The sequence below is a fragment of the Gobius niger genome, assembly GCF_951799975.1.
Source record: "Gobius niger genome assembly, chromosome: 11".
Taxonomy (NCBI): Eukaryota; Metazoa; Chordata; class Actinopteri; order Gobiiformes; family Gobiidae; genus Gobius; species Gobius niger.
The window spans coordinates 21297467-21368347 of NC_136862.1; the positions used below are offsets into that span (position 1 = coordinate 21297467).

General features: G+C 41.2%; 8 protein-coding genes across 8 annotated transcripts; 6 read left to right on the plus strand and 2 right to left on the minus strand.

Annotated features, from left to right (window-relative positions):
* The first annotated feature begins 6023 nt into the window (after positions 1-6023).
* Positions 6024-6969, plus strand: LOC306970170 (claudin-4-like). The gene has a single exon (XM_079566048.1). The coding sequence runs from the start codon at positions 6098-6100 to the stop codon at positions 6734-6736; it is 639 nt and encodes a 212-aa protein (XP_079422174.1). The 5' UTR covers positions 6024-6097; the 3' UTR covers positions 6737-6969.
* A 1238-nt stretch (positions 6970-8207) lies between these two features.
* Positions 8208-8891, plus strand: LOC306970169 (claudin-4-like). Its single transcript, XM_079566047.1, has one exon. The coding sequence runs from the start codon at positions 8239-8241 to the stop codon at positions 8875-8877; it is 639 nt and encodes a 212-aa protein (XP_079422173.1). The 5' UTR covers positions 8208-8238; the 3' UTR covers positions 8878-8891.
* Positions 8892-16247: 7356 nt separating this feature from the next.
* cldn29 (claudin 29) lies at positions 16248-17174 on the minus strand. Its single transcript, XM_079566049.1, has one exon. It carries the CDS (start codon positions 17169-17171, stop codon positions 16542-16544), a length of 630 nt encoding a protein of 209 aa, XP_079422175.1. The 5' UTR covers positions 17172-17174; the 3' UTR covers positions 16248-16541.
* Positions 17175-18574: 1400 nt separating this feature from the next.
* LOC306970172 (claudin-like protein ZF-A89) lies at positions 18575-19204 on the plus strand (the record flags this gene model as incomplete). Its single annotated transcript, XM_079566050.1, has 1 exon — positions 18575-19204. The coding sequence occupies one exon, from the start codon at positions 18575-18577 to the stop codon at positions 19202-19204; it is 630 nt and encodes a 209-aa protein (XP_079422176.1).
* A 1830-nt stretch (positions 19205-21034) lies between these two features.
* Positions 21035-26639, plus strand: LOC306970673 (uncharacterized protein). Its single transcript, XM_079566702.1, has 5 exons — positions 21035-21667; positions 22768-22793; positions 23566-23805; positions 24213-24346; positions 25982-26639. The coding sequence occupies exons 1-5, from the start codon at positions 21115-21117 to the stop codon at positions 26628-26630; spliced, it is 1602 nt and encodes a 533-aa protein (XP_079422828.1). The 5' UTR covers positions 21035-21114; the 3' UTR covers positions 26631-26639.
* A 3454-nt stretch (positions 26640-30093) lies between these two features.
* On the plus strand, positions 30094-31213 carry LOC306970674 (claudin-4-like; the record flags this gene model as incomplete). Its single annotated transcript, XM_079566703.1, has 1 exon — positions 30094-31213. The coding sequence occupies exon 1, from the start codon at positions 30251-30253 to the stop codon at positions 31211-31213; it is 963 nt and encodes a 320-aa protein (XP_079422829.1). The 5' UTR covers positions 30094-30250.
* Positions 31214-33826: 2613 nt separating this feature from the next.
* Positions 33827-35384, minus strand: mettl27 (methyltransferase like 27; the record flags this gene model as incomplete). Its single annotated transcript, XM_079566070.1, has 6 exons — positions 35223-35384; positions 35020-35142; positions 34821-34949; positions 34323-34458; positions 34134-34226; positions 33827-34026 (listed from the first exon to the last, which is right to left on the minus strand). Exons 2-6 carry the CDS (start codon positions 35134-35136, stop codon positions 33827-33829), a joined length of 675 nt encoding a protein of 224 aa, XP_079422196.1. The 5' UTR covers positions 35137-35142; positions 35223-35384.
* A 428-nt stretch (positions 35385-35812) lies between these two features.
* nf2b (NF2, moesin-ezrin-radixin like (MERLIN) tumor suppressor b) lies at positions 35813-47227 on the plus strand. Its single transcript, XM_079566216.1, has 17 exons — positions 35813-36089; positions 36244-36346; positions 36549-36674; positions 36750-36872; positions 36982-37065; positions 37299-37367; positions 42646-42728; positions 43315-43390; positions 43546-43683; positions 43759-43833; positions 43903-44016; positions 44230-44352; positions 44620-44837; positions 45224-45326; positions 45931-46064; positions 46490-46658; positions 46929-47227. The coding sequence occupies exons 2-17, from the start codon at positions 36257-36259 to the stop codon at positions 46974-46976; spliced, it is 1773 nt and encodes a 590-aa protein (XP_079422342.1). The 5' UTR covers positions 35813-36089; positions 36244-36256; the 3' UTR covers positions 46977-47227.
* Positions 47228-70881: the final 23654 nt, after the last annotated feature.

Consider the following 70881-nt stretch of genomic DNA (forward strand, 5'->3'; position numbering starts at 1 on the left):
GTTGTACAGCGCTGAGGTTATGTGGTTAATGACAAACTAGACTCTAAATATCTTTTATAGATCTAAAAGGCCCTTTCATGAATAGGTTGGACTGTATTTGCTCTTAGTATTTATGACATGAGTACTGTTTTTATTGTTGCATACAGACAACGTGCCAATTTTTACTTTCATATGTAAGAAATTCTTTCGTTTAAAGAGTAATATGTCATGCTGGTCCACACGCAGAGTCGCAGCGGCCATTTTAACAAAAACATGGAAATATACTAGTTAGTCTCATTTGCATGACCTGTTTCAAATACATTCATCACAAGCAGTAGCTGAAAATGGCTTCGTGGAGAGGATTATGTCAAAAACATTGTGTGCAGATTACTTCTTGTCACATATATGGTCAAAAAAATGTACTTCCTGTTTTGTGTAAACATTATAAAAAGGGTCATATAGGGTTGGACAGTGGAAATCATAACCCAGGGGCATCTCTTGACAACGCCCATCAGATAAAAAGCAAAAAGAAGATAGCCATATGTTGTGATTGGAAATAAGAGTCATCCTGAAACCACAAGTAGAAACCTCATGTAGGCCAATGTTATATCAGGAAATGTCAGTCCACAGCTGTTATCACTGCCTGACACAGTTAAAGCACAAGAACACTTGATATTAGCAGAACATGTTTGCTAAAGACTGCGATAAGATAAATGGAGATAAACGGCAATTTTTTCTGATAATTGTGAGGTTTCGGAAGGAATCGGCCATTGAGTCACGTATTGCAGTAAATAACAGTGAATTCGTTTGAAGATTTTGAAAACAAAAAGCAACATTAGCAAGCTGTTTTTTATTCATTCACACAGTTTGACAAGCTGAAGGATGTCAGTTTTGTCTAAATCGGAAGCGCTGTTCGTACATGTTAAACTAAGACACTCAAGCAAGACAGTAATACACACATAATACATGGTGCCTAACAGTGTAATAACATGGTAATTACTAATTATGGTTATTACATGGTAGAAACTTAAGGCAGAAAGACACATTCTTCTCCTGTTTTCATTTCATTGTGGTATGAGAGTCATTTCCCGTGTAAAGATGGTAAAGATGGTAAGAAACATGCATCTTCTTAGCTGTTCCATTCTTCTGTTGTGGAACAGAATCCTGTGATGCAGCAGGCCAAACGTTGCATTAATAAAGGAACACTGGTGTTGCAAGTATACAGTGTGCGAGAGATTTTTCCTGTTCTCCATTCTTGTGTTGTAAAATCTGGTCCAGTCGGTTCTATCCGCCCGTGTCAATAACATGTAATCGCCACAACACCCGACCATGACCACATTAAGCCTTCTCGCTAATATCTTAAATACTATTTCTCTGGCCATAGAGTTATCGGCCTCCTCTGCCCTGCTGCGTTAATCTCACATAAGAGTTGATAATTGAGTTTCGGTGAGCGCAGGATTATCTGTTTCCTTGTGTACTCAGAGGTGTGGACTGTCTGCAGCATGTGGAGCATGCAAATGTTGAAACTGCTATTCGCTCTGCTGCTACTTCCTGTTCAGAAGCTTGACATAAAATGAAATGTGGTTTTACTGTGTCAGTAACTAGTTTGTGTGATTGAGTAAGTTTTTATCAGATTGGGAAAGAGCCAGTCATAGCTAGAACTGAAGCAACCTAAATCCAGACGCTGAAAGAAGTCATAAAAGAGTAAGATTATGGCTCCAATGTGGAAGTGCTGATACTGTGAGGCCAGTAAGTCCAACCGAAGTAGGTTTTAAGGCTATCTTGACCTTAAAAAACGCTCTGACCCTCCACGTCTGAGCAGCCCCCACACTTTTATTCTTTTTCCACCACATGATCCTCAGGTCCTCTGTGTCCTTTTATTTCTTTCATTGTTCTTGGTTATGTTATTGTATTTAATCTGTTTATTGCTTTATGTACTTGTTTAGTGATGGACCTAAGTATTGCATATTGTTTATGGTCGAATGTACAGCACTTTAGAAATGATGTTTAAATGTGCTATAATAAATGTCGATTGGATATCTTTGTAGCTGTAAATAAAACCAATTTAAATTTGTATTATCATAGTAATAATAGACTCCGTCTCCCCACTCCTCTTTCGTGTTTACCACAATGACCACGTTTGAAAGGGAAATCACGGCTGTCGTAGCCACGCTTGCTCCGTTAGCTCTAATGCTAACGGTCTGTTAAAGACTCTAAAATGTACCTTACGGAAATCCGCCTGGTTTCTTTAATTGTGACTAACCCAGCGTTATCACAGGAGCAATATCTAGCTGTAGAAAAAAAAAAAAAGAAACCGGGCTTTACAGTTGCTTAAATCGTGTGTAAAGTGCAATGCTATCTAATGGAAAACTAGCTTGTTTTCCTGCCCCCACATATGGAGGTACTGCAGCAATGGCGGGTAATGTTGGGTTCCTAGCGTCGCTGTCATAAAGCAGTGCAACCAGCGGCCATTAGCCTGGATTCATATTACTAGCTTTTTGGTTCACTGACTTTCTCTTTTAGGCAGAACTAAGTAACTCATGCCCCTAGAGGCCATAAGCGGCACTGCAGGTGTCGTAGCATGTTGCGCTTTTTTACTCATTAATTGTCCGTGAGAGTAAACACTACGCTGACAGAAGACAAAAAGAGAGAGGGATATTGTACATCCAGTTACACAATGGAGATCATTTTTTTTCACTCAAACCTGGCTATAAATACTGTTTAAGTGGCGCTAGCCCGCAGTTAGCTTTGCCTGTTTGCCCGTTAGCCTCTTCTTTGTACTGCTATTATTGTGTATTGCGCCTCCGACCCAGAGGCAGGAAAAGTTGCAATTGTGGTTTTCTGGCCAGAGACACCAGAGGGAGAGGTTGTATTACCCCTAGAAGGACTACGGAAAGGATTGATTAAGGTAAACAAGTTACTTAGTTCTTAGCTTTCTGAACATTTGGTTTGTGCTAAATACATCCAATATACTAGAAAAACAATTTGGTTTATATCATTTCAATCTGCAAATTCAAAGTTATTTTGAAGCAACTAAACCAAATATACTTGTTTTAGTGTGTTTTCCTCTTTAATATCCTCCAATAGCGAGTACCCAGGCAGCAGTCTCAGTGTCATAGATACTGTTGGCCTCATAAACCAGGAACTGCCCTTTTAACAGCTCTCTCTGTTTGAGCAGCAGTATCGCCTCAGTGTTTGATTCACTGCATTAACCCATCACTGACTTTCCTCTCTACATGGGCATTTCCATTGACAGGGTTTATTAGGTCAGTCCAAAGGGGGCGCTCTTTGTATAATTACTCTTAGATAGTAATTAATCCTTTGAAGACTCTGGGCATGTGTTCTTAAACACTTTCAGAGAAACATATGGACACTGTCTGGGACATGGATCTTTGTCAGCAATGTCTTGTTCTTCAAAAAGGTATATGGTTTTGTCTTTCAAAAGTTTAAGCCACACTTTCCAGCACGAATATTAAGTTGCATAGTGAACACGGCAGAGGGAGTGGCCAGGGATAGGACAGACCACAGCCTGCATTCTATCGGCCCATGTTTTACGCCACTCGAAGGAGCTGGGGTGCTGTACAGCAGTAGTGCCAATTTTGCTAATGGGTTATAAGGGACACAACCATAACGGAAAAAAAGTGTTAGATTCTCCATTAAAATTCAACATAAACTTTTGAAGACATCGGGCAACCCTAGTGTCCCCCTGTGTCTTGGGTGTTTTAATTATAGCAAAGAAATATCAAGAAACAAGAAAATTAGATTAGATTATAAATTAGTTTACAAAAATAATTTTCTTTTCTGCTGGTCCAATTAAGCCACAAATGAAATATCTTTTCATGATCGTACGCTTCTATATTAAATAAAATTGGCTTAGTGTAAATGGGACTTAGATTCCAAAGCCTAAATGATACATGAAATGTCTACCTCTAAGATAAGTTTATTTGTAATGTGTCAACAGAATGTAGTAAATGTAACACAAGTAACACAGGATTACAATTGAACAAACTGAATAATTTAGTGACATCATAATGACAAAATATTCAGGTACAACTAGAACTTGATGAACACACAGATTTGAAATTTCATCATCTCTTGTGGTGCAATTCAGTTTCTTCATTCTGACCTAAATATGCAATCTCTTCACCTCTTAAACCCTCTACTATCAGATTAGTTTGTTTCCCAGTGACTCTTCAAGTCCTTCAAATCCAGGGCACACCTTATTCGTGCAGCTGCAAAATGAGAAAAGTGGTTGAAGACTGCTGCCCTCTAATGAACAAAGCAGAGAATAGCACCAAAACGTGAGAGTCCAAGTTTATCTCTAATGTCTGGATTGTGACATAAAGGGTTACTTATGATGGGTAGAAAAAAAACATTAATACTTAAAAGGCATCCATGTCATTTGAACTCAAATCGACTCTGTTTATGATCTCACCCTGTGATTCCTTTCCTGTGAACTACCAAGAACAAAGGCATCTATGTTCTTACAACAATCAGACTTCTGTCTGCAAAACGTCTTTGTGATCTCTGTATTTCATCGTTTTATTCCATCCTTTTTTGTTCTGTAGAGATTACGCACATCTTCCTTTAATTCTTTTGAGCAGTATGTTTATACCACATGATAGCATAGACTGTTATTAATTTTAGTGAGAAGTAGATAGCTGTGATTCACTCATGGCCCTCATGTACAGTTATGCATGTCGTTCGCTATGTTTTAATAAACCAGATACCTTGTCCTAAGCCATTACTTTGTTGAAATAGCAGAATTGCTAAAGGAGCTATAACTGATTGTACAAAGAAACACGGTCACTCAAATTTCAAATTGCTATTTTCTGGTCCAAACTCATCTCAAACTTTCCTTATGCATTTACAACATCAACATTTGTCACAGGGACTGAGTTTAAACCAGGTTTCACAACTTTCAGGGAGGAAAACTGTCACTTCACTGTAAAAAATGCCTACTAGCCTGACATTTTATGACTGTTTAAAAGGCTTTAAAACCAGTGTTTTTTGGATAAATGTCTGCTTTTACCATATACTAAAGGACAAAACAAATTTTATTCCAATACAGAAAATTGAAAAAATCAAGGATAGCTCCTTTAAGTTTATCAAAAAATTAATTAATTCATTATTAAATGAAAAGGCAGCAGAAAGACTAAACCGAAAATGAAGGTTAGATTTATGATAAATAGGTTGAAATAAACTACTGTACAGTACTATAGTAAGTGAACGAAAACTGAAAACAGTGCATTTGGTACATATGTATTTGGTGAGGTGGTTTGGTTTTCAATGATACTATTAACTATCCCAAAACTATTTAGTGACTCATTAACAAACAAACAAACATCATGAATATTTACGCCATGATGGAAACAGACAGCGTCACTTCCCCATTACATCATCACCGACTGGAAGACCATATTTGGTCATGATGGCATCTTAAACACAGCCATCGTCATTAAAAAATACCGTGTCTACCCGGTCTGCACTTCCTGCTGCTTAAAGAGAAACCTGAGATGAATAATGGAAAACCTGGGAAGTAATTTATTAGAACTCTATGGAAAATGTAAATAAAACATAATCTCTTTATTTGTCAGTATATTGAGCTATATTCAGAGCATAATCAACAGACATTGATACATAAGGATAAGTACCCCATTCATACTTTTCTTTAAAAGAAACAAATCTAAACATCTGGACATGGCAATCAAAGCCTTTATTGAAATGTTTAACTGGCCCATTTTTATGGGGTCCTCAATAACAATAAATGGATAAGGAGGTTGTAAACAAGTAGGCCTATTTGTGATAGATAGATATACAACAACATCTATAGTAACATGTTCTTATTTACATGTCTCAGTTGAAACCAAGATAGCGATGTTTTGTCATTTGCCTACAGAGCAGGTGGGGGATGGAGGTGCATTGTGGGTGTGACTGGATGAGCAGGTCCCACTGTTGTTTTGCCTTTATTTCAGCTCCTCCTCTTTCCACAGAAGAGCTCAAATCCACCTGCTTCTGTCGCTTCTCAACCAAAGACAAACTCACCTGACTCGTGCATAGACGACCCGAGACTTCAGCATTTATTAAGTAATTTTTGGACCTTTTTTGTTAATTCAACATGGTGTCCGGTGGTCTCCAGATGCTCGGGGCTGCATTGGCCATTATCGGGTGGATTGGAGCGATCATCATCTGTGCTATCCCCATGTGGAGAGTCACTGCCTTCATTGGGAGCAACATTGTGACCTCGCAGACGTCATGGGAGGGCATCTGGATGAACTGTGTGGTCCAAAGTACGGGTCAAATGCAGTGTAAGGTGTATGACTCTATGTTGGCCCTTAGCTCTGATCTCCAAGCAGCTAGGGCGCTTACCATCATCGCCATTGTGGTTGGCGTCTTGGGAATCCTGCTTGCTGTTGCCGGGGGCCGGTGCACAAACTGCGTCGAGGACAAACAGTCAAAAGCCAAAGTTGCTATCGCCGCTGGAGTGGTTTTCATCGTTGCTGGGGTCCTGGTTCTTGTTCCTGTGTGCTGGACAGCCCATACCATCATCCGTGACTTCTACAACCCCATGCTGGTCAGCGCGCAGAAGAGGGAGCTGGGGGCGGCACTGTACATCGGATGGGGCGCGGGTGCCCTCCTGCTGATCGGAGGATCGATGCTCTGCTGTAGATGCCCCAAAAAAGAGGAGGGGTATGCAGCGAGGTACATGGCGGCCAGCTCAGAGGCGTCATCTGCACCCACAAAGGACTATGTATAAATAATTGAGGAGATCTAAATGGACAGAACGGTGCTAATCTTGTGTGACTGGTGGTTGACTGTAAAGTGTTTTAACGCAAAAGGAAATACCTTGTACGAGAGAGGTTTGGAAAGAAGCAAAATACAAAGGAACCACACCCTATGGGAGATTTAAGGCTTATTCATACTGTTTGCACCACAGTTGTTTTCTTTTTACGACATTGCATTGCAACACTGCTAACTCATATTTCTATACACGGGCAATATTAGGATTTAAACGTATTAATGCTATTTTATTTGTTTCATTGAATTGTATCATTGTGTCACAGTAAACTCACGTTTCTGAATGTTTTTGTTATTGTATGTTATCTGAAAGTTACACTGTAAATAAATATTTTGGTAACAAATATAAAAGTTCTTGATTCATTGAAAGGGTACTTATGTGTTTAGTAATACTTGTGCCACAGTAGTTTTAATGTTCAAGCAATAAAGTCCTGTCCTTTCTTAATAGACGATGAACAGTTTAAGTATGGGTCATTGGCGTCAATCAAAAACAATGTGAGCACATTGAAAATCCCCAACGGCATCTGAGACACATCTATTGTGTGTCGATCTGGCGGAGCAAGTTTAGGTGCGGCACTAAATGAAACCGCTCAAGCTGAAAAACTTGTTCCTTCCCAAACTATGGGCCTATAGGCAACGTTAAACAGTAACAATACACCTGCTGCTGCTGTGATGGTAGAGGATTCTGAGAAATCCTGACCATAATTGAAACCTGTTGCTTTGACTCTAATAAGCAAGTGTCACTGACAGCAACTTCTATTGAATTCAGCAAACTATCAGGCAAAAACGTGTAAGTCGATTTTGTTGTTAACAAATAAGGAGAACAGGAAAAATCTCTCTCACACTGTGTACTTGTAACACCAGTGTTCCTTTATGCAACGTTTCGGCCAGTGGCCTTCGTCAGGCAACATAGTTGTTAGCAAATAAAAAGGGTTTGAATAATGGTTTCGATGCATTATTTCTTTATGACGCACAGTCAGTGAATCTAAGCTAAGTATTCCTGATCTCAAATATCAGAATACAGTCAAATAACACTATGTGCAAATATTCTGTACTTTTAATCAATAATGAAGTCAAGAACCCTTTACCACCACTGTGAAAGTCTCTAATCCGTACGCCTTTAAAGTTGGGTTAGAATAAATTCTTTCACTCAGCTATCTGAATGCCTCTGAAGTCTAGTATTTACCCACAGCCTAGCTCCTGTTTGCTTGAGTACAGGTGGGATCCGCAGCCATTGTTCCCAGCTCTAAGCATTGCTCGAGGGAACAAAGACAATGCATCAGGAACAATGACTGAGGACAAAAACAGGAGCTTTTGGATATCAGGTCTCAATCTTTTGTGCGCTAACCCCTCCCTGAAACGAGGGGCAGTCCAAATCTTATTAAGACATCGGTCCAAAGACCAAAAGAGCGTTTAAAGCGGTGAAGCTTCTCGCCTTCACTTGTCTAGAGGGGTGAAACCATGGCTTCTCAGGGTCTCCAGATATTGGGCGTCCTGCTCGCGTTTGTAGGCTGGTTGGGGACTATCATCACTTGTGCTATGCCTATGTGGCGCGTCACTGCTTTCGTCGGGGCCAACATTGTGACCGCTCAAGTCATTTGGGAAGGCTTATGGATGAACTGCGTTGTCCAAAGCACCGGCCAGATGCAGTGTAAGGTGTATGACTCTATGTTAGCTCTACCTCAAGACCTCCAGGCAGCTCGAGCGATGGTGATTATCTCAATAATAGTTGGGATATTCGGTGTACTCATGGCTGTAGTTGGAGGGAAGTGCACAAACTGCATGGAGGACGAAAACGCAAAGGCCAAAACATGCATCGTGTCTGGCGTGATCTTCATAATAGCAGCCTTCCTGATCCTGATCCCTGTTTCCTGGTCGGCCCATGCAGTGATAAGGGACTTCTATAACCCCATCTTGACCGCGGCGCAGAGACGAGAGCTGGGAGCGTCTCTGTATATTGGATGGGGTGCAGCGGGACTGCAGCTGCTCGGGGGAGGCCTACTCTGCAGCAACTGCCCTCCCAAAGATGACCGACCGTACATACCCGCCAAGTTCATCCCAGCGAGGAGCATCTCCAACTCCAATGCAGACTATGTGTGAGTGCAGGATGAAGAGACACAGGAGAGAAGTGGCGCTTGAACTGTGAATTGTCTGTAATACTTTGATGGCCATAAAATCAGCTCCCACTGCTACAATTTGCTTTTCAGTTTCTTTTGTGTGTTTAAATGATTGTTGTATTAGAGAAGGAACAACATTGAACAACTGCCAGTAGTTTTCTTTGTGTTTCACACATTTTTGAGCGTCATAAGATTGTCTAGAGTTGCATTTTATATTTGTATAGTTCATGTTTTGATCTGTTTAGAGAGAACTGAAAAGATACTGCATGTTATATTAGTCTAGTAAAAAAATCTGAAAAAGGGCTCCGTTAACACTTTTGTGGTTCCGGAATGTTAGGGGTTGGCAACCTTGTTTTTATGTTAATATAAGATGTTGGGAACATATTTCATGAATATGCCAATCGCGTATCGCCTTCGTTTGTTTTTTATTGAAGAAATAAGAAGAGAATGTTTACCAAAAAGTCGCACCTTAAATCATGCACTATCTGTCAGATAAAATGAAATATCTGCAATATTAAACAAGATTTTTTCATGAAATTTGCACTGTATGTGTAGTTTGACAATATCTCACTTCACAGAAAATCTTAGGTTTATAGATTTAAAAATAAACAAATTATGTCAGTTTTTTCATAGTGGAAACAAGATGGCTGCCATAACTGAACTGGCTGATAGTCAGTTCAATTGTTGTATCTTCAAAACGATACCAGATTTTCTGAAATAATTTACACTGTATATACACTATATCAACCTCATGAAGTATGCAACATTCCATCTTCATCAGTTAATGCATCAATAAATTACATTAAATTTAATCTGTGAATGTTAGCTGAAATGGCTCATTTCCATCGATGTACTGTTGTCACATAAATTGAAATATTGTCAACATGAAATTAGATTTTCTCATGAAATTTGCACTGTATGTGTAGTTTGACATGATATCACTTCACAGGAAAGTTTTGCTTTATAGGTTTAAAAATAAACTAATTATGTAAGTTTTTTCATAGTGGAAACAAGATGGCCGCTGTAACTGAACTGGCTGATACTCAGTTCAATTGTTGTATCTTCAGAATTATGCCAGATTTTCTGAAATAATTTACACTGTATATAGACTATATCAACCTAATGCATTATGCAACATTTCATCTGCATCGGTTACTGCATAAATAAATTACATGAAATTTAATGGGTGAATGTTAACCAAAATGGCTCATTTTCATCATGTACTGTTGTCACATAAAATTAAATATCTTCAATATAAAATAAGATTTTCTCATGAAATTGGCATAGTGTGTGTGGTTTGATGTGATACTATCAACTCTCAGGAAATTTCGGCCTTACAGGTTTGAAAATCAACAAAATATGTGAGTTTCATTAGTTGAAGAAGCAAGATGGCCGCCGTAACTGAAACGACTGCTATTCAGTAAAAATGTAATATCTTCGAAATTATACCAGATTTTCAGATGAAAATCTTACAGTATATAGAGTCAATCAACCTAAAGCTGTGTACAAAATTTTATCTTCATACATTAATGTATATGGAAATCACATGAAATTGAATTTGAGTCTAATTATACTATATAAAGAAAACACAGCACAGAGAAGCTTTGCCCCTCAGAAAAACTCCCTCTGTGACCAACATGTCTCACAAACATTGTTTCGGTGGTGCTGATGTTTGAATGTGTTAGTGTGAGGCTGTTTCTAAAGGTGGTCGATCGGCCATTGGCACAATATCACCAATAGTCTCCCTCAGACCAGTTGTGGCTGTGTGATAGTGTATAGAGTCAAATGACCACACATCACTTACAGGTTTATGCATGAATACAGCATAAGAATTTGATCTGAACAATGGGTACTCTAAGTAAAAATATTAAATACAGAATGCATTCAAGGATTATTCTTAATGAATACATGAAATATACAACTTATTTCTAGTCACAAGTATCATCAGCTTTTAGGGCATTTTGATGAATACGTCCATATCCACCTGTGCTTCTCATATCATTTGCTTCTGCATTTTGCTTTATTACAGCAGTTGCATTGGCATTGTGTTATTTTAATATATATACCAGGAATTACACTTTCATTAAACAAACATGGAACTTTATTCCCATTTTTGGACAATGGGCAAACAGTTGAGCTTTCAAAGATGAAAACCACACAATGTGCACAGTATTTGAGGTATTTGTGGCTTTATGATGCGGGTGAACACTTGACGGTGGGCCACTGCTGCCCCCTACGGTGTTGGTACCTCCTTTGGAACAGAGGCTGCTTTTTCTTTCACATGCATTGCTCACTGCACTCTTCCTTAGATTGAGTTGAGTACACTACATTGTTCTGGGCAGGGCACTTCCTCCAGCTGTTCTGGGGGGATAGCGAGTCGGCACACGGCCACAGAGACATAGTTCCTCCAGCGTGCCTGGGGGCCTCCTCCCAATAAGACATGCCTGGAACACCGCCCGAGGGTGACCAGTAGGCATCAGAGACAGATACTCAAGCCACCTCAGCTGGTTCCTCTCGAAATGAAGGAGCAGCAACTCTACTCCAAGCTCCTCCGAGGTGACTGAGCTCCTCACCCTATCTCCTAAGGGTGCGCCCAGCCACCATGGGGAGGAAACTCATTTTGACTGCCTTCATCTGCAATTTTGTCCTTTTGGTCATTACCCAGATGTCATGGCCATAGGTTGGGGTAGGAACATGGATCGATGGGACGGTGTAGTAGGTTTTAGCTGGCATGCACTAGGAAAAAAAAATAACTTTTTTCAAATGAAAAAAAAAAAAATTATATTGAGACAGGTCTCCAGCAGTTGGCAGATGTGGTCCAGTGCTAACTTGACCTTCTCAAGCAGTCTCTGTCTCACTGCTGTTACAACCTCTGAGACGGTGAAACAAGTAAACACGGATGTCACTTCGCAGAACACCATCGGCAAATGTCACATACGACCAACTGGGCAACATCATACCAGGGGTCACAATATGGGGCCTATGGGAAGCAATTATAAGCAATATGCGACGCAACCATGCGACACTGTTGCATTGACGAATTGAGATAGGTGTCCCATAACAGACACAAATCAAGTGTCTGTATAGTCACTTTAGGGAGGTGTCTTTTGCAGAGTTTAAAAATGTTAAAATTATGTATTTTCATCCCCCTACATGTTCCAGCAATGTCCTAATGTGTCGAATGAGCCCAGATCTGTTCACCACAACTGCTGCTAAAATCCGGCACCGTCACCCAAAACTGTATTACTTCGGGTCCGAATTGCCATCATACACGAGCTTCATATAGAAGGTGCAGTTACATGTATGACCTGAGGGGACAGTAGTGAGTATAAAATGGCTAACTTGCATCTAGTCCCTTTAAGCTACGGAAGCTCACTATGAGTGATTAGGATTCTAGCAGTCTGTGCGAACCTTGGACAGTACTCAATCAAAGTTCAAAGTCCAATAAGTCAAAAAGCAAGGCAAACAGGTTACAGATCTGAGCAGAAAGGGTGTGGCTACTCCCTATCTGTATGGAGTAGGAGCAAAACTATAGAACATTTTTCGACAGGTCAAAATCAAAGTTTATTTCTAGCCAGTTAACGCCTGGAGACAGAGATTAGTCCATCATAAAGTCTGCCCATTGTCCAAAAATGGGAATAAAGTTCCATGTTTGTTTAATGAAAGTGTAATTCCTGGTATATATATTAAAATAACACAATGCCAATGCAACTGCTGTAATAAAGCAAAATGCAGAAGCAAATGATATGAGAAGCACAGGTGGATATGGACGTATTCATCAAAATGCCCTAAAAGCTGATGATACTTGTGACTAGAAATAAGTTGTATATTTCATGTATTCATTAAGAATAATCCTTGAATGCATTCTGTATTTAATATTTTTACTTAGAGTACCCATTGTTCAGATCAAATTCTTATGCTGTATTCATGCATAAACCTGTAAGTGATGTGTGGTCATTTGACTCTATACACTATCACACAGCCACAACTGGTCTGAGGGAGACTATTGGTGATATTGTGCCAATGGCCGATCGACCACCTTTAGAAACAGCCTCACACTAACACATTCAAACATCAGCACCACCGAAACAATGTTTGTGAGACATGTTGGTCACAGAGGGAGTTTTTCTGAGGGGCAAAGCTTCTCTGTGCTGTGTTTTCTTTATATAGTATAATTAGACTCAAATTCAATTTCATGTGATTTCCATATACATTAATGTATGAAGATAAAATTTTGTACACAGCTTTAGGTTGATTGACTCTATATACTGTAAGATTTTCATCTGAAAATCTGGTATAATTTCGAAGATATTACATTTTTACTGAATAGCAGTCGTTTCAGTTACGGCGGCCATCTTGCTTCTTCAACTAATGAAACTCACATATTTTGTTGATTTTCAAACCTGTAAGGCCGAAATTTCCTGAGAGTTGATAGTATCACATCAAACCACACACACTATGCCAATTTCATGAGAAAATCTTATTTTATATTGAAGATATTTAATTTTATGTGACAACAGTACATGATGAAAATGAGCCATTTTGGTTAACATTCACCCATTAAATTTCATGTAATTTATTTATGCAGTAACCGATGCAGATGAAATGTTGCATAATGCATTAGGTTGATATAGTCTATATACAGTGTAAATTATTTCAGAAAATCTGGCATAATTCTGAAGATACAACAATTGAACTGAGTATCAGCCAGTTCAGTTACAGCGGCCATCTTGTTTCCACTATGAAAAAACTTACATAATTAGTTTATTTTTAAACCTATAAAGCAAAACTTTCCTGTGAAGTGATATCATGTCAAACTACACATACAGTGCAAATTTCATGAGAAAATCTAATTTCTTGTTGACAATATTTCAATTTATGTGACAACAGTACATCGATGGAAATGAGCCATTTCAGCTAACATTCACAGATTAAATTTAATGTAATTTATTGATGCATTAACTGATGAAGATGGAATGTTGCATACTTCATGAGGTTGATATAGTGTATATACAGTGTAAATTATTTCAGAAAATCTGGTATCGTTTTGAAGATACAACAATTGAACTGACTATCAGCCAGTTCAGTTATGGCAGCCATCTTGTTTCCACTATGAAAAAACTGACATAATTTGTTTATTTTTAAATCTATAAACCTAAGATTTTCTGTGAAGTGAGATATTGTCAAACTACACATACAGTGCAAATTTCATGAAAAAATCTTGTTTAATATTGCAGATATTTCATTTTATCTGACAGATAGTGCATGATTTAAGGTGCGACTTTTTGGTAAACATTCTCTTCTTATTTCTTCAATAAAAAACAAACGAAGGCGATACGCGATTGGCATATTCATGAAATATGTTCCCAACATCTTATATTAACATAAAAACAAGGTTGCCAACCCCTAACATTCCGGAACCACAAAAGTTACAATTTCAGATTTTCGTACTAGACTAATATATAGTCTGGGTGCATTTGTGAATAAATTCACTGGACAATTACACAGCACTGTTACTGTTTCTCTGAGGTTTTTACTCAGGGAAAAGAACAACCAAAACTAAGCAATGCACTTCCAGCCTGAATCTGTCAGAATAAACTGTTTTAAGACAACATGTGTATCACTGGATTACCTATTTTACTTGTTTCTGGGACTATGTTTTTTCTTTTTCCAGTACAGGATAATTAAATAATCACCACCACCTACAGACACCAATGTGCACATCCTTGTCTTCCAACTGAAGGCTTTTGTTACTTTCAAAACAATGAACGGCCGTTGTTATTCTCACTCATCACAACTGACTAACCACACCCACACATTAAAGGCCCTATAACTGTTTTTTGTTTTTTTATTAAAAAAAAGGAAAAAAGGAAGCCACGAGAAAATATTAGTTTTGGTCCGAACTTGTTCCTAACTTTCCAAACTTCGCAGCATCCGGATTCTTCACAGGGACAGGTTTATAGGCACATTTCACATCTGCCAGGGTCACTTTTCAGGGTCGCTGTCACAGAAATGCAACAAAACTCACCTGAAACTTCATAAAATGGATACAGAATCTTTAAAATGTGTGTTTTTCTCACAAGTGTCTGAGTTTTACGATGTACTAAAACAAATGTTCAGGTATAGTGCCTTTTAAAGGGGCTAGATGCAAGTTAGTCATTTTATGCTCACTACTGCCACCTCAGGTCTTACGCGTAACTGCAGCTTCTATATTAAGCTCGTGCATGACGACAATTCGGACCCGAATTAACACCTTTCTGAGTGACAGTGCAGGATCTTAGAGGTATTTGTGGTGAACAGGTCTGGGCTCATTCTACACATTAGAACATGGCTGGAACATGTAGGGGGATGAAAATACTTAGTTTTAACATTTTTAAACTCCGTATAGTCCTTTTAAGGAGACTTTTATTTTAAAAAACAAAATGTTATAATAATAATAAAAATAATAACAATACTGTCAAAAATAAAACAACCTGAGCATTTCTTTACTCATTCTTATTTTTCAATTACTTTTCTTGTATTTTGAGTATTTTAATACATTTTTGGCAGTTTCCAAACATCAACAACATTCCCACCCAATAGTCGTGTTGCCAGTCTTCAGGAATTCTCAGAAATGGACTGATGTGACTCCTGTGTATCTCTGCCCAGTATTTGCCCTGCTCTGTTTGCCACTCCCCCTCACTCTTGTATTAGGACAAGAATTTACTGTCTGAATCAGGCCTGAACCGGACCGGACTGGAGACTACAGTGGTTCCTGAATGCACGTTGCTAAGACACAGGTTACACCCCTCAAAGAATGAGTATTTATTCACACAGGGGCCAACATGGAGCAACATCTGCCACAGCCAGGACGCTGAGAATCTCCTAAATCTAGTAGAGTGCCTTTGTCTTGTTGATATATTCAAACCTTTGGACAGGTGAAACAAAAGAGCTCGGCAGATTCAACAGTGGAGATGATTTTTTTTGTCTAAAGCTGCAGACAGTAGACAGTGGTGAAAGAGGCGCTTTACGATAAGCAATTCAGCCATAAATTGTCATTTTGCTTTGAATAGAGAATGACGTGGTTCTCAGGGGGACTCCCTGCAGCCTCTTATTCATCCCTTAATAAATGTACGCAGTGTCTGTGTACATTGGTGCATGAATGAGTGTGAATGGGTGACTGGTTCCTTACTGTAAAGAACTTTGGGCTTAATGAAGATAGAAATGTGCTATAAGTTGAGACCACCATTCTGTCAATTTAAGGACAATTATGAACATAAAACCAATACTATTGTAAAAATAATCTATTTACACATATTTCCAGTTGATTTAAAATGATTCATGACCAATCCTTTAATGTTGCATTATATTTTATTTTACACCATGACAAATAACACAGCCCAAGTTTATGTAAAAAGCTAAATACACTTTCCAGCACAACCCACATGATCAACACTTGTCATTTTGAGAGCTTTGAGACACATTGATACAGAGTGATGATAGTGACAACTTTAACTACCTATTTAATCAAAAATACGATTGAAAGATGCCACATATGGTGATTATTTTAGCATAGCTATATGAAAATGACACACGACTGCAAAATCACTTGTATTTGGCCATTTAATTGTCCAAGTCTTTTACTCAAATGTTAATCTTGCATTTCCTTCAGACGAACTCCTTGGCCGGTGTGGTGGATTTGGGCGAGTACTTGGGTCCGTTGTACCGGTCGTCTCTGGTGGGACACTGGCAGCCGAGCAGCGCCCCTCCGACCAGCATTAGTCCTGCTGCGCCCCATCCCACATAGAGACATGCACCAAGCTCTCTCCTCTGGGCATCTGGCACTAAGGGGTTATAGAAGTCCTTAATGATGGTATTCGCTGGCAGAGACACAGTCACCAGGCACAACGCTCCACTTAAAATGAAGAAAATCCCGGCTGAAATGGCCACTCGAGCTTTTGCCCCTTTGTCGTCAATGCATGTCGTGCACTTTCCTCCAACTACTGACAGCAAAATACCAAATAAGGAGAAAAGGATGGCGATGACGACCATTGCTCTCGCAGCTTGGAGGTCCGGAGGTAGAGCCAACAGCGAATCATACACTTTGCATTGCATCTGGCCAGTGCTCTGAACCACACAGGTCATCCACAGACCTTCCCATATAGTTTGAGCGACCACTATATTGTTCCCAATGAAAGCGGACACCTTCCACATAGGCAGCATGCAGATGAGGATGTTGCCAATCCATCCCAGGATGGCGAGGCCCACTCCCAGAATCTGCAGCCCCAGAGATGCCATGGTTTCTCTTCAGTCTGTGAGGGGTTTTCAGAAAGCGCTAATGTTTTATATGGGCTACACAGGGCAGCCCATGTTCACTGTGGGCGGTGGCTTCAGACAGCAAAGACACAAGCATCTATCACTCTGACATTGAGTTCAGTGGCCCCTGAACAACTAGAAAGACTTTCACTGTGGTCCCCAGTCAAAAGGGAGACTGTACAGCGCTTTATTTGGAGTTAAAAGAGGGGTCATAACATTCAAAGTGTGAAAAAAGAGGACATAGACCGTTTGATGTTCATCCTCATTTTTAGTGATTTGTTGTAAACACTGTTTTATATGATGTTACTTTTTTTTTCTTTTGTTCAAACAGTACACTATTCTAAGAATTTAATTAAATAGAAAATCGTTTGCACAATATAACCTATCAAAAACTCCACAACTGACCGTGCAGACTCAAAAACGCTTCATAATGTGAAAAATGTGCAACATCGGGTGAAAAAAAAGCAAAGCTACTGTAACACACTGGTGAATAGGTCACCAACTTGTTTGACACACTTTGTCCAATGGATGTTGATACAATTGTTAAACATGCATCTCAATGAACAACTGCGGCTTATAGCAAATAAACCAAACGCAAAAAAATTGTTTAAGGAATATACAGTATTAAAGTGGGTAATAATACATCAAACACATGACAAGGAAGTATTCACAGAGCAATTTTATTTTCGCCAAATATACACATACTGTTACTAGTCTGTAAACTCCACAAAACAAAGATTCACGAGGTACACAGACATTCTGTTTTTCTTTCCCATCAAAGAGAAGCTAACAAAGTTACCTTGAAAGGCATCTGCAAGGCCTTCATAGCTGTGGTGCAGTAATGTGGCAATATAAGCAAATACAGGTTTACTTTAACATTAAATTATACCATACAAAAATAGAACATACTCTTTTTCACCTTCTGGCACAATTCAAGCCAATGATCAAACTTTTGAAACGTCCCGGTGCAGCAGGTGGGCTGGTCCACACAGGTGAATGCGATTGGCCTGATCACAATGAGGTCTATGTGAGGCTTCTTCTTCTTCTTCTTCTTCTTCTTTGTCCAGAAACACCATGGTGGAATTTCAATTTTATGAAACAAACAAAGATAATACACATAAGACAATCTAATGTGTTCATACTGGATGACATCACTACACTAGTGCTGTCTGTCAAATGTTATGTTGAGTCCCAGCAAATTAGTGAGCACAGGTGTTCCCAATCTTCCAATTATCAAACTAACCAATCAGACGTAAGCCTCTGGCCCACCTGACCAGTTTAAAAGCAGCACTGTGGAGCCTCATGAGCATGTTGCTGTTTGGTGCTGTTACAGTCTGACACTTCTTACTCAGCCCAGAGACTTTGTGATCCAGCCTTTTTGAACCATGCCATCCGCAGGCCTCCAGATCCTCGCCGTCTTTCTGGCAACCGTTGGCTTCATCGGAGACATCATCATCTGCGCTCTGCCCATGTGGAAGGTCTCCGCTTTCATTGGCAGCAACATCGTCACGGCTCAGACCTTTTGGGAGGGCCTCTGGATGAACTGTGTCAAGCAGAGCACCGGCCAGATGCAGTGCAAGGTGTACGACTCCATGCTGGCTCTGCCTCGGGACCTCCAGGCTGCCCGCGCTCTCGTCGTCATCTCCATCCTGGTCGTGTTGCTCGGCATGCTTCTCGCCATCGCTGGAGGCAAGTGCACCAACTGTGTGGAGGATGAGGGCGCCAAAATGAAAGTGGCCATCACTGCTGGCGTGTTGTTCATCATTGGTGGGATCCTGTGCCTTATCCCTGTGTCGTGGTCTGCTAACCAAATCATCCGCACCTTCTACAACCCTATGATGATTGAAGCCCAGAGGAGGGAGCTTGGGGCCTGCCTGTTCATCGGCTGGGGGTCCGCTGGACTGCTCCTCATTGGGGGTGCCCTCCTGTGCTGCCAGTGCAACAAGCAAAAGGACAGCCGGTATTCTGTCAAATACTCTGCTCCTCGCTCCACTGCCAGCGGGGCCTACGTCTGAAAACCTTCAAATGTGCAAATCTGCACACAGAAATGAAATGATTTAATGTTTTTAAAATTGTTTTAATAAATTCAACTTTATTTTACATTCTCTGTCTATTTTAAAAGTACTTCACAGCTGATGCGGTCTAAAGCTATATCATGTAACTTTAGATGGCAGGTACGTTTCACTTTAGTATTCAGGATTTTGAGTTCCAATGTATGTGCAAGCTTACGTCCAACTTGTTTAAATAACCACCAAGGCTGGCGAATGCTACACTTAACAGGTTTTTAGTGCCTCAATGCCAGTGATCGCAGCTGACCTTTCTACATTCTCACATTTTAGTCTTTATTTTTGTTTCTGAACATGTGTACTACAATTTAATCTCTCAACCAGTTTAAAACCTTTTTTTTAGTATGTCACCTTGGTCACTAATTCTCCTTCTGGCTAAGCCTATTGGCACTATTCAGAGGCCTCCAGTAAATTACTATTTAGAAACGCTCTTGGCAGGTGATTTGCAGTCAAAGCTGGTTGCAATGTGACAATTTGGCCAATGCCGCATTAGGTTCGGATATTCCTGACAATGTAAAGGTAGCCAGTCAGATCTGATACGTTTACATTTGCCTCAGAAATTGGAGAATCCAAAAACTTTTGCTATATGAGCCAGTGCAGATGTGACTTTTTAGAGTAACTGGATTGGCTCCGCACTCTTTTCAATCAAGCCCAGCTGCTGAACCAGGTGATTGTGCCTCCATATTTGGAATTGGAGTCAAAGTGCTCCATGTGGAAGCAGCGTCTTGTGCTTAGTAGCTCAATGGACACAGCACAGGTTTAGCTACTCAAGGGTTCAAATCTGGTTCAGTTTTCAGAAGTAATTAAAAAAAATAAAACACAAAGGCTAGGGTGAGGAATGAAGAGACAATTCAAATAACAGCAGGGACTCGCACTCACAACACTAAGCAGGTATAATGTTCTGCATATGTGCAGCAGCCTAAACCACTCAACTGTCAGCACACTTGCTCTCAAACTAATCAGATTTATTTCATGGACAACTTTTGTGATTATTCATCTTTTATTATTTGCTTAAATGCTTTTAGTATTTTCATTTATTTATATCTTTTAATGATTTTTGGTAGTTTAGTTTAGGCACAGATTATGTTTACATGTCTCCTTAATAATCTGAGAACCCCAGAAATCAAATTATGATCAGATTTTTGGTCTCATATAAACATAGCCGTTTCGATGTTGGCTGAAAGGTTTAAAGTGGACTGTAAAAATATACTGTCAATGTGGTTTATGTGCAGCAAAACCATGATCGGATTTGTGGAATTGAGGTTATTGTGATGTGAAGATCATTATCTTTTTTGCTCTAAGATTTGCCTGTGTTAGAGGAAACTAAAATGTGCCTTTATCAAACATTTAAATCAGTTCCAAATTTGTTGAAGCGACACTTTTTGAGTTCTAATCTGAAAGAAGTGATGGCTGAAAGTTTCATGGTACTACAGGGGAAATATGGAGCTGTGTCCACCACTATTCACTATCATTACAGCAAAAATGGGTTATATTATCCTTTTATTTACCTAACATCTTTGCATATCTAATTCACATCACATCTTTTATGCAGACATGTGATTATTTCCAGAAACCTCTCTTTTTCCAATACAAAACCAACCTGTTATTTAATCAGGTCAGGGACATTTTGTTGTCTACACAAGGCCTTTTGTCCACTCTCTCCTCATAGTCTCTCATTCAGAGCAGGAATCAGGACGAGCGAGAAACCTGATCTACAAAGTAACTTTAGTCTCCTCCCTTTTGCTCTCATACCAGCACTGCAAACAAGGAAACCACCATCTACGCTGTTTACGCAAAACTTTCTCTGATCTTTTTTCAAAACATATTGAGCTTCACATGAGTTTTGGGATTTTGAAACCATGCAGACCCAGATTGTTGGGATTATTTTGGCCATAATCGGCTTTCTTGGCACCATCCTCATCTGTGGTCTGCCTATGTGGAAGATGTCTGCCTTCATCGGCTCCAACATTGTGACTGCGCAGGTGTTCTACGAGGGCATCTGGATGAACTGTGTGATCCAGAGCACGGGCCATGCTCAATGTAAAGCCTACGACTCCATTTTGGCGCTCCCTGAGTCTCTGCAGGCGGCCCGGGCCATGGTCTGTGCCTCTATTGGGGTGAGTCTGATCGCGATTGGGCTGACTGTGGTTGGAGGAAGATGCTCAAACTTCTACAGACACGACAGAAGGATGAAGGCTAACTTGGGGCTATCAGGTGGGATTGTGTTCCTCATTGCAGGGGCGCTCTGCATGATACCTGTTAGCTGGACGGCGCACAATATTATAACTGGATTTTATAACCCGTCATCTTTTGAAGGGAGGAAGGGGGAGCTGGGGGCATGCATTTATGTGGGATGGGCATCTGGTGCGTTGCTGTTGATCGGAGGAGGCGTCCTGTGCAGCACCTATGGTTGTTAGTGCGGGAATGACACATGGACTGCAGCTTAAAACAGACTATTTCAACATGACAGACTTTTGGACAACAGTGTTGATTCTCAACATGTGGTGCAGGTGCCACAGTTCCACTGGCTCCAGGTTTTGACTATGAGAAAAAAATCTGATTTAAATCTTGCATTGAACTAACAAACGTTTTACTGTTTGTTTTTAGATATTGAGATATGTAGGTTACATTCTTCTGCCAAGTTTTAAATAGCTCACGCGCAAGGATCCGTGATAGTTGAATGATAATAATCATAGATCGTACTTAATTTATCACCTGTTAGATAGTATTTACCATGTGTATGTACATTTTCACCTCTTAACACCTGCCTGAACCGAGCACATTTTCTCTAGTTTGGCTTTACCCAACTCTCAAAACTTCTTGAAACAACTAGCGACATAATAGCAACAAGAATGAGACTAAAATGAGGATGAAAACGCAACAAAAAAGTGACAAAAACGTGATAAAAAAAGTGACAAAAAAGCAACAAAAAATCTGTTTCAATGATTTTAAATGAGGTTGAAATGAGCCGTGACTCTGGCCTATACGCTGGAAGCTTTAAGATTTGGGTAAAGCTTAACTGGAGAAAATGCACTTGGTTAAGGCGGGGGTTAAGAGGTTAAAATCCTTTTGTCCAAATATGTGAAGTGTTTTCAATGCCAGAATTATAGGCTTCACTAACAGATGAAAGTAAATTTAATACTTCGCATTCTAATTACTTATTGTTATGGTGTATAAAGCGACAATCATTTTCAGATTTTTATGCAAAAGCGCAAGTCTCTTTGTATGTAGCCTTTGTATTGAGTATAAAGCATAGCATACACTATAGGAAAGAAAAAAAAAGATCTGATCATTTGTCACTTTGATCATTGAAGGAGAAATGCCTCTATTGAGTATTAGAGTTTTAAGGATCATACAAATAATTCTGTTTATGTTGTTCCTAGTGTCAATGTCATAATGATGTAATGTTGATCAAGAAAGTGTTTTCTTTTTTGTTTGTTTCTTTTAAAATTTCAAATTAAAAATGATTACATTTTGTACATTAACTTGTCTAAAACATTGTCTCCCTGCAGCATTTATTGAGCTTACTGCTTTGTTGGTGACATCTTGTGGTTTTAAAAATAGATTGCAATCCTGCAAACCCAGGCTTGAGGCATCTTTAATAACTTTACTCTCCTAGCCATTAAACCAACCAAAACTATATACATTTGAGGTTTTATTTGAAACAAAAGTTAGAATGCCTATTTCTGTCAAAATGTAAAGATACATTTACCAAGCATAAACATACAACAACACATAAACCTTTGTTCTGATGTATATATTTCTAATTTTTCTCAAACTATTGTATATAATTGCTTAAAAGCGCAGATATTGTATGTAACATGTGACGCCCACAGTGTGTTTAAAAATCCTGAAAAACGAGCTTTTATTTGTCTCCGAGGTGTTGTCTTGAAGATGTGTTTAAAGAGTGTCATCTGACTGAAACTAAATGTGCACTTTTTCAGCAGTCTGCAGGTCTCACAGCGAACGACGCGGGAATTAGGCCGTAGATATTGTAAAATACCAGCGATAACATGGCCGGACTGGGCCGGCAGATAGGTGGCCTGGTCCTGTGCATCGTGGGGGTTTTCGGGGTGATTTTGACGTGTGCGCTCCCGATGTGGAGAGAGACTTCGTTTGTTGGATCAAATGTCGTAACTGCTCAATCGGTAAGTCAGTTCTAAATATATAGTCCTGTGAGAAACGCCTGTGTGACCGTATCTGTGAACATTAATTGAAATAAATAAATAAAATAAAACAGTAGTTTTTGGCCTTTCATGAGAACAGTTTCATTTTCCCACGGTCTCCATGTCCCTTGTCGTGTGTTGTAGATTTGGGACGGTCTGTGGCTGCAATGTGTCGTCCAGGCAACAGGGCAGATGCAGTGTAAGCGGCAAACATCGCCCTCTCTGACCACGGACCTGCAGGCGGGACGCGCTCTCTCTATCATCTCCATTATCTCCGGGTTCCTCGGGTTCATGGTGGCGCTGCTCGGTGGAGGGGTGGCGAACTGCAGAGGAGAGGACCCCGACCCGGAACAAAACTGGAGGAGAAGTCCGAGCAGAAAGAAGGTAAAGTGTTCATTATCATTGCAATGGGCCTGAAGGTTTGAAAGTGAATACAGTGTTAAAGTCTGCGTGTGGAGATACAGTCAAAAAAGTTAAAATGGGGCACAAAACGCAGCTTGCTTGGTAAACAATTAACAATCAATTGAAAATACATAATTAAACAGAGGGGTATTTGAAGTGGGAGAGCATTTCTTAAGCTTCAGAGACACAATGAGAAAGACTAAATAAACAGACAATTAAAACAAGTCAATAGCAGCAATAGATAAGCATTGCAAAAGCTTAGATATATGTGTGCTATAGAGCTCAGTTCTTTTACAAATAAGTCTGTTGTGTATAGTTGTTGACGGTTCTTAGATTTTATCCCTGTGCAATGTATTGGCCCATTAACTTTTACCTCTGTCTTTCCCTAGGCCTGTATTTTGGGCGGGGCTCTGTGCGCCCTCTCTTGCGTCCTGTGTCTTGTTTCGGTCAGCTGGTCGGCTGCCTTTACCACCTCCATCAACAACGATCAGCTCGTGGCCGCGTCCCTGAAACGGGACGTGGGGTCCTCCGTCTACGTAGGCCTCGTCTCCTCTCTCCTGTTACTGGTGTCTGCTCTCCTCATCGGCTTGGTCTGCTGGAAGAAAAACACGCAACCTCCTCCTTCTGATTATTCACATTTTACCTACTTTGATAATGCAGGAACAATAAGATCAGATAGGACAGGCTCATTCCCAAACAGGACGTCCCGATATGCATATCCAGTGAATTTGCCTGAGTCTGTGTACAGTCAGGGGCAGTGGGGTAGAGAGCCTATTTCACAGTATCCTGCTCCTTTTTGGGCTCCTGTCTCCCTGTGAGGGTCAATGTTAACTGGCACAAAAAAAGAAAAGGTGCTGACATAATAAGTTATGTTTGTTGAATGTAATTTTACTTTATTTAGCTAAATTATTTATAACAATTTGTAAATGCTTTTCATTATGATGTAGCTGTGACATCTTTTGTGTTTTATACTTTCATACTTTGCTTCAACTTCACTTTACTCCAAGTCTTACAACAGTAGTATGCCTTTCTAATCCTCACACAATGCTAAATAGTTGTTAGTTTGTTGTAATGTAATATTAATGCTGTGAACTGAAAGTAAATTCTCCAGACATTAGTGTGTTAATAGTGTTAATTGGCCCCTGAAACTGATCAGGAGCCAGTTTCAGGTCGATCCACTCCGCTGCAGTAACAAACCAAAACCACGAGAGGCGCTGTGCTGTGCTGATGAGTCAGACAGGAACATGCCCTTGTATGGAAAAAGTCATGTGTTTTTGAACGATTACTTCCTGGATTTCATTTCCCAATAAGGTCATTTCCCTGTCATTTTATCCTGTAAAAAAAAGGGGGTATTTTCCATGACTAAGATTGAATGAAATAATAAAATACTGAATGTAAATTTTTGCTTTTGTTTTCTCACATAAAACTGGGCTATAATAAAAAATAAAAAAAACATTGTTCAAGTTGAAATCTCCACTCACTTCTATTTATTTCAGTTTACTGAAACATTTCACATAACCACATTGAAGATGTTTTCCTATTTGTTTTCACTGTGAAGCACTTTGTGACTTTGTGTCTGTGAAAAGTGCTAAACAAATAAAGTTTACTTACTTACACATTCACTTTTCTTCAATTCAAGAATAAAACTGAGGTCTGACCCAAACATTTTGGCTGAAGTGGGATGGATGTAACAAAGTCATTTCAATTCAACCACTCATTTTAGTGTATCTTTTAAATATTTTCACTCTGACTTTATACGATTTTATTTGTAACCAGTTCAATATTTTCATGTTTAAAATTATAAAACAAAAATTGAATCTGCATTTTTAATCCTTTATAAAGCCACGCCCAAGTTGAGAGACATTTATTTATAGGCGTTCCCGCAATTCATCATTGATCAAAGCTCTACTTTCAGACTCACTATTCAATTGGACAATTGCTTTATATTAATAATTTACCATTCTTTTCAAATGCGTTTCCACTCAATCCATCTCAGTCAAGTTTGTCCACATTTCCACAGAAACTATTGGCTCCGCCCCCTCCTGCAGCTACAAGTACTGCACCTGAAGGCCCACTGTCAAACACTCCTGAGTCTTAACCTGCTCATAACAGCAACATTTCGCCTGCGTCACTTTTTTGGTTTCTCCTTTTGTTGAAGCCCTCATCCCTCCAGCATGGTGTCCACTGGTCGGCAGATGCTTGGCCTTGTCCTCGCCATCATCGGCTTCTTTGGGAGCATCATCATCTGCGCTTTGCCCACGTGGAAAGTCACCGCCTTCATCGGGGCCAACATCGTGACTTCACAGGTGATTTGGGAAGGCCTCTGGATGAACTGCGTGACCCAAAGCACTGGCCAAATGCAGTGCAAAGTCTACGATTCCCTGCTCGCTTTACCTCAAGACCTGCAGGCCGCGCGCGCCCTGACCGTCATCGCCATCATCGCCGGAGTGTTCGGGATCCTCCTCGGGGTCGTGGGCGGGAAATGCACCAACTTCGTGCACGACGAGAGGCAAAAGTGCAAAGTGGCCATTGCGTCGGGGATTGTTTTCATCATTGCAGGGCTCATGGTGCTGATCCCTGTTTGCTGGACCGCCAATACCATTATCCGGGACTTCTACAACCCGGTTATGACCAACGCGCAGAGGAGGGAGCTCGGGGCCTCGCTGTACATCGGATGGGGCTCGGCCGGTTTGCTGTTTCTGGGGGGTGGTCTCCTCTGCAGCTCCTGCCCCCCCAGGGAAGAAAATGATTATGATGTGAAATACTCCAACGCGCGCTCTGTGGCAACCAGCAAGGCCTATGTGTAAAGACACCAAAGATATGGACAAAAGAGGAGAGGGACAATTTACTGCATATGGGAAAATATATTGTGTCATTGCACAACTGTATTTTCTTTTTTGTTTTGTAATAGTGCAGAGACAGTGCTTATTCCACAGTAGTTTCAAAGTTTGAAGTTGAAAGGACAAACTAAATGTGAAAACTGTAAAACTTTTATGTATTTGTATATGGATGCAGCCGGCGCCTCAAGGTATTTGTTTTCTGTTACAATGTAGTCATTGTAACACTGTTCCTTACATGTCAAACAATCACCTGTATTTTTTCTGAGAGTATGTTATGCCTTTTTGTTTTCCTATTTTATTCCACATAGTCCTCATGTGTTGCACAGAAGAAATGTTTTTTTTTTTTTTTTTCATTTTTTGTAACTTTGATGTTTTTACACTGCATTACATGTTAAATGTAACGGACCGCTGCGACTCTTTAAATGTCTTCAATGTATTTGTACTTATTAAACTGTGATCATTCATTTTTTTTTTTAATTGTGTGCTGTTTTCTTTTAAACTGGCCCATTGTTGAACTGACAAATGTTGAAAAACTTGCAGAGTTGTCGGTCTAGTTTTACGAGTGGTGACAGAGCAAACAGGCTGAGCGCCAAAGTGGCCTCCAGTCACAAAAGATACATGTCTTTGTTTACGGGCCCAAAGGAGGTGAACAGTTCCTTCAGTTTATCGCACTATTGCAAATGTAATCGTGACTACATTTGTTTACATTTACATTAACAATGGACAACCTGAGAGGCAAACAAGCTGCACAATGTCCATTTCATTACAGTTCATGTGAGTCAAGCTATGTTCATTTCGTCGACTAAAATATTTAGTCTTAATTTTAGTCAAAGTGTTATTTTTGTCGACTAAAATTGGACTAAAACTAAATTAAAACTTTTTCGTGAGACTAAAACTATGACTAAAATGTCCAGATATTTTGGTCGACTAAAATAAGACTAAATAAAAATGAAAAGGAGAGACTAAAATCATCCAAACTTCAATTGACCGTCTGAAAGAGCCTCAGATCATCTAAATTCACTGCCAAAGGATCAGCTCTGAGCTTTGTTCATGTGGAGCAGCTCCATGAAGCAGAGAAACAAGATTAAATATGATTATAATGAATATTATCAATGCAAAGTCGACTAAATTCGTCTTAAATTTAGTCGACTAAATTTACTTGCAATTTTAGTCGACTAAAACTAGACTAAAATTGAAGATATTTTTTTGACTAAAACTAGACTAAAATCAAATTACATTTTCGTCAAAAGACTAAAACTAAATTAAAATATGTTGTCAAAATTAACACTGGAGTCAAGTCAGTCAAACTTAACTTAAAGCAACACCACGTAAATTTCACCCACTAAATAAAATAAAATACAAACATTTATTTTATCACAGATATTTTTATTGTTGAAAAAATACTTTAAAAAATGTAGAGACATTAGTCTTTCCTCTTCTCACCTCTCGGTTGACCTGACTGTAAATTTACTGGGAGCGGGACATCTCCATGGCGATGTTGACTAAAGCCAGCCAAATATGAGACTTAAATAGATTAAGTCCTCATCCAAACCCTTTCTTTGATTATCCACTGCAAAATAGCATTTTCTGTGTCGAGCTGGTCATTAGGAGCATGTTTGTTTTAGTATAAAACTAAACAGTATAATCAAAATGTTACGCAGTGTGCCTTTAAGCAAAATAACTAAGAGGGAACAGGTGACCCGTCACAAGTTTCTACCCGTTAAAAAAAGAATGATTTGTGCTATGCATTGACAAGTTACATCATAATGTTCCTGATGGAATACGAGGGGAAGTGTTTTGCCCAAAGACACAAAATGTGCAAATGTGATGTGGGTGACCCTGATCATTCGACATCATTGTCTCTCTATTCACTAAAACATCATTGTCTATGTTCTTGATTACCAACCACAACCCAAATAAAAAGATTTCAACCCAACATTTTGGAGGTAGCACATGATATTATATCAAAATACAGCATTTCTTCATGTTGATTTAAAGTGCATATGACAGGTTTTAATGTTTTTGAAAATATGACTGATATATCAGTTGCATAATTATAATTTTATTTTAGTGAAGCATTTTAATGATGAAATGCTGGGCAGAAAAGTTATTTTTATTTCAATTTTTAAGCTGCTGACAGGGAGTGACAAAGATAAAGCTAAAGTTCGACTCCCATTCACATAACATGGTCGGCACGGCAACAGTTTAAAACTGTTCTTCCTGTCGGTGTCCATTAAGGGGGTGAAACTATAAACATCCCAACTAAAGAAAACTGGGTACAACATTGATCAAAATTTTGAATAAAATTGTGTTGGCTATGTTTGAGCAAAAAATGTGTCTAATGTGTCATTATGCACTTTAAGCTTTGATCGAAAGTCTGACTTACTGTCAATTTGTCCAAACCAATTCAGAAGACCCTTTTTTTCTTTGCCCTTTCAAAGGCCGGCAACCATCTGAACCAACCCCCTGATTGAGAACCACGGATATTAATAACTCCATTATCTTTTCAGTCTACCTTACCTTTCTTGTCTATCAACTTTGCATCTGTTCTAAATAAACAAACCATATACCAAAACAGGCAACCACAAGGCTCTTGAAATGTTCATTTCAGATTAAGACATTGTTCTGGACACGGTGGCTTCTACAACGAGTATCAATGATGCATGGAGACAGTCAAACTCATCTAGAAGGTTTCGGTCGTAAAGTGGCCTGTGATCCCGCTGTATTTAGTGGTAACCGGTGTGGCGCTGGGGGAGGGGACATGCTTTAAACAGGTTTTTCTGGACACACTCAGGCAGATGGAATGAAACTAATTTGTCCCACGAGATTCTGTTTCTCCACTTTATTACTGCTGTTCTAACATATCAATGCGCAAAGTTAAATGTGCATTCATTTTAAAGACATATTTACCGTCAATCTTTTATGAAGTTGCTATAAACTTACACAACTGTTTATATGTTGAACTTCATTTATCTTATTAAAATTGATTGGCCTAATGCTTTGACCAAGGCAATGATTATAAAATGATTGACATTTATTTTTAGACATAAGTGCATAGTCAGTTTAAAATAGACCAATGTGCAGAAGGCTGTGTGCATCTGTGTGTATGATATAATATTACATTTCTGTAAAATGACCTAAAATATTCAGATCTGAATTCATCATCTTAAATATTTACTCATCAATAAGCAAAACAATCCATCTTTGGGTGATGTCACGGTTGCACCTGTCTCTATGGCAGATCCCCTCCCTTCTCTTCTCTCAATAGAGTAGGTGTGGTCCAGCTGCACATGAACAGTAGGACACAGACACACGCTCAGGTGACACAACAGAAACCAGCACTCCGAGCAAGAAGGGAAAATTAGAGCTTTTTCGGAGGTTTGAAAGCACTTGGACAAACAGAATTACTGAGGAAAAGCTCGGCTGAAGTATCACCAAGGAGAGTGTGATGGCCCTGTGTTCTGGAGGAAGATACTATGTTGTAAACACGCAACACCGAGGTATGTGAACTGCACTGGGAAGCTACAAAGTCAGGGGAAAGCGAGAGGAGACCGAAGGCTTCGAAGCATTACACAAAGACTTTCACGATGGCGTCACTTGGGACCCAGATGCTTGCGAGTGTCCTGTGCCTGTTTGGATGGGCTGGGGTCATCTTCGCCTGTGTACTCCCGATATGGAGGGTGACTGCCTTTGTGGGGAGCACCATTGTCACCTCTCAGACCGTGTGGGAGGGCATCTGGATGACTTGCGTGGTCCAGAGTACGGGGCAGCTCCAGTGCAAACCCTATGAGTCCACACTGGCGCTGACGGCTGACCTTCAGGCCGCCCGGTCGCTCATGGTGCTCGCTGTTCTGACAGGTGCGGTCGGGCTGATTTTGGCGTTCTTTGGAGGAAAATGCACGCGATTTTTGGACGACGAGGGTCCTGGGAAGAAGCGGAAAGTCGCAATCGCAGCCGGGGCACTTCTGATCATCACCGGATTGTTTTGCCTGATCCCGACTTCATGGGCGGCCGGCGCGGTGGTGAAGAAGTTCTACAGTGCCGCAATCGACGCACAAAGAAGGGAGCTCGGCGCCTGCCTCTACATAGGATGGGGGGCCGCCATCTTGCTCATTCTGGGAGGAGGATTGTTCATAAGTTCAAATTGTCAAGCCAAGTCCGATGAAGTAGACAAGAACCCGTCGGTGAGATACGTAGTGGTCCGGTCCTCGAATGGAGCAGGGTCCCACCGCAGGCTCCCATCAGTGCAGTCCCATCCCGTAGGAGCGATGACCAGAGCGCAAAGCTACGAACAGCCAACGGACCGGTCCAATCCAGCCAACAGCAGGCAGCCGTGGGACGATGATGAGCCAATGGCAGGGGAGTCTGAGAGGTCGTGGGCGCCGTCAACGAAGTCCCAAATGAAACGTCCTGGGTCGACCAAATCGGTGGTAAGCGAGGCGTCCACAACAAAGTCCCAGCTGAAACGGGCCGAATTAGACGAAGTGGCAGAACTGGCTCACAGTGACAATGAGGATGCATCAACAAATCCATCCAAGACATACTTATGATTTTTTTCCCCAAAAAATGTGTTTACGTTGGACAATAAAACTTACGTGTTACAGTTGAGAGATTTTTCAAAGGTTTTATGAAGGACAAATGGACATGTGATTGGACACTGCTTGTTATTGTTGCTTATTTACCGTCCACTGTTGCTTTTGTGCAGCAACATACGTTTGAAAGGGGCTTTGTTCTTTCTTTTTGTAAAGTATTTTCTTGTCTGAATAGATTTTTTAAGTCATTTTGAAGTTTTTTTTTTTACTTTTGTGAATTTGTCAGGGATTTTACTTGACCAACTTTGTGCAAATGATCTCAAACAACTGCGGTAAAACAAACTTACACTTAAATGTTGGTTAACTTGTTTCTGGAGTGCTACTTTCACGTATTTCTTCCACTTCTAACTATTGTGAAAATTATTGTATAAATGGATGAGTTAAGAGGCAAAATGTAACATGAATGTTTACAAAGCATCTGTACAATGAAGTGTGTTTTTCATTTCATCTGTGCATTGGAAAATGCTGGTTACAAATCTTGTTCTAATTTTGTTCTGTTTTGTGCCTGCCTGTATTTATCATAAAGATTCAATAAAACATTATTTTATTGAATTAATGACAAAAACACCCTAAAATTGTTCTTAAGTAATATTGCCTGATGCCAAACAATGGCCTTTTGACATCAGCCATCACACAAAATCATTGTAAGCCAGGGATGTATATAGAATTGCAATTCATATTTTTGATCCATTTGTTAGATTACGCATTTATTTTAAGCACTCACAAATCATTTATAGCAGTGTGCAGAGTATTTTTCTCATGTAGACATAGAGTAGCTTAGCATTGTGTTCTTGTGTTACTGGTGATTACAAATTAAAGGACAAACAGGTTCAACCGAGACTGGTGCGTCCATACACACAGAGTATTCAAATAGGGACAGAAGGGAGTTTCAGTAAATTGCGATCCGGAAACACTTTGTTTTGGCTTTGTTTATTCAAATGATCTTTGGGCCACCATTGGAGGATTTTGTCCCTGATCCTTTGACATGGAAAAAAACCCCATCAAATCTCCAAACACACTTAAGGCATCTCTAGATGATGGTTTTAGAGCCACTCTATGAGAAATCAACAGTATTAAGTATTAAGTTCTCTAGTATAGGCTTTTGTACTGATCTAATTTACAGTCAGTCTTTGTCCTGATTGGTTAACCCCCGATCATCATCATAAAAAAAAAGCAAAAATAAATGTCCTAGTAGTAATCTAAAATGGCATAAGGCATCAGATATGATTTTTTAATTATGAAACCATTACTCACTATTTCTGCCAAACACATGAAGTTTAAGAACATGTGTTGATGATTTCCTGTCTGTGTGAGCCCTCAGTCGCCCAGACATAGTTGCAAAAGTATTCTGGACCAGAAAAACAAAAATAAAAGATAAAACATGAGAAGTAACTTATCAACCAACAGCAGAAAATGTAAATCTCTACCTTCAGTTATGACAAACAGTGACGCCCCTGGTTGCCTGCTTGAGTACTCTCTCTCTCTCTCTTGTGGTGACGGGAAAAGTAGACACAAAGAACTCAACTGAGTGATGTTTCTTATTGAAGTTTGCTGTGTGGGCTCTTATGACTGCGTAATTTCTCATTTAGCCTGTCAAAAGTAATTAAAGATAATCTTTGTAAGCATCTGTTGGAAATGGTTCTTCATAACCATGGCTGACAATGCTCGGCCACTTTCAGCAGGAGGCAGACGGAGACTAGTTTAGGGGGGGTTTACTTTCTGCCAAGATTTGAAGATTTGGCCCTGATCAAGTGACAAGGAAAAATATAGAATTGTCCCGTCACGAAAACAACAACTTGAAGGCCCTGGACTAAATGGTCCTTATAGGCCTAGTTAATTTTATTCATTCTTTTAGTTCACTAAGTTAGTTACATCAGCCTATATAAAGATAGAAACAAAAGTGACTTCAAAACAGAGATTTCACTGAATCTTTAACACTATGTCTTACCCAGTAATAAGCCATTTGTCTGTCGCTATGTGCGTCTGTGTGGTAGTAGTTTCAGATTATACTTTTTGTTGCAGACGCAGAAATGATGCATGCTGCAGTGTTATTAGTTTCAATGCTGTTGACTGCCCCCTTGTGGTGAAGTGCAATGCTACTAAAGTTGCTGAACTGACACACTTTACGTCTGAGTTATGACATAAAATTACATCCAGCCAAACCAACAGCAGTTTCTAGTTATACACGGACTTTCTTTACAGTTGTGTCATGGGCAATGAATGGAGTGCACAGACCTAAACATGTATGCATAATTATGGTGCTGTGGTCAATGAACAAGTGTCTGCTTAACTGTGTCACGATCAAACGCTCCTTTTTCCTTTGTCAGTGTGAATTTGTATCCATTATAGTTTATACCAAAGCAAGGAGATTTAGGGATGTAGTAAAATAAGTAAAGAAAAGGATTGTAGGACTTTGCAGGGAGAAAACGTAAAGGCAGGTGATTCCAACAACTCCTGAGAAAGGAAGATACAAATAAATAAACACATACACATTAAGATACACATTAAACTTTTTATTTTTAATGTTGGAGTCGCCTCAACATTGAAGTGACAGAATATTATTGTATATTTTCACAGTTTCTGATAGAGGTAAACTGCTCCAGGTATGTAGCCCTCATCATGTGACACGGCGCGCTCCCATTGGTCCACAGTCACGACTTGTACACATCTCCACAAACCATGTTCCTCCATCGCCTTCAGCTCTTGCTCCAGACCGGCCTTAAACACAAGATTATCCGTGTTGCTTCTGGTAGTCATACAAATGAAGCCTCCTGAGAAAAATGAATAAATAATTGAATGAATACCTGGCCTAGGCCTAGGGCTGTGCTCTTTATGTTAAGTTTAACATAATCACTTCTATCACTGTAACAGAGCTTACCCGCTTTGGTCGCCATGCACAACTCTCTGACCACTTTAACTGGAACCTGCCCATCACTGAGACCTCCAACAAGCATAGCTACATCAAAGGCATCTGCAGCAAGTAAAGAGGAAGGAAACACGGCATATTTGTGAATTCATGATAGAAACGTTTTAAAATGATTAATCTTGCAGGCTATTATATACTCACTATGCTCCACAGGTAAAGGCTCACTTCCCAGCATGCACAGCTTCAGGTCCTGGTAAAGGCCAGTGCCTTCAGCTAATGCCAGCATGGGCTGACTTCCATCAACTCCCACAAAATGCCCAAATCCAAAACTCTTCAGCTGAACATACACAGAATAGTTAATGTAAATGTAACCTTCCCAACTATTTCAATCTGTCATGGCTGTGCTGCATGGTCCCAGGTCACTGTTCCGGCCTCAGTGTTGTGGGAATCCCGTTCCGACAATTTGTCTAATGTCTCTCCTAGCTATTCACGCCCTTTCACTTACATGTTTCCTGTTAAAAAACTATGGGCCAAATGGACCATAGGCCTGAAAAAAGTGAGTAAAAAAACAGGACAAAAGAATGATCATAAAGATTGTGTATCTTTCTAAGAACACAGTGCACACATATGATTTTTCTTTGGATACATACAGACAAAATACGTATTTGTTAACAATTATGATGATGTTGTACTTTTTACCTCTTTAGCCACTAGCCCTGTGCCACAAGCTATGTCCAGTACCACTGCTGAGGGTCGGTCTCCAGTAAAATGAGGGGACAGTGTTTTTGCTGCAAAAGATGGCGCACGGTACTCCAACGCCGACACATCCTAAAATAGCCATACTATTATTTTACAGATAAAGTATCAATAGCTATTTCAGTCATGATGCGGGTGCCACCTGGTCGTAGTTCTCTGCCCATTTGTCATAAAAGTAGATTTTTGCTTCAGCAGAAGTATCTTCATGTGCAGACAAGACAACAGCTTTCACCCGGTCAAACTCCTTGGTGGATTCCATAAGTAACTAGAGGAATGAAAAAGGTTTACTACTATTTTCAAAAACAAAAAGACAACTAATTTACTTTGAAACAAATCATCACCCACAAATTCAGTCAAAACTTATCGGGAAGGTTGGTGGTTCAAATCCCAGGTCCCGCAAGTACAGGATGTTGTTGTGTTTTTGGGCAAGACACTTGCCTTGCCAGTGAATGTGGTGTGTGTGAGATTGAGGGGTTGGTGATAGTCGGAGGTGCCGATGCCGCAGCCTAGTTTACCACAACCGAGAAACTATGAGAGAATGAACATTCACTACACGATGAGTAACTCAAGATCAATATTAATATAATCAAATCAACGAGCTCTTAGAAAATAAAACCACGTTATCTTTCACTAAACCATAAACGTGTGTAAACCATTGACGGGTCCATTGTCAACGGTGTAAACAAGGAAGTGCTCTCAAAACTACAAAATCAAATTTTATCGCCCTCAGTTTTGCCTGTCAGGAAAATCTTCCAACATATCAATATATTTCTAATGTGAAAAGTGTGTGTAAATTAATAATATTTTCTCCTACGCCTTCTTTAAAGTGAAGCTCAAAGGTGCACGACAATGCTGTGTCCGTCTTAATACATGTTTATTATTGTTTCTGGCGCATGCGCAGTGAAGTTATCCTGCAGCTCTCCCAATTCCCAAAACAATCCTGAAAAGCTAAAGCTAGTTAGCTTTAAACTCCTCCAGAAGTGCGTATCTCGTTTTGCTTGAGGATATTGTTTTACATTTGGTTTATTTCTTGTTTTTATTCACACCATGGGTACTTCTAAAAAGTTCCCTTGCTTTCATAACTTTTTCTGGTCCATTTTTGTGTCATGAAAAGTTTCCCGAAACATCTGTTAGCTTAGCATCGTTCCCAACAACGAAGAGAAGCCCATTGAACTGTGGACGACTGAAAGTCAGATTCTGAGGTATTCACGGGTAACAGCACTAATAATTCTCGCTAATTAGTTATCCGATGAAGTATATAAAATAAAGTTAACAATAATGGCTGCCATAACCACGACCAGACAGCATCATTTAGCTACAAATGCATAATTTGTCTCTATTTCTTTCTCTCTCTTCCATTTATCAGCACTTTCAAAAACATGTCTATCCTGGGGCTAAAGAAGAAACAGCCCAAGACTTTTAAAGTCAAGGTTGTTACAATGGACGCTGAGATGGAGTTCAGCTGTGAGGTGATAACCAAATACATTTGTACATATTTGATGGTTGTTTAAAAGTGCTATTTTCAGGATATTTACTTCTAGATATTAAGCAGGGGTTTCCACTGTATATTCAATAAATACCTGAGTTTGTCTGCTTCAAATATTTCATGAAAAAAAATGGTGATGTTAACACAAACAAACAGCACATTGTTAATAATCTGTTATGTTGTAGGTGAAATGGAAAGGTAAAGATCTGTTTGACTTGGTTTGTCGCACGGTCGGCTTGAGAGAGACGTGGTTCTTTGGACTCAGATACACGGTGAAAGACACGTACGCTTGGCTGAAACCGGACAAAAGAGTAAGTGTTCTTCACAACTGTTGGGGGTATTGTTTTGAGAAAAATATATGTATAATGTTTTATTTATTCTCGTAGGTCTTGGATCAGGAAGTTCCCAAAGACTCTCCAATAACTTTTCATTTTCTGGCCAAATTCTTCCCGGAAAAAGTTGAAGAAGAATTGGTCCAAGAAATTACACAGCATCTTTTCTTCTTACAGGTAACACTAGTCTTATTGGCCTTTGTCCTGTATATATAAGGCATTTTAAAGGTTTGTTGGCTGGTCTTTTATGATCTGTAAAAGATGCCCTCTAATTTTCTCTGCTCAGGTCAAAAAACAGATATTGGAAGAAGAGATATTATGTTCCCCAGAAGCCTCTGTTTTACTGGCGTCATATGCTGTTCAAGCTAAGGTGAGAAAGACTGTTTTTTTAATACACTTTTAAGATTTTACTCACCAATGGGGCTTCAGTTTAAGGCCAGTTTTATACAGTATACGTTTTTACAGTAGTTGATGACGAGGTGTAATAAACATGTACAACCAGAAACAAAAATAACATTGGGTCTTAAAGTGACCTCAACAGAGAATCACTACTTAATCACAAATGCAATAATCAATTATTGAATTCTAAATTTATCCCCACAGTATGGAGATTATGACCCCAACTTTCACAAACCTGGTTTTCTGGCTCAGGACGAGCTTCTTCCAAAAAGGGTGAGTTCTTGTCCTTGTCCTTGTTTTTAATCTATATATATAGTGTAATGATCTCATGTTTATGTTCTCGTTTGTTCAAGTTAATTTACCCTGTGTTGTGGTTAACATTCTGGTTGTCATGATCTGGTTGTCATGACAACGCGAGGCAGCGTTGCTGGGGAGTGACAGTTAAGTGACAGTTGAGGACAGGAGAGACATTTTTGGGGACTAAGAAGGTGTGTGTTGCTTTTGGCGTGGGTCACGGCCTACAGTGGCCCTTTTTGTTCTGTTGCCACTATTAAATAGTCAAGAAATACTACGGAGTCGTTTTTCACCGGATTGCTACACTGGTGTCAGAAGTATCGAGCCAACCTCCGTGTTACGTCTGGCAACTCCACTCAAAGATGTTTTCAACGGCTCATTCAAAGATTAAACAAGAGCAAGACGGTGATGATCTTCCAGATCGGTGGGACATAACTACTCCATTTTCGGCAACAGAGCACAGAGAACGGGTGAGAGACATGGCCAAACAGCTCGCAGCAGAAGCCGGTCTGAGTAACCCGCGCAGCGCTGTACGAGAAGCCACCGTGAGCGCGCAGAATGGGCAGGTCCCCAGGGGTGTGAAGTCTGACATCACCCCTCATGTTGAATTTTCTCCAGCTCGGGCTATAAAAACCCCAAGATATGACGGTAAAGCGGACTGGGAAGCTTTTCACGCACAGTTTGAACTGTTAGCCCAGGCAGCAAGATGGTCTACAGAAGAAAAAGCCCTCCAACTGGCTATGTGTCTCACTGGGGATGCGCTCTCTAGTCTCCTGCTACTGAGCCCCGAAGACAGGCGCGACTATGGAGCTTTAGTCGGCGCTTTAAAGAGGAGGTTCGGGCCCTGCTACACATCCAGTGTACTCCGCTCAGAACTGTGCAGTCGCCACCGCCGCCCGGGTGAACAGCTGAGAGCGCTCGCAAATGACATTGAGGGGCTGGTTCATCGCACCTATTCACACATGCCTCCTGCTATACAGTCGGAGCTGGCCCGAGACCACTTTCTGCAGGCTCTGTCACCCTCTGATCTCCGCATACAGACACTCCTGTCTCACCCTAAATCTCTACAAGAAGCGCTGGACCTGGCCACTGAGAGGGAACTGCTGAGCGCCCCTATGGTGAAGGAGCCCGTGCAAGTAAATATGGCAAATGTTTCTGACCTCAGCACACCAGAAACCTCCGAACTGGGTGAGCTTATTCAACTGGTGCGTGCAACCACATTAGAGAGGAGGCCGAGACCCAGGCCACGGCGTCAGCTGATCTGTTGGAACTGCGGACTGCCTGGACACATGGCCCGTGACTGCCCCGGACCAACACAGGGAAACGACCCGGGCACCGCATAATCGGGACATTGCGGGGCCCCGTGACACTGTCCCGACCTGGAAATGTTGTGGTAGTGGGCCGAACTGTGACTGGGGATTGCTGGTATGTGCCAATAACAGTGGGAAAGGTGAACTGCTCCGCACTGGTGGATACAGGCTCTTCAGCCACTCTTCTGAGGCCAGATGTATTGGACTGTACATCTGTTGTTGTGCCTACTTCTGTTCAGCTACAAACTGTGACTGGTGAGAGGGCTCCCATGGTCGGGGAGACTACAGTAACCCTGGGAGTGGGAAAGAACTCAGTTTATTGTCCGGTGTGGGTCGTGGATTTGGAGGATTGTATACTCGGCCTAGACACTTTGAGAGCTTTGGATTGTGTTATCGACACCAAAAGGGGCACCCTAACCTTCCCGGACAAACACACCGTCCAGATGCACAAACAGCTGTCTAGAAAGAGTTGCCCTGTATCCCAAACTGACACTGTGCCCACATTAGAGCCTCATTTTGACCAGAAAAGAGCGCTGGAGGTTGTGAGAGCAGTATGGGATAAGAACTGTGATGGATTGGATGAGTTGGAACGGGGCCAACTTTGGCAACTGCTGCAAGAATTTAAAGACAGCTTCTCCATATCGGAGGACGATATGGGCCAGACAAATCTCATCCAACACAACATTGACACAGGAGCTGCTTCTCCGATCCGGATGAGACCACGGCGGCTTCCCCTGGCAAGACAAGTGGCTGCAGATAAGGCCTTGCAAGAAATGGAAAAGGCAGGACTCATTGAGCCCTCAACAAGCCCTTGGGCCGCCCCAGTTGTAATGGTTCCCAAAAAGCAAAAGACTGATTGGCGCTTCTGTGTGGACTATAGGCCCCTCAATAATGTGACCAAGAAGGATCCTTACCCACTACCACGCATCGATGAAGCCCTGGACTCCGTGGCAGGGTCGAAGTGGTTCTCGTCATTAGACCTACGGAGCGGTTACTGGCAAGTCCCCCTTGCTCCAGAGGACCGACCAAAGACAGCTTTTACCACCCCTAAGGGGCTGTGGCAGTTCAAAGTTCTTCCTTTTGGTCTATGCAATGCCCCTGCGACTTTTGAGAGACTAATGGACAAGGTGCTGGCTGATGTTCCCCGCCAGGAGTGCGTTGTTTATCTGGACGACATCCTGGTGCATGGCGAGACCTTCTCATCTGCGTCGTTGGCACTCAGACGTGTCCTGGAGCGGGTTAGGGCAGCTGGACTTAAACTCCACCCCCAGAAATGCTGCTTCATGAGGCGCGAGGTCTCTTTCCTGGGCCACAGGATTGGAGAGGGAGGAGTGAGCACTATGGAGGACAAGGTGCAAACTGTCAAAGACTGGCCTGTTCCTACATGCGTCTCTGACTTGAAGAGCTTCCTCGGCCTGGCCTCATATTATCGGCGATTTGTGAAGGGCTTCTCCTGCATTGCGGCACCCCTTTTCCACCTTCTTAAAAAGGGGGAGATGTTTGTGTGGTCGGAGGAGTGCAGTGCTGCATTTGAAAAGCTACAGAACGCCCTGGTGAATGCCCCTATTCTCTCACCACCTGACCCTAACCTTCCCTTCATCCTTGACACTGATGCCAGCGGTGCTGGCTCTGGTGCTGTGCTTTCCCAGCTCACTGCCGAGGGGGAGAGAGTGGTGGCGTATTACAGCAGGACACTTAACAAGGCAGAAAAACGCTACTGTGTCACCAGACGGGAGCTTTTGGCTGTAGTGAGCGCTATACGCCATTTCAAGTACTACCTGGGGGGCCTCCATTTCACCGTCAGAACGGACCACGCAGCCCTTCAATGGCTCATGTCTTTTAAGGAACCGGAGGGCCAGCTGGCACGCTGGATTGAGGAGCTACAGGCCTACGACTTCACTGTGGTGCACAGACCAGGAGTGCGCCATGGCAACGCAGATGCTCTCTCTCGTCGGCCGTGCTATCCGAGCGACTGCCGCTACTGTACAAGGAAGGAGGCCCAGGAGAGCATGGAGCTAGAGTCAACAGTCAGGTGTGCAACTGTCGACTTTGGTGAACCAGCCTACAATGAACTAGTGGGAGTTGATGCTGCTGAGTGGGTCCGTCAACAGGAACAGGACTGCGAAATTAGTCCTGTGGTCACATGGCTGACCGACCAACGGCGACCTAATTGGGATGAAATTGCTGCCCTTCCCCGAGCTACTAAAGGACTCTGGTCGATGTGGGAGGCCTTACGCTTAATTGACGGGGTGTTGCAAAGGGGTTGGAAAGACCCAAGAACAGGGGAAGTGAGGTGGCAGATTGTTGTGCCTAGGGCCTTACGGGAGACTGTCCTCACTGGCTGTCATGGAGCTACAGGCGCTGGCCACTTTGGGATCACTAAAACACTTCTCCGACTGCGGCAAGGATTCTATTGGGGCCAACAGAGGAGAGATGTTGAAGACTACTGTCGTCGTTGTGACCGTTGCACATCCCACAAGGGACCCACTGAGAGATCCAGGGCTCTTCTCCAACAGTTTCAAGCCGGCTGTCCCATGGAAAGGATCGGAATCGACATTCTCGGTCCGTTTCCTCAAACAGAAAAAGGCAACCGGTATGTTCTCGCCGCTATGGATTATTTTACAAAGTGGCCGGAAGCATACAGCCTTCCGGATCAAGAAGCAGAGACTGTAGTGAATGCATTGGTGGAGGGATTTTTTAGTCGGTTTGGGGTCCCAGAGGTAATACACACGGACCAAGGCCGCAATTTTGAGTCTCGCGTTTTTGCAGCTATGTGTACAAAGCTAGGCTCCCACAAGACCCGCACCACCCCTCTACATCCTCAAAGTGATGGGCTGGTCGAAAGATTTAATCGGACCCTGGCCCAGCAGCTGGCTATGGTCACAGCCAAGCACCAACGGGACTGGGACACACATTTGCCCTTTGTGCTCATGGCTTATCGCTCAGCTACTCAGGATTCCACCAACTGTTCCCCTGCTCTCCTTATGCTGGGGCGGGAAATCAGGACGCCTGCAGAGATGATGATGGGACGACCGCCCGACGTGCCTGCTACTCCACCCGGACCGGAGTATGCAAAAAGACTTCAGGACCGACTAGACTCTGCTCATGAATTTGCTAGGAAGCAACTTCAGAATGCAGCAGTACGACAGAAGAGGAACTATGATGTGCATTCCAAGGGACGCCACTTTGCAGTGGGTGAGCAGGTATGGGTCTATAGCCCGCAGAGGAAGAAAGGCAGGTGCCCTAAACTGGACAGTAACTGGATTGGACCCTGCACTATTCTAGAGAGACTTGGAGAGGTTGTGTACAGGGTTCAGTTACCACCTAGAGGTCGCAAGGTGGCACTACACCGTGACAGACTGGCTCCTTACAACGGTGTGAGTGTTCCACCAGGACAGGATCTCCCAAGAGACACTGATGTTGCCCCACCTGTTGTAGACCCCTCTAATTCACCCAATGGAGCTGTTGTTCCCTTGCCTTCTCCACCCCAGCGTCCGAGAAGGGCTCGTCGACCCCCCACATACCTGGGTGACTTTTATGTGCCCCTCGTGGGCGAGGAACTTTGATAAGGGGGGGTAGTGTAATGATCTCATGTTTATGTTCTCGTTTGTTCAAGTTAATTTACCCTGTGTTGTGGTTAACATTCTGGTTGTCATGATCTGGTTGTCATGACAACGCGAGGCAGCGTTGCTGGGGAGTGACAGTTAAGTGACAGTTGAGGACAGGAGAGACATTTTTGGGGACTAAGAAGGTGTGTGTTGCTTTTGGCGTGGGTCACGGCCTACAGTGGCCCTTTTTGTTCTGTTGCCACTATTAAATAGTCAAGAAATACTACGGAGTCGTTTTTCACCGGATTGCTACAATATATATATATATATATATATTACACACACACACACACACTAGGATAATATATGTAACACACAGTCTGTCTGTGTGGTGCTCAGGTGTTGATGCAGTATCAGATGACAGCTGACATGTGGGAGGAGAAGATCACAGCTTGGTATGCAGAGCACAGGGGCATCGCCAGGTAACGCTCACTTCATTACATTTCCCCACAGTTCAGTGTGATAAAAGGATATCAATGTCATTTTGAAGCTCATGATCTTAGCATGTCAAAATCCTCCCCTCTTCAAGGACAATTGCATTGTATCCCATATTACAGGGTCTGGTTCACACATAACTGTATGTATTAATAAAATTTAATTGTGATTCTTGTCTGGCATGTGGACTGCTATAACATTATAGCGTTAACTCTGAACATGGTGCATTTCTATTGCTAATTTAGATGTGGTTCTTTCCCAAGTTTTTGAGCATCATCTGCAGATGTTTTAATATACGCTGGGATAGTGATAAACTTATAAACAAAAAGTCTGGTCTGTGTGCCCAAAAGTTTGAATTCCACTGGATGTAAAAAAAAAAGTTAGCCCAAAGCCTGGATCAATATTGTTCTTTTCAAAGTGAGATTTATGGTGGCATATGCTCATAACCATAACTGCTGGTCCATGCTCTCCTTGATGCTTGCAACACCGTGCCCTGATTTTCAATGCAGAGTATTCCTGTAAAGCTGTCGCAATGACGTCTTCTGTCCTTTATCATGTGTGCTGTACCTGCAGAGACGAGGCGGAGATGGAGTATCTAAAGATTGCACAGGACCTTGAGATGTATGGTGTCAGCTACTTTGCAATAACTGTGAGTGCAAACACCTGTGACCCATTTCAACAACTCATATATCCTATTGAAGATTGTGTTATAAAATGTTAGGATGAAAAAAATAAAAAATGACAGTATTTTCTGTGCAGTGCAAAGAAAGTTTCATGTATAATATTCAGTTTTTGTTCTAAAAGCAAAACAAAAGGGACACAGACCTGTTGCTGGGAGTGGACGCCCAGGGCCTTCACATCTACAGCCCCAACAGCAAACTCAACCCAAACAAGTCTTTCCCTTGGAGCGGAATCCGTAATATCTCCTACAGCGAGAAAGAGGTGAACATTAATATGCCCTACTTTTTAGTCCCTATTTTACAACCTGCTCTGTTAACATGTGACCTTTTACTACAGTTCACTATCAAGCCTCTAGACAAGAAGAAAGACGTCTTCAAGTTTTACTCGTCTCAGTTGCGGGTCAACAAACTGGTTAGTGGTCTTCAGAATACCACAGCATTGACAAGAACAATTGCTTTAACTAAATTTCCTCTGTTTTAGATCTTACAGTTGTGCATCGGCAACCACGACCTGTTTATGAGGAGAAGGAAGGTGGACTCTATCGAGGTGCAGCAGATGAAGGCTCAAGCCAAAGAGGAGAAGGCTCGTAAAAAGGCAAAGTTTAAAGCTTTAACTTCTTCATAGAATATATATTTGTTTCTAACCGTGCACAAAAACACGCTTTACTCAGTGCTACAGGGTGATAAAGCCATGTAAGTTTTGGATTGTTTTTTAGAAAAAGTGGAGTTGAATACTAACAGTATAGTGATGGGGAATTGCAGCGTTGAGTAGCCTTGTTGTGACTTGTTATTTTTCTTCCCCTCTCAGATGGAGCGTCAGATCTTGGCTCGAGAAAAACAGATGAGAGAGGAAGCAGAGAGAGCGAAGGAGGAAATGGAGCGGAGACTCTTCCAGCTGCAGGACGAGGCCCGACTCGCCAACGAGGCTCTGGTGAGGAACTTTCTTTTTATGGCTTATGTTGTTAAGATCTTGGTTCTGACACCAAAGTCAAAGGCAATATTTTACATCTCAATATTATACAAATCAGTTATAACAATAGAGGTATTTTACATCTTGGGATATTTGTTTAAGCTACGGCTGGTATCTGTTTTAATTGTGGTTATGTTTAGTTGTTGATAACATTTATTGTGGGGAGGAGATGTTATTTAATGTTTTTTAACTCCTGAATCAACCCTGTTTAATTCTGCTCCCCTTTAGCTGCGTTCTGAGGAAACGGCAGATCTTCTGGCAGAGAAAGCCCAGATTGCGGAGGAGGAGGCCAAACTGTTGGCCCACAAAGCCGCGGAGGCCGAGCAGGAGCGACAGCGGCTGGAGGTGACTGCGATGAAGACCAAAGAGGAGAAGAGGCTGATGGAGCAGAAGATGAGAGAGGCCGAACAGCTGGCCGTCAAACTGGTGGAGCAGTCCGAGAGGAGGTCAGTACAAAGATGTTCTGCACCTTTAGTCCTTTTCCATTCAGATCTGTAATTACTGTTCTAAAGGATGGTTTTATACTTCTGTATTCTTAAGTGTCTTGTGCCTTTTATTTTGATGGATTACAGTCAGTGGCACTTAGGGAGAGGTAAATAGGGCTCACCTATTGCTTCTCAATAGGAGAGAACCGCATGCCCTGCTCTTCCACCTCCACTTACTGATTAATGACCTGCTAAATCCAATCTAGTTTAAAAATCACACTGCTGATAAAACACCATTACTTCAACTTGCTCTTGTGAGGTCCACTGGTTAATGCCTTTTTTATTAATCTCCTGCTGTGCCCCATTAGCGGTAGAGCCACTAAAGTTGTTGTGTTTTTTTTTTTTAGGTTAAAAGAGGCTGATCATCTAAAACAGGATCTGACCGAAGCCAAGGATGCTGAGCGCCGAGCCAAACAGAAGCTGCTGGATATCACCAAAACGACTTACCCGGTACGTGATGGAGAGACCTGTCTCTGTGCCCTTTGTTATGCCCTTTTAAACTTGGTGTAATTACCGCTAGTTAAAGTCACACTTTGTAACATTCTGCCCAGTTAATCAAATAAAATACAACCATTACTGTTATTACAAGGTGTTTTTGTTGTTGAAAAAAATCTGTGCTTCTACTGCCGACAGGACTTTGCATCCCACGAATATTATCACCTTATTATAGACACGGTTACTGAAGATTACATTTTCATTGCTGCCCCGTTTATTAGATATGATTTCGTCGATTATCCACGGTGCGTTTGGAAGGTAGTTCTTTTTTATTTATGCTGCGAGCATCGCCAGCAGCAAGTCCCACTGGTTCAACAGAGACTTCAGTTTTCGTAAGTTGTTGGTTTATGTAAATCTAAGTTCTCACCACAAAACACAAGTCAGTCTGGACTCAGATAATTTTGTATGTATTATATATTCTTTCATTTGGTAGGTTAACTTGATACAGTCCCATTCATTTTGGACTTTATGCGGACTACACCTTGGACAGTGGAATATGAATGTGGACAAGGGTTATTTGAGAGAAAACTTGCACATACAACACTGTTTATGTTTTCAGCTCATAGCGGCTTACTCCGCACCTCCAGCTCCTCCACCAGAAGCATCCAACATTTCCTACGACTCCACCTCCATGCGTCTGGACTTTAAAGACCCCGACATGAAGAGGCTGTCCATGGAGATCGAGAGGGAGAGGTGAGAGAGATCAAAGGAACTCAAAAGACAGAAACATGTTTGAGGAGAAAAAAAAACAGTGCGTAGATGTCAATGTTTACATGCATGTTGCTGGATATACTATTACAGTACAGAACAGCATTATCACCTCAACTGCACTGTTAAAACTCTCACAAACAAATGCACACAGACACTGGTGGCATTACAGATGAGTTCACTTCCCGTGGGGACAATAAATTCAATCCTTGGTTGCCCATGATACTTAGTCTTCATACCAGCACTGATAATCTGGTAGCACAGACAAGCACATAACAAAAATGCATTATGACATTTCCTGAGCATGGATATACTGAATAGATTGTAATAGTCAAACACAATAGTCACACTTACAGGCTTCAGGAAAACGACTTGGTGAAATGAAAGAGATTCATGTGGTTGTGTTACAGGCTTGAGTACATGGAGAAGAGTAAGCACCTCCAGGACCAGCTGAAGGAGCTGAAGACAGAGATTGAGTCCTTGAAGCTGGAGGAGCAGCAGCAACAGGCCGGCCACTTCACCCACCACTCAGAGCCCCGTGGTTACCTCCCCGAGCCCGTCTACGTACCTCACAGCAACGTACGTATGGAGAGTTTGTTTGTGAAGCCCATGCTCAACTATAGAGTGTAATGAACCAATTCTTCAATACGTCTGTCTTTAAGTTATTTGTCAACTTGAAGGATGAGTACTTGTTGTTACGTGAGTGATACAGGGCTATCGTTGGCTTGAAATCAATTCTAGTTGAGGTGGATCCTTTCAGCCTTATTTTACATTTGTATCAGTGTATAATGTGTATTGTCCCTTTAAACTCTTCCAGTAACGTTTTTATCCACTTGCTTTGTCTTGTAGAGAAACTCAGCCTACATGTCACAGATGGCCTTTTATGAAGAGGTGTGATTCAAAGACCTTCGACATCACGCGTTAAACAAACGTGTGCTCGCAGAGACTTTTGTGCTTCACAGCTGTTGCACTAAAATGGACCTACTTCACCTCTACAGTGTGGAAAACAGTGCCAAGTATTAACTGTTGCCTTTGATGGTTGTTTTTGTTCTTGGTTTATGAGATAGCCCTGAAAGTGCCAGATTTCTGACAGATGCCTTATGAACCACAAATGACTTTGGAAAGTTTGAATAAAACAAAAATTTAGTGAGATTTTGCTTCAAAACAGGGTTTCAATGTAAGAACATGTGTGTATTTTGCCATTGAGTTATTGTGTTGATTTGAAGTATTTTCTAGTAAAATTACAGATTTGCGGTGGCGCACAGGGACTATTGAATTTCAGTATTTGCCCAAGTGTTTCAGTTTAAACTGATAGTTCATTTACTAAGCACAGTAGTGCCTTTATCATTTCTATTAGCCATAAAGATACAATATGTATTGTTGTGTCTTATACTAAAATTACATTGCCATTTCAGGTTTTTTTTTTTTTCATAAATTTGTGCCTTAAATAGTAGTTTTTACCATTGTATATTATTTTGAATGGTTAGTCTAAAGTCGCACTTCTCAGGGCTGTTTAGAGACAATCACTCCATAATGAACAGGAGACACATTTGACTGACATCTTTTAACTTTCATGCTGTTGATGTGATTCAGAGCTTAAAGTTCGTCTTTACTGAATGTATTTACTTGAACATGTTACTAAAGCCTGTTACAACCTGCTCTGGTTTGTTGACTGAGCTTGATTAAGGACTGATTTTATTTTTGAAAATGTTCAGTCAACTAATGAACAAGAGATGAGAAAGTCCAAGAGCTTGATTTTCTTTTGCCTTAACTTCCACTTGTAAAGGGCCGCTGTTATGGATATCAATATTTTAATATTGTTTTATGGGGATTCCCATGTGTATTGCCTTATTTGCAGCAGCTTCTTTTTGGCTATAAGATGTAACCTGTTGAAATACATCAGTCAGTTAACACTAGTCATTTGTGTTGTGTTTTCTTTGCAAACATTTGGAGTTAGTCATTGTCTAATTGTCGACAAAAACAATCAGGAAACGCAGCTGGCCTCATCTCCACACGTGTCCTATGGGCCTTGATTCAGCCGTGATGTGCTGAAAATAGCTGCTGACCTTCAGAATGAGACACTGCTTTTATGAATGGCCTCGCTGTGGAACCTGCCCTCTGGTGGACACAATCCTTAGTGCAGCTCACCGCCTGCATGTTCTGCACTCTTTGTACAACACATGAGCTGCACATTTGGGGAGGCTGTCGGTTCTTGGGTTGGTGTTTGATGAGTAAGTGATAAAACTGTAAAGTCTAGAAACGTATGCACTCAAATAGATAATCATTCATGTTCATTCATTAGAAAAATACGTCCTTTTTCTGCTGAACCATAGATGTTTAACTAAAGGCAAAATACACAAGGCTGAACTTCATTAGTGCTGAAGCTGATTCAGCACTTCCCTCTGCTGCTTTGACATCCTGTAGCTGAATTTTGTAACAACACCATTCTGTGATAAAAGTTCAATATACAGTATAATACATTTTCACTACTTTGTGTAATAAAACAGCATTTTGTAATACATTTCTAATGTTGCAATAACATATACTGTATGATGTGATAAAATGTGCGGTAACATTTATGATGAATGCACTAAAGCACTGTACTTATTTTATCAGTTCAAAAACATGAACAAAGCTTTGCTTATCATTTGTTAATCATTTATAAGCCAATAAATAGTGATTCCTGACCTCTCCCTACACCTTAACCACGGCTGGTGCCCATTGTCACTGTTTTAGAATTTAACCAGGAAATTCCCCCTGAGATTGATAATCTCTTTTTGAGGGGGGCCCTGCCCCCCCACACTAAATAATGTTTGTATCACTTTACTGTCTTATCTTTTTAAATGCTTATTCACATTAACAATGGTTAGCAAACTGTGTAAATGTCTTATACATGATGAAAGAAGTATTTTACAACGCAACACTGCTCAATAGTTTGTCGTGACCGACAAACTAGTTTATTACAATATGCGGCACATTATTACAGAGTGTGGTTTTATTACGATGGCTTAACACGTCTGCCTCTGCTGACTTTAATACTGTTCCTCTCCTTGATCAGATCAGCATTTTTTGCGAGGCAACTGGTATATTGATAAATGTATGTAAAAACAAATTAATATGACTTTAAAAAAAGAAATACATTATTTAAGAAAAGCAACTTGATGATAAACTTATTTGATGTGTAGTTTCCATGATACTACGTTCCCCCATACAAAAACAAAAACAAATCATCTTTTCTTTCTTTTCAAAAGCCTCAAGCTGACATTTCTCTGGTGTTTCTTTAAAACGCTATAGAGGGCAGATAAGATTTATTGAGCTCAAATTGCTTTTTTCCTCTCTTTCTGTTTTGAGGACATTATGTATAAAAGGCTTAAACCATAAGATACAGTTTCCCAAAGTGATAAGGAGCCAAACATTTCTCATATTGAATAATAACAGCTTGAAAACAGTCCAAATAAAGATACTATCACAAGATTTTCAAAACCTAAAAAGACGCGAGAGGCAATAAGTGGGGGCCAAAGACCCATCACAGCGGGACGTCCGGCTCACAAAATGTCAGATTTGAGGAAATGAGATGGATTCAGTTCATTTTAGCCTGAAGAGAAAAGGTTTTCTCTTTCAATAGCCCAAGATAGTGTACCCCATCTGTTACAGCCGCAGCCTGTCCCGTGGCGTTTGGGACATAGAGCCATTGTAACGGCAGAAATGGGGCACTGGGACATAGAGAATCTGAATTGCATTATTTTATTTTTTTCATTCTTTCAAATGGGCCACAAAGACATCATGAAGTGAAATCACGCTCTGCGCGCAGAGGGGGAAGTGAATGGGCCTTTCAACGATGTTCTGCAGTGAAGGCATTTAAAGGAGCGAGATAATTGGATGCTGGAGGGTCGTCTCAGCAAAAAAAGCAGGAATTTTAAACCATTTTATTTTCTAAACGTGCACAGGAATGAGGGGGCGATTCAGGTGCGAAGGGGCTGACTGTGCAGTGGTGAATGTTGCCATTTCTTTCTTTAGAAAACCAATGTTGGGAACACTGTTAGAGAAAGCAAAACTATTTACCAAAAACATAATAAATCTGGGTGGTGCAATGTTCATTTTTCACTTTATTGTCTTTCCTTCTGGATGATATTTATATACGTTTTGAGAATAACACTTAAATCACTGGAATATATTATAAGATGTGGTCATATATCACAAAAACATTAATCAGGGAAAGCAGTAGAGTTAGTTTGTGATATTGAGCTTTTATTATGCTGCAAGTGCATTAACCAGGCTTGACAATTTTCATCAGAACATAGCAGTACTAAGTAACTTGTTTACCTTTCCATAGTCCCTCTCGGGGTAATACAAGTGTTGATGGGATGATTGGGGGGTCTTCATCTCCCCCTGGTGTCACTGGCCAGAAAACCACAATTGCAACTTCGCTGCCACCGGGTCGGAGTCACCAATACACTCTAATGGAATCACGAAGAAGAAGCTAACAGGCTAATGGGCAAAGCTAACTGCGGGCTAGCTCCACTTAAACAGTATTTACAGCCATGTTTGAGTGAAACAAATGATCTCCATTGTGTAATTGGATGTACAATATCCCTCACTCCCTTTGTCTTTACTCTCAAGGACAATAATGAGTAAAAAAACACAACATGCTACTATACCTGCAGTTGCGCTTATGGCCACTAGGGGCATGAGTTACTTAGTACTGCTTTAAGATTTTGCATTCAGTTACCGCCAACCATGATCCATCAAACTCAGACAGTTAGAAAACATAAAACAGGCACTTTTGTTTGTACTTTTTCATATGATCTACAGTGGTGCAAACCAGGGTATTGCAGCTTCATTTCAACATGGAAGCACCCTCTGTTTTTGTTGCATCACAATGGATTTTAATGATGAGGAACTCTCCTGCGCCCCTTGGAAACAGTGGTGCACCCTCAGTTTTTGTTCTGGAGCCCAAGCTGATAGTGAATATTGATCTCTCTTTTGTCCCTTTTAATTCCAAAGTCCTTTCCTTTACAGTAGAGTAGAGAGGCTTGAATGTGTTTTCTGTGGCACTCTGGCCTTTATACCTAAACAATGTTTGGACCATACTTTCGAGAGCTGCATTGTGTCTGGGATAGCTCTCAGATTATAGGCTGGCACCAGGGGATCCACGCTCCAAATTGCTTCTTCTCTGATATTGATCCGCTCTTAGTTATTCTGACCCGCAGAGCAGATGAAAGCCCAGCGGTTCCTCTGCGTGCTCTGGTCAAAAGTTGGCGAGGCATGAATGAATTTGTGAGAGCGGCGGAGTGTAATCCTCTGACCTGCCGTAGCGCAGAGAAAGAGCAGCCAACAATAGTGAAACAATCTCCATTCACTCGGAGGCTAAAGCCGGACCGTATCATCGCAATTTCATTCACAATGCATTTAGATTCTGACAGGAGTGTATGAAAAAGACCTGTGACAAAGGTTCTCCGATGGCCTTAATGTGCCGCCTGATTTTAGATACATTTTGCAGTTAAACGATTTTGACAATAATAAGAGGCCCTTCGCCAGCCCCGATGGCAGTCAGGCCTAATAATGATTTAGTCTTACATAGCGCTCTCCCAGTCCACAGTTACCTTGTCGGGAATCATTCTTTCACACCATACTCGTTGATGGTAAGCTGTCAGTAGCCACAGCTGCCCTGGGAGTGACTATTGGCCCCAAGCTTCCTGCCCCAGTGGTCTCCCAACCAAGTACCAACCAGGCCCTACCCTGCTTAGCTTCAGAGATACAGCATGGAGCGTAATGGGTCTGAGTGGAACTACTTCTATCAATGATCACTGATGCACAAACTGGTCCACTTGGGGCTCAACATGTTACTGGCTGCCAGACTTTGTAACGGGGAGACCAGTCAGTATTTGTCAGTGGTAACGCCTCCAAGGGTATGTGCTGTTTACTCCACTGACCCATGGACACTACTACAATGCACAGCTCAATGTGGATGACACAAAAATGATGGATCTCATCAGCAACAGAGACAAGAGTTAGAGCACACTGGCCATATAGGATTTGATGCTGGTTCTGTTTATAATCAACACATACCCGCACTAGTGCTGTGCCAGCCCCAAACCCAGGTAAATAAAGGGTTATGTCTAAGACTGCACAAAATTGATTTAAAGAAAAAAAGATCAGTCAAGCAATATTTCTGCAATATTTTTTCACAGTTCATTGAAAATGTGAATGTAAACGACTTAGTTCAGGTTAATATGTTACTAAAAGAGAACTAACCTAAACCTGTTTTTGAAAGAACTCGATGCTAAATCTGAAGCTATGTGTTGCAGTGGCTTATTAAGAGCATGTCAAACCCACTGTACCACAGCACAGATCGATCCCCCTCCCGCCGCGTCCCATAGGTGCTGTGCCATATTGATCTGTGAAGGCCATACGAATCTAACAGGTTTTACTCAGAAACCATCACATAAAAACCTGCTCGACTCCAGTTCGTCAACACCGTCCATTCAGTCCTGGTGAGATTGAACCAATGCGGTTTTGACACAGGCCGATTCATCAACACAAGCTTTAATGCAAAACACATGTTCCCGAAGCAGCCGGCGGGTTTGCCTCAGAGGTCAGAAGACATACTTCACACGGCGCTCTTGACAGTTCATTTGGAAATCTCTTCACACAAATTAAAGGACAATGAAAAGGCTCAGTGACAGAAGAGGATCTACATAGACTTGCAGTGAAAGCAACTGCGAGACAAGTTGAAGAAGGTAACGCATTTCAGGGTTCATACTGCTATATCCGCAATCATTTTATGTTCATGCAGCATAAGTCTAACCAGGTTGACCTGAATGCATGGTTGTTTACAAAAAAACATAAAAACATTTCTTCATGTCTTCAGCCGGCCACTAACACTGTACCACTTGGTAAGGAGCGAGTGTGTTTTGTTTTTGTTTCTACTGTGATTGGGATGGTCACTCAGGCAGGGCATGACATTAATACAAGCCAACTAGCCAAACACTGTGTTGGGTTTTGTTTTGGTTGGTGTATTTCTTCTATATTTTCTTTCAAACTCTCTTTAAGTGCATAAGACTAAACTAATGCATTATGTGTAGTCATGTTTTTTATTCCCCCACAACTCCAAAAATGCTGCCCAAAAGATGAATGGGTGCAGTTTATGTGTGAGCCTCTACTGTACTTTCAACACAAGCACCTACGCCTCATGACATGTATATATGGCCAGTTTTCACAAGGACACAGAAGCACCAGTGTGACGTCACGTGCACATACTCAGAAGTCTGTGAAGAAAACAGGTTTCATTTCATTCACAAACCCATCACATTTGTCTCCTTGTTTGTAAAGACCAAGGTCACATGGGCTGCTCTAATCTGTCAGATCTGCCACAGTGCACAAGGCAACAACAAATGTTCTCACAATACACTGAAATTACAGAATACTATTCTTGGTATCGCTTTAGGTTAAGGTGTGCTCATTAGTATTAATAAGCATTAGTAATGTTTTAGGATTAGGATTAGGGAAGGCTATGAATAAGCGTGTAATTCATTAGCATGGTAATTGATGACCATATAATGCTCAGCCTATTAATATCTTTATTATCATATTATTAATGGCCTACAAGTATATTCACAGATAAAAGTATAAAAAAAGCATCTTATTAATACTTTGCAAGCATATTATGAATGGCCTATGAGTTACTAATACTTATTAATACCTTATTAATACTTAACAAGCACACCTTAATATAAAGTGTTACCATTCTTTTATTGGTAAAAATCAAGACTGGTAATAATCCTTTTATTCCTTTTAATGAATTTGCAAAATTCCTCAGAAAAAATACATTTTGTTGTGATTCTGTTGCTCCCTTTTTATGAGCAGTAACTTCAGTAAACCAGCCTCGAGGTAGTTTGGGACAGTTTATGAAAGATGACTTTCTGTTGTGACCCGCCATAGACTCTGATGAGCAATAGGGATTGAAGAGGAAACAAAAACATCTCCAGCTATGCTTTCTTATGGGAACATTAATATGTCATGATTAAAAGCTCATAAAGACTGAATATTGACTGGTTTGTGATTTTATGCCTGATCAGGCTGGCTTCAGCAAAGCTATTTACAACAGTGTGTTCTTGTCATAACTACTATCGCTAAATTTGAACCGTTCTTCATCCATTGTTTATCTTTGTGCGTTCTCTTGTTGCACTGGGAATAGGCAGGAGACGAAGACGCTTTCATTTGGCTTCACACGGGCCTTGATCGAAGTATTTTGGTGCAACTTGTAAAGAAAGAGTCTTCTTTAGCTGATAAACTTTGTCAATGAGATGCAAATCCATGCAGCGGAGTGAAGGGAAAAGCCAACTCACTCAGGCAGACATTAAAGCCAAGTTACTTCTTCAAACGGCGAGGCCCTTAGCGGAGACACGGAGCGGTAAAAACTGGCTTTCTTTCTCCATCAGTCACTCAGCAATTCAGGGGCACGACGTGGAGGAGCGGAGCTGGGAAATCCTGAGCATAAATTGAATCAAGCTCATCAAGGCAATATCAAATGCAATCTTTGTGCATTAGAGCTATCCTATAATGAGGCTTCTAACACCGAGGGAAAGAGAAAGAAAAGGTGAAAGTTATGGCAATTGAATAAACATTTCCCTAATGCTTTGGAAATAGATTTTTTTTCCCTCCCTTGAAAATGTACAGTTACGATAAATGGCTCCAATATGCAAACATTTATTTACGAAATGCTCTAACGTGGCATGATAATGCGTTGGACACTGCCTCGCTCAGTAGCTTCAGATCGATTCCTGACTCTGACTCCGTTTTGTACTGTCCTATCTACATAAGAGACCTTTATTCATTTACAAAAATCACAGTGAACTGCCACCACTCGTGATTTATGTGTTTGTTCAAGAAGTCCATACAGCAATGCTTTCTCTCTCCTGAAAGTACTTGAGCAATAATGTCTGCAAATACTACGGGTCAAATATGACTCAATCAATGAAAATAGTTAAAATACCGTATCTGATGTAGAAAACACTCAAGTATGAATGTAGAAAGTGAAAAACAAATCTGTTAAATACATTTTGTGACCTTTGCGGAACAGCTCCTGGATGACGTCAAACCTTTTTTGTCGTGAGTCACTGACTGCACATTTGCACACTGACTTTGACCGCTCAGCCAAGTGCATCATATGGCCTTTAAATTAGATCAACTGCAGTGAAGTAGAAAGCATAATATCTTTCAAATGTATTGGAGTAAAGGCGCGCGCAACAGAAATACTTATCCAATGGTGAATGGTCTCAACTTGTATATAGTGATTTTCTGCCTTCATGAAGCCCAAACCAGTCACCCGTTCACACTCATTCAAACACCAGTGTACGCAGATGCCCGAGTCCGAATGCCACACACCCATTGATCTGAATGCCCCGGCCTAACTAGTCTGAATGACCCACCCAATTGGTCTGAATGCCCCTGCCAGGCGTGAATGTGTGTATGTATATCATCAAAGTATATCATTATTTTTTGGAGATTTGTGTACTGAAGGATTCTTAGTTGAACACTATTTTAATTACACTTTCGTTTAAAAATCACTGAAGTGTGTTTGTCTAAAAACACCCTAGAAGATACTAAATTGTAGTGTGTTTTCTATGAAGTGTAATGACATTAAAATAAATGATTTTCATTTTTGAAACATTATGATTAGGAGTGGGGCATTCAGACTGGGGAGTGGGGCATTTGGATCAGGGGTGAGGCATTCAGGCACTGGGGCATTCAGACTAGTAATAAGTTCAAACCCCGCTCTAACAACTGCGCCACCGTCACCCCTCAAGGGAAGTATAAAAGCAAAATTATGTTGTTCAATCTATCAATCAATCAAAGTTAATTTCTATAGCACTTTACAACTACGCCTTGGCCGACCATGCTTTGCTCTCCATAACCTAAAAAAAACAAAAAAACATCAACATTACTCTCCTGTAGTTGATCACGTATGTTTCCTCCGGAGATTGTGCCGTCTATGCTCAAGGTTATCTCCTATGTGTCCGATGAGATATTGATCTGGGTGGCAGAGTTTATCTGGGCACTTTTCCCTTCATCAATATTTCAGATCATTCGGAGTCTCTTCACTTGTGGCTTCAGTTTTCAGAGTTTGTTGGATTTCTCTCCCGCCGCGTCTATTTGTGTGAGTGCAGCGGCACAGTCTGCAAATATGAGTAGATTGATTTTCATTTATGGACACAGGCAGCCGCTGAAGATTTTGTTATGCAGCTCACTGTGAAGCTGCTGTGTTTTCCGTGTGACAACAGATCAATACGACATGATCCCATCAAATCAGAGGACGCCACAGACCAGCTCTGCCTCCGGCCCTTGTCTCGGTGAAGTCTACAGACGTAATGTGTTCCTGGGCAAAGACATGTCACTAATATGGCCTTTGTAGGATTGTCTTGTGTGAGTGAGGAGCTGTTTGGAGGTGGATGGGGCCCCGTTGTTTGAAGCAATTTCTTTGTCATTAACTTCCTAATTGCCTTGCTCAGCCTCGGACAATACGCAATTAACTAGAAACTTGAGTTTAGTAAACGGCAGGGGAGGCCTAATGGCATGTCTAGCTCCTCCCCTCAGGAGTGGATATATTGTTTTTATCAGTGCAACGTGAGTATCAATGCTTCTCGGATGAGAGGCGAAACGTCCTGCGCTTTAAGTATTGAGTACAGGTGACGGCTTAAGCAACTTTGTCTGTGATTGAGACCTTCACTGATATGGCATGCAGACTTTGTGTCATTGAGCAAGGCACTGCACCCTCCTGTGTCAGTGCCCCTTTGTGATTCTTGGTCGTTAATAGCATTAAAAGTCAGCGTTTAATCGGCCTTAAGTTTCAGGTATTGTATCTAAAAGCTGATGTGTTTATTAGTAAGTCCTCATAAGAATAGAAAACCTGGTGTCGTGTGTGTGTGTCTGTGTGTTTTGGCCCGTCTTCCTAATTCCTCGGGCTGCTCGTAGGCTCTTCTGAGGTTTGGCAGCTCCTCGTGTTTGTGCTGTGTATTTATATTAAGCTGTGTGTGTGTGTGTCTGTCTAATGTGTGCTGGAAGCAGAACAATGCTACACTCTCTCACACCTCTTCTGCCGTGGCCTACTTCCTGGTGGTCATGTGACAACAGGCTGCTGTGGTGATTAAGTGAGAAGAGCTCAGGTCCAGTGCTGCTACAGGGCACTACAGGTCCCATGATGCCGAGGGGCACCTCTCTGCTTCGCGTTACCCTTGAGAGCTCTGCTGTCAGTAATTAGCCAGCGTTGCCGCCGGTGAGTGTGTGTCTGACTTGTTTGTAAATTCACCGTGTAACATTCAGTCACTGAGTTTCCCATGAATCTTCACACAGATCTCGTCAGTGTGTTCAATTCACCATGGCAGGATTCTCCTCCGTACGCAGTTTGTAACAAAATTTAGCTCAAGCGCGTTTAAATTAACAATGAGGCTGTGAAGCCTAAAGTGCTCTTTGACAGTGCTCACAAGTTTAAGGTAGTTAGTTCCTGCAAATCTTTCGGAGATTCCTGCTCATCCTCTGCAGAGTGTTTTCATTCAGCACACGCACAGCACTGTTGTCTCGGTCAGAACAAAGAGGTTCTGGGTTTGATTTTGGATTTGTGTGGAGCTTGCATGTTCTTTTCTGATAAAACATACAATGACTGATCGTCCATCTTCAAGAAACATGAACCTGGGTCTCGATCATTGAGGAACATTTACAAAGGCAATGAAGTATTCCTTTTCATATCTACAAATAAAGTAATACATATGGCTGTTAATACCCTCATACCTTTAATAGTCTTCCTCCCCCCCCTTTTTTTAAGTACACAAAGGAGCATACCTTACAGTTGTTTTCACACCCTAAAGTCTGGGTTGTCATTGTGGTCCAGTTAGTCCGTGAGGCGTTCAGGTGCACCTACCTTGTTACCAGGCAGTTAGCTGTCATGTTAATGGGGAACAGCCGTGTTCCATATTAAGTACGTCCTTGATCCACCTGTCCTTCTGCTGATGTGTTCTTGAATTACATTATGCATTTGACAAAAACACTGTTTTATAACATGACCAGGTACGTCTTTGCTGCGACTCTTTTCTAAAGGATCTTGGTTGGTAAACTGCACATATTTTTGGATGAGAAAAAAAACCCGCCTGACTCAGGAATAATGGAGAAAGTAACACCATTTTTTAATTTTTTTAATGTACTTTACATTTTGTCGAATTGATAGTATTTATTAATCTCTCAAAAAGGCAGCTTTACTGTAGGTCCCTTGTCATGCTTCGTCAATACATTTGGACTCGTTTGCTTTAGTACCTCACATTTTATGACAATGTACAAATAAATGTGTTTGAAACAGGCTCTTTCGATTTACAGGGAACATTTAAACATTGTCGCCTTCTGATTGCGCAGATGGGGAATTGAGCTGTCGAAAGGCACTGCTATGGCACCGCTATTAGGAACATGATGCAAACAAATAGATGGACTTAATTCTTCTACTCAGGTACAATAACAAACATATTCATTCATACATTTGTTTTCTTTCAATTGGCTTAAAAAAACACTCACTATTGATATTCCTGTATTCAGGCTCTTTCATGCATGAAGATAAAGACAAAGGGAGTGGAAAGTGTCCGTTTAGTCACAGTGCTCGTTAGTTTTCTCGCGGCAGTAGGCGACGTAGTAATTACAGAACCCTCGTGCGTCTCTTATTAGAGTGTGAGCCCTGAACACGGATGGGTTTTGATTGATGTTTCTGTGCGTTGGCTCTGTTTTATTCACTTATGTCTTTCATGTGGTCCGCGCGCTGCCCTACATAAGGAGAGCAAATGAATATCAAATAAATGGGGAGGACACTGAACAAAAGGTTGAAGCCTTTGAGACACCTCCGAAGAAGAAGACATTTAAATTGTTTACGACACATCTCCGTTCCCTTTTCCTTGATCATTTTGGGTTTTCTGTAAGCACGCACTTTACACTCTTTTCTTTGCGGTAATGCTGTTTACGACGATTTATTTGAGTCCAGGCAACAACAAAAAAGGCAATTTTAAAAAAGTCAATACTGTGCAATTATTTGAATGAAAAGTGTGTCTGTATTTTTTGTTTTTTTAAGCGGACAAATGAATAACTGTCGGTAATACACTTGCTAATGAACCCCAATTATTTTTAAATGATGGAATAAAGGACTTTATTGGTTTGTGATTATAAGTTTGGGGGGAACTCAAAGAACTAAGTAACTTGTTTACCTTAATAAACCCTTTGTCGTCCCACTGTGGGTAATACAAGTGTGATGATTGGGGGGTCTTTCATCTCCCCCTGGTGTCTCTGGCCAGAAAAACACAATTGCAACTTTCCTACCGCCGGGTCGGAGCCACCAATGCACACTAATGGAATCACGAAGAAGAAGCTAACAGGCTAAAGTTAAGCTACCTACGGGCTAGCACCACTTTAGCAGTATTCACAGCCAAGTTTGATTGAAAAAAAAAGATCTCCATTGTGTAGTTGTGGCACAATGTACAATATCCCTCTCTCCCTTTGTCTTTTCTGTCAGCGTAGTATGTACTCTCACGGACAAGAAGTAAAAAAAAAACGCAACATGCTACGACACCTGCAGTGGCGCTTATGGCCTCTAGGGGCACGAGTTACTTAGTTCTGCTTTAAGTGTAATTAAACATTCTAAAAACATTGTACGAGACACTTTTTTTTTTTTTTACCCAGTAACATTGTAATAAAGGTAATTTGAGTGCAGAATGGCATTTTCTCCACTTTGGCATTAAAGGGACTATAGGGAGTTTAAAAATGTTAAAATTATGTATTTTTCTCCCCCTATATGTTCCAGCCATGTCCTAATGTGTAGAATGAGCTCAGACCTGTTCACCACAACTGCCTCTAAAATCCTGCACTGTCACTTAAAAAGATGTCACTTCGGGTCCGAATTGCCGTCATGCACGAGCTTAATATAGAAGGTGCAGTTACACATATGGCCTGAGGTGGCAGTAGTGAGCATAGAATGGCCCACTTGCATCCAGCCCCTTTCATCAAATCTAAAAAGCAAAAACAACAATCACGCAACAAAAAAGTGACAAAAAGGAGATGAAAAAGTGATGAAAATGTGTCAAAAAGTAATACAAAAAAAAGCGACAAAAAACACGACAAAAACTTTTCCAAAATGTGACAAAAACACGGCAAAAGAGTGACAAAAGGTGGTGGAAAAGCAACAATCACACAACAACAAAAAAACAAGAAAAACACGGCTAAAGAGTGCTGAAAAAGCAAACAAAAAAAAAACATATAAAGGTGCCAAAACAGTGAGAAAATGTGATGAAAAACCAAATCACTTTTGTAGGTCTTAGCTTTCAAATGACAGGTGTGTAAGCTTTTAGATTTGGGTAAAACTGAACTTTCTTATATCCTTCTTATATCAAAGCCCACTATAACTGTGTGTGCAGTCTTTGATAGCCTTGTCATAGCTCCGACATGCGCCATACTGGGCTTGGCTGTCAACATCATGCTGAATGCCGCCCCTCACGCCCACATCTCCGCCCCTGTGTGTCAGTCTCCGCCTCCTCTACAGCTGCGGGACGTCCTGCCTGTGTGGGGCCCCTGAAGACACAAACGCTAACCTTTCTATCAACTAACAACGTAAAGAAGGATATGTAAGTGCGTCAATGATGTGAGCGGCTCATCCATGGTCAGAAATAGCCTTGAAATGAGCAGCAGCACGTTGGGCTGTGATGGAGTGTGGCGGTGGTGGGAGCTGGTCTCGGTGGATGTCGCCCACACACTGTGATTACAGCTCGGCTTACCTCTAAACTGCACAGACTGACATTTCTGGGTTTGAGTGGGAGGCTCTGACCTTTGCTGCATTTGTGGATACAGTCTTTTATGTTGACATGGATAAGATGTAAAGTGTGTTTTATGTTAAAGATATAATTACAATGGAATAAATAATATGGCATGACAAAATATCGATTTAAACTGATGAGGCACCTTCAAGACGGCGCCACATTATTCTTTCGCGCTCAGTTGCCCTGGGACTGGTGGCAACCGATCTGCGCCCATGCCCAATAAAGTGGGTGAAATGTCTTGCCAAAGGACACAATGACAGGATGCACTGGATGGAGCTGGTTTCTCTGTTACAGATAATAGTTATAGGGACACCAAAACAGTCACTGTATTTTATGTCGTTCCCCTTTGAGGCCAGTACTCCCCTGGAAATTCTTGATCTCAGTGGGACTTTCCTGGTTAAAGGGACACTGCGTAACATTTTGGACTATACTGTTGCCATTAGTGCAAAACATGCTCCTATTGACCAGCTCAACACAGAAAAATACTATTACTGCAGGGAATAATCAAAGAATGGATTTGGATGAGGACCTACAGTATTTTAATCTCAAATTCTACTGACTTTAGTCACATCTCCATGGAGACGTACCCACTCCCGATATATTTACAGTCATGTCTGAGGAGAGCTGAGCCGCTCACAGCAAAAGCACATGTTTGTTTGTACATTTCTGAGGTCTTTTTCCAATGATGTTTTTTTCCAATAATCTATCATAAAATAAATGCTAGTATGTCAATTATATTAAGTAAAATTCTACGTGGTGTGTCTTTAAATAAAGGATAAATGGATAGAGAATAAATATATTTCTAAATGTCACAATCAGTTTGCGTTTTAGGTCTCTGCACATGCAAAACATATTGCATTTTCTTGATTCGCATGCAAAAAATATTTCCATTTTGGCCCCTAAGGAAAAAATAAAACACTTGGCCACTGTTCCCTATTGTGTTATTTCTTATTCACCTAAAAACACTAATTCACTGATACTATAAAAAAACAGAACACAACATGTTTGTGTGAACTAGTACAGCGTAATGAAATGTCTCTACACTGGCTCCTCAAAGGCTTGTGCATGTTTTAATTTGCTTTTTAATATTCAATTATACGTCTTACATTACTTTTGAGTCTAATTGAGGTCAGAAAATGTTTGACAGGGCTGGAAATGTTTGCTGATCTCTCGCTTGTGAAAGTTTGTCTTCTTCATGCAAACACAGCCGTGTTAGTATGCACAGAGGAAGGTGCATGTGACAGGGACACGTGCAGGACATGACACGCTTAATGTCAAACCAGACAGGGACAAAATGTCGCCGGCGTCACTTTGCATCGAGAGGCGTGAGACATTTAAGGACTTTAGGACAAATCATTTAAGATCTGAGGACGTCACCACATGAGGGAGGAGGAAATAAAACGACGAAGCAATAAAAGGCAAGTCGAAAGAGAAAAGATCCTGCTTCAATGAACACACACATCAGCAATGGAGAGCAGAAGTTGTAGGTTGTGGGTTAAATTCACTGATGACACAATTTAACATGAGTTCCTTTTCTCCAAACTCAAGCGTGTAAAACAAAGAATGAATGCGAGTGGGAAAAGTTGACTTCCACAACCCTATTGTATATTGAGGCAAGCTGACAATGGGTTGTTTTTATTGCCTGTGACAATGTCATAGTAATCAAATTTTCAACGGAATTAGCCTTTTGCCTTACACCTAAATTAAGTTTGATATAAATCAAACCTTATTATAGGAATGTGCCATAGGGAACTAAACGCAATGAGAAAAAGTGTAGAAAAGTACAGTGTTTTACATTTACATTTTTTGGAATGTACCCCAGAATCCTTAGCAGTTTTGATGACACAATTCTGAGCTTTGTAGCTTAATTGCAATAGCCACAGTTTCATGGTCCGGGTGAATACTTGATTCTGATTGGCTGGAGGGTGTCTGTTAAAAAGTGATAGTGTACACGTAGTCCGGCAACAGTTAAATAACATTAAATCACGTTCTATTCACCTTATTGCGGAAGTTCACGTGGGCGCCGCCATGAACTGTGCCCGCCCCCTTTCTCGTATCAGTTAACATGGGACAGGAGAAGTCCACATGAAATCAGTTACTACAAGAAAACAAAGCCGAGTTTAGGCCGCGCAGAGAAACTTTGCCGTGTTGACTTGTTGGTGCAAATGAACATTGAACATTTTACACAAATCAATCTGCTAAACATCAGATTTGAGCGGCGAACATTTTCCCTTGTTCTCCGTTTAAATGAACGGGCTTCAGGTAAAACTGAAATAACTCCTGCCCATTACTTAAAAAAATAAGCAAACAGGCCCCAATGAAGAGTGGTATAAGCGGGATAGTGCGTCGTCCAGTTATTTCTGATAATGGGCCCTTACGTAATATTCAAAGAGTGGTATCAATATGTGTATATCACATTATTTATCTATACTAAAACAATGCAAATAAATAAATAAATAGAGAAACTCTAAATAGTTGTTTCTCTATGTAAAATGTTGCTAGTGTTTTATCCATAAACCGTACTCCAGCTTTCCAGATGGCCAGCCATGACAGTAAATGACACAGTTTCCTGATTGTAAAATGAGCCCTGTCTGATTTAGATTTCAGTGGTTATGATGGTTATACTTTCACAAATGCACTGGTTTCCAGGGCCATCTCGAATGTTTTAAAACAGTTCTCTGTCACTGCCTTGACAGCTGTATTCCAGGTGGGCTGCATTTCTTTGCTTCTTTTGATTGAAGATGTTTTCCTGGGAAGGGCCAGGGGGCTATAAACGTGTTGTTATGAAGGCGTTATTGATAGACAGTGCACTGAGGTTTATTGGGCATTTAAACGGCAACAGATGGAGAGCTTTGGCCGATGTTTTCTGGATCAGACAAGGTCAATATCACCTTCTCGGTGCTGTTTATGTCCCGGACTTGACCCCATTGCCCCTGTTTTAATGACAGAGGAGAGTCATTGAGGCTTACAGGGCCTACTGGAAACCGCTCACCTCCACTGACTCATTAGTATTAATGAACAACAAACTAATTTGCCCCTTCATCTCAGCCTCCCTCGGTTCGGCTCATTTCAAAGAGCTCCTTGGCTATTGTTAGTCAGCGAATACAGGACTTAATGTAAATTCAACAACTAAAGTACCTACTGTAGTCAGGGGATTTGTGCATGTTTTAAAGGAGACTTCCTTCTGGAGCTTCTAACCATGTTGTTCCCTCATCACAAACTGTGGTTGTGTTGCTGTTTACTTTGGTCGTTTCTTCTTCTGCTGAAGAGGCTCCGATATCAAGGTTCAGTTCAGCACTTCCATATGAGAGGGGACAGAAATTGTTACTCAAGGACTCCATGAAAATGTGATATCGGATATTTGGTTGTTTGCAAATGAAACCACAGTATGACACAGACATGAATGTAGTCTTTGCTGTTTGCACAGTGAGCTTTCAAATTGTGATTGATTCAGGAATTGCAGACCTGTCTAAAATACATGTTCTCTCACTGATTCTGAGTTATTTTGTCAGATGCTGCAGTTCTATCCTCATCTTCACGTGTTGTTCACCTCAGGCTATGCCATATGTCCCCCTTTTACCTCCCACCTTGCTATAGCATTCACGTTGCAATATTTCCCCTTCATATGATGCGTTTCTCAACTCGTCTCCAGCTCTGCGACACCAGGAACACGCCTAAACCATCAATCTACCAGCACGTTGGCACACTCATGGGCTCAATGCTAAAATCCGAACCTATGTTGTTACAAAGCTGACCTCCTTTTCTCATCGCACTGGGGAATTGGCCAACAGGAGGGAAGCGGGATGAGGGGTACAGAGGAGAGAGAGGGAAAGACGGGATGATAGCGGGGCAACTGACGACGGAAAATTGGGTTGGTGGTTGGGGAGAGAGAGAGAGAGAGAGAGAGAGAGAGAGAGAGAGAGAGAGAGAGAGAGAGAGAGCACAGTTAAATTAGATCTGAGTTGGAGGCACTGGGACGAGATGAGAGAGAGTAATGGGACCTGCCGAGGGGCGCACATGCAAAATAATGAAGAGGAGGGAGTGAAGGGAGTTTAAAAAAAAAAAAGAAAAGTGGTTTAGGTCAGAATACTGGTGTTAAGTGTTGTGAAAAAAAAAGATTAAGCCGAGCCAAGAATGTGGCACAACAACAATGAACTGGACAATGACCGTTTGACCAGCTTTCCTCCTGCAGAGCAAAACAGCTGGGTCGCTTGTTTTCAACAGCCGAATCCGTCCAAAAGTATCGCAAAAACTGAATGTATTTTACTAGCGCACACAGCCAATACGCTCCTACGGCCATTTCTGTCTCACAAGGAAAGAGATTTGAGATTTTGTCATTCGAAATAGTGATGTTTTTTTAAAGATTAAGCATAATGGTGAAAAACCCACAGTCACAAAAAAAAAAGTAAATTTCCTGGGATTCGGGGCAGAGTAAAAGAGGTCTATCTATCTATCTATCTATCTATCTATCTATCTATCTATCTATCTATCTATCTATCTATCTATCTATCTATCTATCTATCTATCTATCTATCTATCTATCTATCTATCTATCTATCTATCTATCTATCTATCTATCTATCTATCTATCTATCTATCTATCTATCTATCTATCTATCTATCTATCTATCTATCTATCTATCTATCTATCCCTTTTCTCAAGTTCAGCACCATCCAAATCTAAAAGCCTCTTGAGAAAAGCATCAACAATAGCGACAGAAACGTAACAGAAATTGACATAAAAAAGTCTAAAAAACCCAAACAAAAATATGACAAAAAGCTATGAAAGTGGAACACAAAAAAAAACAGTGGCAAAATGTGACGAAAATGCAATACAAAAGAGACAAGAAAAGCAATGAAAAGTGCAACAAAAAAGTTGGGGAAACTTGACAGAAAAACAGAGGCAATAGAGCAACACAGTTTACTTACGAAGAGATGGCAATAAATCTAAATAGAAAGTTACAGCCCCCCATATGCAACATAGTAGGAGATGGGGTAAAATGATGAGAGGAACCAGGTAGGAGCCAGTCGCTGAGTTTCGAGGAGCTCCATCACTCTCTGCTTCGAGCGTCTGGCTCCCGAAGCAGGGACTGATTTACTACACACTTCTGGATGAAGACCCCTCCGCACTCTTCTGGGCCCGTCTCCGCTTTAGAGCTGTGTCCCGCGGGTGATATTAGACCTGAGGAAACACACCGCCACCATTCACCTGACGCAGCCCCGGGGCTTTATACTCGGCACCACAGAGGCAGAGCATTAGTCACAAACATTCCCTGGTTTGTGTGGGACACTCAGGTGCCGTTAGGGGCCTTTGGTTGAATGGATATACGGAGGCTCAAACGGGGGATTAGTAAACAGAAAAGACTCAAGAGAAATTAGAGCTCACATTTAAAAAGGCCAAATATATTATGTAAAAAATGACATTTGTGGGACAAGTGACAGGACAATCCACATCAAAATGTTTTGTTTTGTTTGTGTGCATGAGCGATCCATATATTCGGCAGCATGTTGGCATCCATGAAGCAATGGACACCAGATAGTCTGTTTGTGCTCAGATTGTCTTCACTGCCACAGCGTTCTTTTGTTTTTCTAAAATTCATAACAACTAAGGCTTGGAGACAGAGGTGTTATTCTAAATTATGCTAAAAAAGAAAACACACCAAAGTAGTAGAAACGCATGAATAAAGCATGAAGGACTTCAGATTATAGGGACGGAAATAGATAGACACAAGACTATTGCTGTGAGTTGCTCCCTTAGACGCAACAGAGCTACAAAGCTAGTATATTTAAACATTCAGTCATTCCTCAAGCCTAAAACTGTGTTACAAATACAAACAGTATAGCTTTGCAGCATTGTTATATGTTCATGTCTTATGCATGCTGTGAGAAGGTGCTGCTAATTGCCCTCGAGAGACCACAAAATCAATTCTGATTCTGGCCTACCCCATACTGTTTTAAAGAAGAACTGAGTAATGTGTTTACCTTAAAGCAGTACTAAGTAACGTTTTTACCTTAATAAATCCTCCCCGTAGTCCCTGTGGGGGTAATACAAGTGTTTATGGGATGATTGGAGGGTCTTTCATCTCCCCCTGGTGTCTCTGGCCAGAAAACCATGTTTGCAACTTGACTGCCACTGGTCCGGAGAAAGCAATACACACTAATGGAATCACGAAGAAGAAGCTAACATGCTAGCGGGCAAAGCTAACTGCAGGCTAATGTCACTTTAAACAGTATTTACAGCCAAGTTTGAGTGAAAAAAAATATTTCCATTGTATAATTGAATGCACAGTAACCCTCTCTCCCTTCGCCTTTTCTGTCAGTGTAGTATTTACTCTCCAAGACAATTAATAAGTTAAAAAATCGTAACTTGCTACTACACCTGCAGTTGCGCTTATGGCCTTTAGGGGGAAGAGTTACTTAGTACTGCTTTAATACATCCTGTCCGTAGTGTCTTTCATCTCCCCCTGGTGTCTCTGACCACAAAAACTCACTTGCAACTTCTATGCACCGGGTCGGAGGCGCAATACACACTAATGGAATCACGAAGAAGAAGCTAACAGGCTAATGGGCAAAGCTAACTGCGAGCTAGCGCCACTTAAGCAGTATTCACAGCCAAGTTTGAGTGAACAAAATTATCTCCATTGTGTAGTTGGATGTACAATATCCCTCTCTCCCTTTGTCTTTTCTGTCAGCGTAGTATTTACTCTTACAGACAATTAATGAGGAAGAAACCGTAACATGCTACGACACCTGCAGTGGCGCTTATGGCCTCTAGGGACATAAGCGCCTAGAGTTAGTTCTGCTTTAAAATCACATGACAAAATGTCGTATCTTAAGTAGTTATCCATAAAGTGAGACAGTGAGTGTATCTGCCAGAGAAATGATGGATCATTAGTTTGCTGAGATTGCAGATAACAACTGTCTCCTTCTTCCAACTTTGTCCTTGTGTGACCTTGCCGTCACTCTGAACAGTAAATTCATCTTTTCCTCACCCGTCTCTCCCCGTCTTCTCTCTCTCTTCCTCTCACTCTCCAAACACGGCCCCTCCATCTTTGGTCCCTCGGCTCCTCGGCGATGTTTCATTTACTTTAATCTAATTTGATGTTATTTAATTTACAGAGCCGTGACTTGTGATGGCTCAGCAGGGATTCGCCTTCTCCGTCGCACGCACGCCTCTCAAAACGCATTTTCAAGTCGCCAATGTGCAGCCACCAACACAAGTGTCCTTGGGAGCAGTGAAAATGTTTTAGCAGACAAATGAATACTGAAAGGAACCGAAGACCAGAATATTTGCACGGTGGCATTCTATCATGAAGAAGCTCGTATATAATGTAATAATGTTCAAAATGTTCAGCACCTGTGGATCCTTCAGACCTTCAGCCATGTTACTAGGCAGAAGTGACTTCCTTGTTGGCAGGACAGTGCAATATAATGTGTCCTGAAATATCCATTATGTGTAAAGTATGTCCAGACAGCGGAGAAGTAAGGAGAGGTGCACCAAATAAAGAATAGGTATGAAGAGAACTGGGGACCTTGACAATACCAGATAAACACGTCATTAATAATACCTCATGCATTATTGATGAAAGAATCATTATCTGTGGAGAGACATTTTTATCAACTAAAATTTTGAGACCCTTGTGACACACAGCTCGGGATTATCTGGACCAAAGTGCCGCAGCCATTAAATTAAAGTCAAAGGACCAAACAGCGGGTGCCGGGGGCTGATCCTGGAGAAGGTGCAGAATAATGATGTCTCTGGGCTGATGCGATGTGTATCTACCTCCCAAATATAGATGACAAATGCATCACGGGTTGATCTTTTGAACTGGACACTGTTTCATCCACAACATTAAGCAAGTGCATATGTTTGTTACAATAAAAGAACAGACAGATGGAACAACACAATGTTTCATCTGTGAAATGATTGTAAATGTGCATACGCCCTCACTCTTCTGCTAAAAATACGACAATTGAGGATTGTAACCTTCTACATCCGTCAACACAGATACATTAATATTATTTTTGAAAATATAAATGATGGACTTTAAACCTGATTTATTTTGGGGGAAATGTTAGTAAGTAAGTGCTTTATTTGCCATTGTACAAACAACAAAATAGTGTCCAGGGGTTAGTCCTAAGCCACTGCGACTGAGCTGCTCCGCCACTGTGGGTCAACCTGACCAGCATGATTTTGGAGGTAGAGGAAACCGTAACACCTAAGAAACCTGGCTGCCTTCAGTCTCCTCTGACCCTCTGAAACGATGCACCGCCTCCTGGGTTTGTCCCTGGCTCAGAGCGTGGTTTCCTGCACGGATCAGCCTCTTCAGTGTCTCAGAAGAAGAAATTTGTAGGTCTCAAAATGTGTGTTTACTTCTAAAAAGTTGCTTTCTTCAGGACCATTATGGGCTCTTTGCAGTAAAAAAAAAAAAAGATAATCCACTGAACCCCACAAAAGGCAACCCCCCCCCCCAAAAAAAACCCCCAGCTGTACCAAGGGAGAGGGAGGTTGCTGCTTGTTTACATGTCGTCATTAATTTAAGTTGTTTATCTTTATTTTTTCATTAGTAGAAATTTTTATGCTGGATGCCTAAACTTTTGCACCCCACTGTAGGAGTGAGAGGAGGCGGGAATGGAGGGAGCTGAGGCTGAGGAGACTGAAGGCAGCCAGGCAGGTCAGGTTGACCTACAGTTGCAGCGCACAGAGTCGCAACGGCTCAATTTTGTTCTACAATTGTTAGACAAATAAAGCACTTACTCACTTATACTAATTGTATATTTATTGGCTGAAAAATATTCATATTTAGTATTTTTAAATGACAGACCTATTGCTGCACGTCACTCAATAATTATCTGTGGGGAAACATACAGTACATTTCATTATGCTAAAGTGCTATTGAGAACCACTGGTCACTGGCGGGGTGACTCCTCTTTTCCAATAAAATTCAGTCAGTAACAATAACTGCCACTGTGCCCCCCCAAAATATATTTCCCAATGCGCTTAGTGTAGATTATTTGCCCAAATGTGGAACACAATCATTTTGCACAGAATTCTTTGTGTTTTGATCTTTCGAGTCTTGTGCAACTCCTTTAATTGCATTATTGCCTTGAGTGCGTCCTTAATTGCTCATCATTATGTATTAGGGGGATTTGTTTGTGTACTTTTATGAACAGGGGAAGTTTTTGGGCTCAGATGAACTTGTAATCCAGTTAATTTTCATCCTCCAGACTTTCTGGGAGAGCAACGACGCCAAAGACATTACCATGTCCTGAATGAGAAGGCATTTAATGGTATTTTAATTAAACCTAATTTGGGTCCGTTACCAGTGAGAGGCTAAGTGTGTGTGAATGGTTTAACTGTTTTATGAGAACTTAAGGGTATACTTCTTTATCCCAGGCATACGCTATTGTTTTAGAAGTGTTAGACACGGTGGGGAAACAGTTGAGAATTGAGCTCACAGGATGGTGCAGATGTTGGGACAACAGTGGCTCAGATGGTAGGGCTTCTGAAGGTACAGTGTGTTGTGTCCATGGGCACCTTGTGAGTGAGTGGCTGTTAGTGGTCGAAGGAGCCAATAGCACAGATTGGCAGCCTTGAATCTGTCAGTCTACACAAGGGCAGCTGTGGCTACAGTAGTAGAGTATCACCTCTGAGTGTCGAGGGAATGAATAATGACTGTGTAGCACTTTTAGAAACTTGCTAAGACAGGCTTGTAAAGCGCATTACAAGTGTAAGCCATGATTATTACTATTATTATTAAGTGATAGATTTGTCTTGGACTATTCACCCATGCTGCAGCCAACACACTACATCCACAACACATCTACTGTACAACAGCTCTTCTGCATTATAGTGTGAAGTGTGACGAGCAGCGTGTCGATCTGAGAAAACTGTTTCCAAATGGGTTAATGCTTCATGAGGTCTTTAATTCATCATCTCTGCTGGAATAGTCAACATTAATACA

What these genes read in the sequence shown, in the direction of transcription:
- LOC306970170 (XM_079566048.1), top strand. Translation starts at nt 6,098, where the DNA reads ATGGTGTCCGGTGGTCTCCAGATGCTCGGGGCTGCATTGGCCATTATC.
- LOC306970169 (XM_079566047.1), top strand. Translation starts at nt 8,239, where the DNA reads ATGGCTTCTCAGGGTCTCCAGATATTGGGCGTCCTGCTCGCGTTTGTA.
- cldn29 (XM_079566049.1), bottom strand. Translation starts at nt 17,171, where the DNA reads ATGGCATCTCTGGGGCTGCAGATTCTGGGAGTGGGCCTCGCCATCCTG.
- LOC306970673 (XM_079566702.1), top strand. Translation starts at nt 21,115, where the DNA reads ATGCAGACCCAGATTGTTGGGATTATTTTGGCCATAATCGGCTTTCTT. An exon ending in TTGAGCTTACTGCTTTGTTG is followed by an intron (nt 22,794 to 23,565) that starts GTGACATCTTGT and finishes CGTGTGTTGTAG; the next exon opens with ATTTGGGACGGTCTGTGGCT. An exon ending in GAAGTCCGAGCAGAAAGAAG is followed by an intron (nt 23,806 to 24,212) that starts GTAAAGTGTTCA and finishes GTCTTTCCCTAG; the next exon opens with GCCTGTATTTTGGGCGGGGC.
- nf2b (XM_079566216.1), top strand. Translation starts at nt 36,257, where the DNA reads ATGTCTATCCTGGGGCTAAAGAAGAAACAGCCCAAGACTTTTAAAGTC. An exon ending in ACGAGCTTCTTCCAAAAAGG is followed by an intron (nt 37,368 to 42,645) that starts GTGAGTTCTTGT and finishes TGTGGTGCTCAG; the next exon opens with GTGTTGATGCAGTATCAGAT. An exon ending in ATGGAGATCGAGAGGGAGAG is followed by an intron (nt 46,065 to 46,489) that starts GTGAGAGAGATC and finishes GTTGTGTTACAG; the next exon opens with GCTTGAGTACATGGAGAAGA.